The 53,372-nt window shown below is 33.4% G+C and overlaps 6 protein-coding genes and 1 pseudogene across 6 annotated transcripts; 5 read left to right on the top strand and 2 right to left on the bottom strand.

Moving 5' to 3' along the window:
* The first annotated feature begins 7,969 nt into the window (after positions 1 to 7,969).
* On the top strand, positions 7,970 to 10,423 carry LOC114376879 (threonine synthase, chloroplastic-like). Its single transcript, XM_028335190.1, has one exon. It carries the CDS (start codon positions 8,127 to 8,129, stop codon positions 9,690 to 9,692), a length of 1,566 nt encoding a protein of 521 aa, XP_028190991.1. The 5' UTR covers positions 7,970 to 8,126; the 3' UTR covers positions 9,693 to 10,423.
* A 641-nt stretch (positions 10,424 to 11,064) lies between these two features.
* LOC114376880 lies at positions 11,065 to 13,132 on the bottom strand (annotated as a pseudogene).
* A 2,943-nt stretch (positions 13,133 to 16,075) lies between these two features.
* Positions 16,076 to 20,583, top strand: LOC114373406 (putative U-box domain-containing protein 53). The gene is made up of 7 exons (XM_028330869.1): positions 16,076 to 16,322; positions 16,708 to 16,805; positions 16,990 to 17,111; positions 17,456 to 17,644; positions 18,095 to 18,362; positions 19,039 to 19,464; positions 19,878 to 20,583. Exons 1-7 carry the CDS (start codon positions 16,169 to 16,171, stop codon positions 20,556 to 20,558), a joined length of 1,938 nt encoding a protein of 645 aa, XP_028186670.1. The 5' UTR covers positions 16,076 to 16,168; the 3' UTR covers positions 20,559 to 20,583.
* Positions 20,584 to 22,719: 2,136 nt separating this feature from the next.
* LOC114375010 (mitochondrial import inner membrane translocase subunit TIM23-2-like) lies at positions 22,720 to 23,744 on the top strand. The gene has a single exon (XM_028332744.1). It carries the CDS (start codon positions 22,871 to 22,873, stop codon positions 23,435 to 23,437), a length of 567 nt encoding a protein of 188 aa, XP_028188545.1. The 5' UTR covers positions 22,720 to 22,870; the 3' UTR covers positions 23,438 to 23,744.
* Positions 23,745 to 26,682: 2,938 nt separating this feature from the next.
* On the top strand, positions 26,683 to 30,931 carry LOC114375008 (seed linoleate 9S-lipoxygenase-2). Its single transcript, XM_028332742.1, has 9 exons — positions 26,683 to 27,026; positions 27,372 to 27,658; positions 27,812 to 28,052; positions 28,279 to 28,596; positions 28,748 to 28,833; positions 29,043 to 29,144; positions 29,251 to 29,555; positions 29,644 to 29,907; positions 29,993 to 30,931. Exons 1-9 carry the CDS (start codon positions 26,783 to 26,785, stop codon positions 30,744 to 30,746), a joined length of 2,601 nt encoding a protein of 866 aa, XP_028188543.1. The 5' UTR covers positions 26,683 to 26,782; the 3' UTR covers positions 30,747 to 30,931.
* Positions 30,932 to 33,993: 3,062 nt separating this feature from the next.
* Positions 33,994 to 38,145, top strand: LOC114375009 (seed linoleate 13S-lipoxygenase-1). Its single transcript, XM_028332743.1, has 9 exons — positions 33,994 to 34,259; positions 34,575 to 34,861; positions 34,980 to 35,220; positions 35,426 to 35,746; positions 35,972 to 36,057; positions 36,177 to 36,278; positions 36,362 to 36,669; positions 36,781 to 37,044; positions 37,178 to 38,145. The coding sequence occupies exons 1-9, from the start codon at positions 34,106 to 34,108 to the stop codon at positions 37,932 to 37,934; spliced, it is 2,520 nt and encodes an 839-aa protein (XP_028188544.1). The 5' UTR covers positions 33,994 to 34,105; the 3' UTR covers positions 37,935 to 38,145.
* Positions 38,146 to 39,030: 885 nt separating this feature from the next.
* On the bottom strand, positions 39,031 to 45,318 carry LOC114376458 (linoleate 9S-lipoxygenase-4). Its single transcript, XM_028334589.1, has 9 exons — positions 45,055 to 45,318; positions 42,232 to 42,512; positions 41,868 to 42,105; positions 41,368 to 41,688; positions 41,176 to 41,261; positions 40,961 to 41,068; positions 40,514 to 40,818; positions 40,157 to 40,420; positions 39,031 to 39,993 (listed from the first exon to the last, which is right to left on the bottom strand). The coding sequence occupies exons 1-9, from the start codon at positions 45,254 to 45,256 to the stop codon at positions 39,237 to 39,239; spliced, it is 2,562 nt and encodes an 853-aa protein (XP_028190390.1). The 5' UTR covers positions 45,257 to 45,318; the 3' UTR covers positions 39,031 to 39,236.
* Positions 45,319 to 53,372: the final 8,054 nt, after the last annotated feature.

Genomic DNA, 53,372 nt, shown 5'->3' on the forward strand with positions numbered 1-53,372 from the left:
ACAAATATGGAATATCACATTCTCGTTGTCAAAAATAAATTTATAAATTTTGAAAATATACACAGTGAGGGCTATCCACGACAAACATTTTCAATTTAATTTACTAAGTTAAAATATGAATTATCCGATTTCGATTAACTGACTTTGTGCATGCAAAAAATCTCTAGTGAATCGTTATCCCTCTCCAATAATCGAATGGGTAATCAAAGGCTGCTACTATACCCAATTCACAGCGGTGTATGGTAGACAAGATTCAATGAGAAGGAAGCAGGCTATATGCATCATTGAAAATGGTAGACAAAACTTAATTAGAAAGCTACAAGCTTTATAAAATCTAAAGGATCTTAATGTTTTATAGTGTGATAGTTAGGAATTACCCATGATGATTTTGAAACCACATCAGTTCGTGAATACTAATATAGTCAAACTTCAAGATCTAAATGAAAGCATATACACTCAAAAGAAATATAACTGTTTTAGAAGAATTTTTATTTTCTAAATATACACATAAGATGACTTAATTACAAGGTCCTACTTGCTAACGACAACACTTGATCGAGTTCTCCGATAAAATTCAAAACCAAATTCTCTTGCTACTACTAGAAAAGTCCCTTCATCAGTTAGTTGATTTAACCAGTTACTATTCATAAGGGTCAAAACCAAATCCCTATAGGGCAGGCCTTTGAACTAATAAAAGATATCAATATAAGGACAGTATATATATGAAATAATCCATCTTTTTTTCTATTGTGCTTTTTGAAGGAGACTTTGTACAATTCTGCATGACCACTCCATAGACATGATCTTTGAATCTCGGAGGAGAATTTAACCAGGATCAAGAGGATAAACCTGATGTTCATACTCAAAGTTGTGTAAAGGTTGGGATTTGGATCTTCACAACGTATTGTTCCAAAGAAATCCTTAGAAGCCCGATCATTATCCGGAGACAAGGTAGCCTCCAAAGATCCCTTCACCTTCAAGTTGGTCCTACTACCCAAGTGAATTGCAAATCAATAAAACAAAAAAAAAAAAAGTTTTTCTAATGATATCATGATAAGATAACAGAATCTGTATGGAATTATATACAATTATTATATTATCTTGTATTATTAGCATGTGATCACATGAATCAATTTATTTTTAATTTAGACGTAATTTTAGGAGTTTTATTTGGAGAATCAATCTGTATAACTCAATCTTAGGAGATTTTTATTGTAACTCTCTTGTATATATTTATGTCTTAGCAAAACATGAAATACATAACATAATTATTATGTTATAGAATCCTTTATGGTATGAGAGCCAATAGGTTCTGTTTGAAATTTAGTGACAATGAGTCATCATGAAGAGGAGGCTCCTAAGAATGAGTCTCATAAGCAAAAAGAACATAAGATGGTGAAAAGACTTCATAACTGTATGAATTGAATTTCAATGACAACCCGAGGACTGGACAAGGAAAAGGAGGAACAATGCATACAAATGTTGTGCATAGTGGTGAAACAAGTACAGACACTAGGATCTCAGAAGGAGAAAGTTCAGGTTTGAATGGACTTACTACAGAGCAGTGACAGGCGCTAGTAGAATTACTAAATGCTCAGAAAACAAACTCTAATGACAAGATGACAGGTGAACATGATACCAATACATGGATAATTGACACAGGGACTTCTAACCACATGACTTGAAATCTGAATCATATGCATGAACTACAAGATATTCAAAGTTGTCCAGTTGGACTTCCTAATGGACAACATACAACAACAACTATTAAAGAAGGAAGCGTGGTGCTAGATGGAGGCTTAAAACTTACTAATGTTCTCTATGTGCCTAAATTGAATTGCAATTTGATATCTGTTTCACAGATGATGAATGAATTGAAATATGTTGTTCAATGCACTGATAAGTTATGTGTTGCGTAGGACCGTATTTTGAGGATGCTGATTGGAGCAGGTGAACGGAGGGATGGACTCTATTTCTTTAGAGGGGCTCGAAATGTGAGAGCTTACAAAACTGATGGTTTGCATTCCATGGACTTGTGCCACAAACGGTTGGGACATCCTTTCCTTGAAGATCACCTAGTTGATTCCTGAGGTTAAAAAACACAAAGATAGCAATGTAGTGAAGAAAACATGTGAAATTTGTTTAGAGCCAAACAGACTAGAGAGAAGATTCCTTTTAGTGAACATAAAGTCAGTAGTGCATTTGAATTAGTTTATTGTGATTCATGGGACCATATAGAACTCCTTCTACTTGTGGTGCTTTTTATTTCCTGACAATGGTTGATGATTATTCACGTGTTGTATGGGTATATCTATTAGCTCATAAACGAGAAGTATCGACAATGCTTCATAATTTTTCTGCTTTGCTTGAGAGACAATTTCATAAACAAGTCAAAATATTCATAAGTGATAATGAGACAGAATTCACATGCATGAAAATATATTTTCTTGATCGTACAATAATTTTTCAGACATCTTGCATCGGGACACCCCAACAAAATGGGAGAATGGAACGAAAACATAGATATTTTGAATGTGGCTTGAACACTACGATTTCAAGGTAACTTCTTATTAAGTTCTGGGGGAATGTATTTTAACTGCAACACATTTGATCAACCGAACTCCTTCCACTATTTTGAATGGGAAAACTCCATATGAGATGTTGTATGGGCAACAGCCTACATATGAACATTTGAGAATATTTGGCTCCTTATGTTACGCCCATAATCAAAGACGGAATGATGATAAATTTTCAAGTAGGAGTAAGAAGTGCGTGTTTATTGGTTACCCATATGGCAAGAAAGGGTGGAAGTTGTTTGACTTAGAAACAAAAGAGATTTTTGTCTCTCGAGATGTTGATTTCGTTGAGACCAAGCATCTTTTTTCTATTGATGTTACTACCAAGAAAGATGTTCCTCCTAAAAACTGGAGTTGTGAAGAAATTGTTGGTGATGTGACTGATGGTGTAGAAGAAATCGATCACTCATGAGGTATTGAAGAAAGTGATGATATGACAATGGATGATAAAGAGGGTGAGCCAAATGTGGGGTTCGATGAACAAGGTGTTAATCTCCAAAATATGGACACACAACATACAATGCTTCCATGTATATCACCAACCAAGCCATTATTGGGTAGAGGACATAAAACGAAATAACCTTCTACTCAATTGCAAGATTATGTGATAAATATCACCAAAAGATTGAGCCCATCCAACTGTTCATCCTCTCCAAAGGCAGACTCAGGTGCACCTTATCTCATAACTGATTATGTGAATTATGACCATTTTTCTCTTGCACATCGTGTTTTTCTTGCATCCATTTCACAGGAAAAGGAGTTTGTCACTTATATTGACGAGGTGAAAAACAGTCGATGGAAAGATGCAATAAAAAGTGAGATACATGTCCTTGAGACTAATGGAACTTGGACAATCACACAATTGTCTCTAGGAAAGAAAGCACTTAGTTGCAAGTGGGTGTACAAAATAAAGCATAAAGCTGATGGAAGTATAGAACGGTTCAAAACATGATTAGTAATTCTTGACAACCATCAAAAGAAGGGGATCAATTACACAGAGGCTTTTGCACCTGTTGTAAAAATGGTAACGATACGCACAATGTTATCCGTAGTAGCCACACGAGCTTGGGAATTGCATCAGATGGATGTGTACAATGCATTTTTACACGGGGACCTTGAAAAGGTTGTGTACATGAAGCCGCCTCCTGTAACACCTCATTTTTTGTAAAATAAATTAAAAAGGTTTTTTATTTATAAATAAATAAAGTTTTAGAAAAATGATGAGATTTTTATAATTAAATAAATAAAAAGAAATAATGTTATTAATTAAAATAATGGTTTGAAGGAAAAAAAGAAAGATATTTGATTTATTTATTTGATAGGAAATAAAATAGAGTTCCTTTTTATAAAATATAAAAATAAATAAATAGAGTAAATAATAGGTTATGAATATTGTTCGAATGACGTTGGCAAGTGTACCGATTCGTACAAGTAATATATAAAACGGTAAGACCGAGTATCGTATCCACAGAGAATTTGTTTCACTCAGACACTGTACATTCAGTAAGTAAACATTTGTATAAACTAAAAGCAAAGTAAATATCCAATTGAATTTTGTACTACAGTCTATTTGAGTATAAACTAAAATATCTAGGATTATAGAAGCGAAAACAATCAAGTAAAAAACGTTGGGTTGTTCTACTGAGTTGCTCTTGATGATATTATGTATTTTTCTCTATTTAACATTATCCTAGTATTCTTATGCTGAGAAATTACTCAAACCAAGATCCCTCTAGTAAATGAGCCTAACTCTCTTTAAACTTCGTCCTTGATCCATCAACAAACTTAGCCTAAAAGAGTTGTATTAAGTCTACAACATAATATGAACTAGATTTCTGCACTCCATTCCTAGATAAACAGATTTCTAACTTGTTCTATCAAGTTCTAAGGCTTTAAAGTATTTCCCAATGCTAAAAATCCTAACTATACATACAAATGGATGATTAAACCACAAACATGTAAAAATAAGCATAAATAGAAGCAATGAACACATAAAAATAACATTAAATAGATAATGAAAAAATATTACATCAAGGGTTTAGCAGAACTTCCCAACCAAGAGGCTTAGTCTTTCATTAGAAGAAATATGTTCTCAATACAAGGAAGGAACAGAGTTTAGTGAAAGAAAATGACAAAGAATGGTTGAGGATGTCTCCTTCAACTTCTAAAATCCTAACTTCACTCCTCTAACGTAAACTCTCTTAGCAGCTCTATTTCTGTCACTTCAACTTCTCCTTGTGTTCTGTTTTTTGACTCTCTCCCAAAGTTTCCGCCAACTTCAGTGTTTTAAAGGGTTCTTGGACGTTTCTGCTTTTGAAGGCTCGCTTAACGAGACTGACTCGCTAAGCGAGAGTAAGTGAATTTTGGTTTAGCAAGTTGGACGTGCTAAGCGCGAGAAGAGACAACCTACTCGCTGGGCGAGCTGGCGGCGTGCTGAGCGAGCACATCTCTGACTCTTCTAGGATTTCTCAACCAGCTAAGCGAGTAGTAGGCCTCACTTAGCGAATGCCACTCGCTAAGCGGATCTACTTCGCTTAACGAAACATCAGCTACTTGAACCTTCTCTTCTTTTGACCTGAAACTGAAGTAGTTTCAACATTAATTCACAAAATGAGAATATCTAATATATAAAATCACACTAAATATAAAATATGTGCAATTCCTACAAAACGAACCATAAATTAGAGGAAAGACGCCAATTTTGTGCAAATATTCAATACAAAACTAAGTCATGAATAGAGACTAACAAATACCCTAGTTATAAATAGAGACATATTAGATTAGTTTTCATACTGACGAGCTCTACGTCTCTTTTTCCTCTCAATTTTGTTTTCTCTTTCCCCTCCAAAAACTCTCTCTTTTTCCCGCATACACTCAAACCTGTCTTAGTAAAATGATGATCTCGGACTTGTTAACCGTTGGATCGTCGTGATATTCTCACCGTTGGAAATTGTGAAAAAATGGCGAAGCTAAGAGAAATGTCCTTCGCATCGTAACTTTCTCTTTTTCCGCAAAAACTCAAAACCTGTCCAATAAAATTATGATCTTGTACTCGTTAACCGTTGGATCGTTATGAGATTTAGATGCCTAGTTTGCAATTCAATTCCGCACACCTTCACCGTTGAGATTTGTGAGATATTATTTATGGAGAGAGAAAAGTGAATTGCATGAAAAGAGTATAAAATGAATGCTTTAATTTCTCCTCTTTCTCTCTTATGTGTAATTATTATATTATCCTGAATTATTAGCCTTTAATCATGTAAATCAATTTGTTTCTAGTTTAGAATAATTTTAAGAGTTTGATTTGGAGAATTAATTTGTATAACTCAATTTTAAGAGATTTTTGTTATAATTCTTTTATATATATTTATGTCTTGACAAAGTATGAAATACAGAACCTAAATATTCTGTCATATAATCTTTTATTTTTAGGTGATGAACTCAAGGCATGCACCGTAGCACGTGAATTTGCAAACATTCTCCGAGTTTGTACAAGGCGAGGTAACTGGTCGGTAGAGATCAATATAAAATGCAAACCTTATTATTATTAAAATTCTATTGTGTAAGAAGAGTTTGTGTCTTAGAGACACATATAGATGACAATAACCTATATCGGAAACATCACAGGAAACTTCACATAACGCAGCTAACTACCCAATTTAAGTTATCATCTAAACAACTAAATGAAAGTTTACAAATTGAATCACCTTGTGCACAAGGATAAGTTTTTTTTTTTTTATCATTTGCCATGAAGTAAAAGCAGATTGCCATTAACTGAACGCCAGAGGGTTTACACCGCTTGCCCATTAACTGATAAATAAATATCTTTTATTTTAAATCAAAGTAATGGAAGAAAGTTTTTTAATCCAATCTTAAGAAATTAAATGCACGAATAGGAAATCTTAAGAAATCAAATTTGAGGATAAGGTACGAAACCCACGATCTGTTAGTTATAAATAATTATAATTTTTTTAAAAAAAAAAAGATAAGGTAGTTTTTTTTAGGAAAACGACTGTTCGTTCATGAGTACGAGAAATTAGTTTCACGATGAAACAATAATAGTTTCATGTAATATCTTTTAATTTAATTTTATATGCATAACACGGTGTTATTATGATTAAAAAGTACAGTGAGTTGATCAATCCAATAACTTGTTCTTTGAACTAATTAATGTGAATCCCTTTTTTTATTTACTTTTATATGCATAACATGATGTGGTCTATAATTATTATAATGAGAAGATTTCAATTTAGTATACACTTTTTGTTAGACATTTTTATCTTTAATTTTCATTAAACAATTATCACCGTTCATTCTTGTATTTTATTTAACCTCTTTTTGTTTTTTGATTTTTTTTTTTACAAAGAAACGCTCATATAATTTCATTGCTAATAAGAGAGTGAATACATGCTGGAATGAAATAAAAAAACATGTAAGCTAACATAAAATCTCTGACTAAGACATAAATAACTTGATTGGCTTGCCTTGAACAAACTTTACTGAAAAGTGTTGTAAATGAGATAGTTCATTCTTACATGTCATTGTTTGTATAACAGCTTCGCTTCACAGCATCAACAATATAAGCTTGCAATCAGATTTGAAAATCACATGAGATAGATTGAAATCAATTGTCCATTTGATGATAGCATGCTAATGCACCAGCTTCAATAGATGAGATGCTTCCTCGACAACAGATCGTTTTTGCAGACAAACAAGTGAAAAACTACCATGATGTTCGAGGTTTATCCTAACTGCCACAGGAGGTTTGCATTTTGTTTTTTAAAAGATATATAAAGAGACACTAAATATCTCTCCTTTTCCTAATTTTAACTAAAAGTGATAGTTAATCAAACTAAATTAAGTTGATATTTTTCTTTATTTTTTTTTATTTATATACACAACATACAATGAAAAACTAAAAACTTGCATTCGAACTTATTATGTGAATCCCTTTTTATTTATTTTTTAATACATAACATGGTGTCATTTTGACTAAAAGTAATAGATCAAACTAAGTTAAGTTGACATTTTTCTTTAATTTTGTTTTATTACTATTATGCACGACTTTGGATGAAAAATTCAAACTAATTAATGTGAACCGCTTTTTAATTTATCTTTATATACAAAACATGATGTCACTTTAAAAGTGACAATTGACCAAACAAAATTAAGTTGACATCTTTCTTTAATTTTGTTTATTATTATTATATGCCATTTTGATTTAAAGAGACATTTACGTAGGCCAAGAAATACAAATTCTGTTATAAGGAGCCTTCGACTACAACGACTGATAGCAACACCTTTATCTAAGGGCCTTCTCTATTCAAGTGTGGATTTTCAATCCTTATGTTATGTAATGTTGCTTGCTTTGATGTTAAAAAAAAAATGTTATGTTGCTTGCTAAAGCGTTTTTTTTTGGGTGCAAATTAGTTCGATGCCCGAGTTATCATAAGGTAAGCCCAAATGCTATCACAGGAAATTAATTCTGCTTGATTTGTTTAAACAAAAATAATTGAAAAGCATAAAGCATTACTCCATTCCACACTGTCGATGGCTTCCTCATCTCTTTTTCAGTCTCTCCCTTTCTCTCTCAAAACCACTAAACCCTACGCGCTTCCCAAACCCGCCGCCAATTTCGTAATCCGCGCCCAATCCCCCCTCACTCAGAACACCAACGCCGCCTCCTCCGCCTCCAAGCATCGCCGCCCCGCCGACGAGAACATCCGCGACGAGGCCCGCCGCATCAATGCTCCCCACGACCACCACCTCTTCTCGGCCAAATACGTCCCTTTCAATGCCGACCCTTCCTCCTCCACGACGGAGTCCTACTCGCTCGACGAGATCGTCTACCGCTCCCAATCCGGTGGCCTCCTCGACGTCCAGCACGACATGGACGCCCTCAAGCGCTTCGACGGCGAGTACTGGCGCAACCTCTTCGACTCTCGCGTCGGCAAGACCACCTGGCCCTACGGCTCCGGCGTCTGGAGCAAAAAAGAGTGGGTCCTCCCTGAGATCCACGACGACGACATCGTCTCCGCCTTCGAAGGAAACTCCAACCTCTTCTGGGCCGAGCGTTTCGGCAAACAGTTCCTCGGCATGAACGATTTGTGGGTCAAACACTGCGGAATCAGCCACACCGGCAGCTTCAAGGATCTCGGCATGACCGTCCTCGTTAGCCAGGTCAACCGCTTGAGAAAAATGAATCGCCCCGTCGTCGGTGTCGGTTGCGCCTCCACCGGTGACACCTCCGCCGCTTTATCTGCTTATTGCGCTTCGGCGGCGATTCCTTCCATTGTGTTTCTGCCTGCTAATAAAATCTCGCTTGCTCAACTTGTTCAGCCTATTGCCAATGGTGCCTTTGTGTTGAGTATCGACACTGATTTTGATGGTTGCATGCAGTTGATCAGAGAGGTCACTGCTGAGTTGCCTATTTATTTGGCTAACTCTCTCAACAGTTTGAGATTGGAAGGGCAGAAAACTGCTGCTATTGAGATTCTGCAGCAGTTTGATTGGCAGGTTCCTGATTGGGTCATTGTGCCTGGTGGCAACCTTGGCAACATTTATGCCTTTTACAAAGGCTTCAAGATGTGTCAAGAGCTTGGTCTTGTGGATAAGATTCCAAGGCTTGTTTGTGCCCAGGCTGCCAATGCTGATCCTTTGTATTTGTACTTTAAATCCGGCTGGAAGGAGTTTAAGCCTGTGAAGTCAAGCACTACCTTTGCCTCTGCCATTCAAATTGGTGATCCTGTTTCCATCGACAGGGCGGTTCACGCCCTAAAGAGTTGCGATGGGATCGTGGAGGAGGCCACCGAGGAGGAGTTGATGGATGCTACGGCGCAGGCAGATTCCACTGGGATGTTTATCTGCCCCCACACTGGGGTTGCTTTGACTGCTTTGTTTAAGCTCAGGAACAGTGGGCTTATTAAGGCCACTGATAGGACTGTGGTGGTTAGCACTGCTCATGGCCTCAAGTTCACTCAGTCCAAGATCGATTACCATTCTAAGGACATCAAGGACATGGCTTGCCGCTATGCTAACCCTCCCATGCAAGTCAAGGCTGATTTTGGGTCGGTTATGGATGTTTTGAAGACGTATTTGCAGAGTAAGACTCATTAGGTTAGCATTGCAACTTTTTCTCCTCTCTTCCTGAGTTTGCTGCTGATTATTTACTTACTATTATTAGCCACTTCTACTCCTGTTTTGTCTTTTCTATAAGCTAGGTTTGAGTATTGTAGTAATTTGCCTGCTGCATTATGTATGCTGTGCTCCATATTGGGGCATCTTAGTATTTGTTGTAGATTTTCTTTGTTGAGCATTTAATATAATAGCTCAAGTAGAAAAAAATTAATTGGATACAATGAGGGAGGAATGCACATTGTTGGCTTGTTATTACTGGATTCCAGACCAGACCACGCCATCCCCAAAAGAAAATAATTCCAAAAAATATAATTAGAACAGATTTCTTTCACTTTCATGTTATGCTGTTGGCATTAAGCTAAGTGTGGGTATTACCAAGCAACTCTATGCAATCTGTGACAAGTAATTAAATCAAGAAATAAAAAATTACAGCGAAGGAGCGGCATTGTTGGACTGAGTCACATTGCTATGTAGTCATATTTCGTTGAATTAAGTGAAGGCAGCACTACAGCTATTAATTGATGCCACACACATTGAAGTAGTAGGCAATTTATACGCTCCATCTTGTACTTTCTAGTTCCTACACAAATGAATTTTTCTTTGCCATCAAGTAATAGTATTTTATTGTATCAAGCTTGCGTATAAAAGGCCATCAATTTTATCGTGTGATGTACGAATGGAGTTGAATGAAATATAGTGTGTTGAATACCTTCTTTTCCTCTGCTTTTGTTTGTGTGCGTTTGGTTTACTGTTATTATGTACCACTTGCAATTATGATTTGTGATCTCAATAAAGGCCCCGTGACTACTGAATTGTTGAGTTGAAGACAGTGTTTGTAGTGAGGGATAGGTGAAATTTTTGTATGGAAAGTATGCCTTCGAGGCAATAGCAAATTGGAATTACATTTTTTAGTTCAACTTGCATTAGTTATGAACACTCAGATTCTATATTAATTGGTAAATTACTGTATTGTTCACTTCCTTCAATTAGTCCATTGATATAATCTAGTCTTTCAAATTCCGTGGTGCATAACCAGCATACTTGAAATTCTGGGCAAGTAACCTATTTTAAGAGCAAACCAGTTACTCTTGGAAGATACTTCATCCAGTCCTCACCCTTTCTGTAGCTGAGGTTATTTGTACGCAAAAGGTTTCACAAAAGAAAAAGCGTAGAGATTAATCTGGTTTTTTTCCGCGTCGTTGTAAATTTCTTTTACAGTAGATAATATAATTCTCTTTAAAAAGAAATTCGCCTGTGTGCCCAGCCATATTTTACAACATATTCAAATTCATTACAACTAAATAACTGATACAAATGCCACTGGTGGTTCTATAACTTTTTTGCTGAAGGAAATTGGATAGAGTTTTTCGTATAAGATTGAGTAAAACATTTCCCTTGTATCATACTGATCTTTCTTGAGACTAGTCTATTTTAAAAAACTACACATACCTCTATGTATGGTTTCTCTGGGCAGAGTTTCTTTAGGTTCAAAGGAAGAATTGTATAGGTTTTCAAACTAGAATCTAGCGAGAAGGATGGTGAAAATCAAGAATATACGAGGGAGGATTGAGCATTTTGCTTCTTAATATTTCCACTCGACACATTGCTCTTTGGAGGAACTGTTGCCTAAACTTTGTGTGTAAGCAGACCAATCATAGCAGGGTGAATCGTTGACTGCAGAAGCAGTGCCAAAGGAAGTGTTAATCATATGATATCAGAATTTTACATTAAAAAATGCTAGCAACACATTTTTTATTAGGGTTATGTTCTTTTTAACACACTCTTCTATTAATTAAAATTCATTAGAAATTAAAAAAATCATTAAATAAGAAATGAAGCCAATCAAAATTTATGGGTTTTTAGTAAGTTTCAACTAATAGAGAAAAGGGTGTTTATAAAATAGTGTTAAAGAATTTATTGTTAGCATTTTTCTTTTAACAGTAATGAAGTGGCAACATAAAAAAGTAAACATTTCAAGCGTGCAATGTATACATTAATAATAAGTAAAACTGAAATGCGGCTCTACATGTGCAAAAACTATTTTTCAAAAGAACTAATCCTCCTATTTCTCTGTATGAATTTGGACTGAAATGTATTAATGGGAACAAAAGAATTCCCTTCAGAACAAGTCTCAAAAGAATAGAAAAACAAACAAATCAAAGAATTAATTCATCAATTTTGCACCTTAAATTCTACTTGGTCCAGCTTCTGGTTTTGGTGAAGAACGTAGATTGGACGTACCAATCCCTTGCTTCTCCTCCCTTAAACCTGCTCTGAATAGGATAGAACAACAAGATTTCACTTTCAGGTTCTCCGCCATCTTCATTGCTCGGTGAGTCCACAATTTCATCTTCCAAATCTGGCGAATCACTACTCGAGCTACTAATGCTATCTATTCTAACAAAGTCACCCTGCACCCGGAACTTCCACGCCGGCATCTTGAATGGCGGTGGCGGCGGCTCATTACCAGCAACAACCGCATTTTCCTCCAAAGCATAGAAATCCTCTCTCTTGTTTGGTCTAAGGGAAGTAGCCACAACACCCCCACGAACCGGTTCGGTTTTGGATAATGAAACATGCGATGATGAAGCGGTGTTAAGTTTCTTGCGCTTGCTTTTCTTAGAAGAAAACATATTATGAAAAACTGAGGAAGCTTGTGAAGGAATGCTCTTAAAACTTTCAACGCTTCCTAATTGTCTTCGTTTCTTCTTCTTTCCCTTCAAAGATGTCAACAACTCGTTAGTTGCACTTGTTCTCTTATTATTATTCTCCCAACTCCTCCTCTCCGCCGTTACTCCTTCGCCGCCACTTCTATGTTCATGACGCTTTCTTCTTCCAAGTCAAATCCGCGGTAACCGTTAACGTGCGTGTCGTCGTAGAATCGCCACCGTTCATCGGCGGCCATCCACGGCGAATCTTGCCGGAGATCCGGGTGGGAGTTGAAACTCCTGAGCCTGTTAAACGATTTGTACGGCGGCGTTCGATCTGATTCCTCGTACCATGGTCGCAGTGTTGGAGGGGTTGATTTGTCGTATTCGTGGGGCGTGTCGGAGGTGTTGTTCCTGCTGAGGAAGCCACAGAGAATGACGAAGAGGATAAGCACGAAGTTGAGGGAATCCCAGCTCTTCTCGACCGAATTGGGTTTGAAAATTTGGGTGGTGAAAAATTGCAACGTGGGAATTATGACCAGAGTGAATGCGAGTGCAATCACCAGAATGCACATGAGAAGTGCACTGGAGCTCAGGAACAGCGAGTAAGAGCGGCGCAGGCGGCGGCCACCGCCGCTTTCCGTCCAGAATGGTGGCCACGTGTCTTCTTCTTCTTCTTCTTCCATTTTGGTTTTCCCGTAACGTGATCAAGTGATTGATGTTCTGAGAGTTGGTGCGGACGAAAATGGTCTTTTAATTCTCGAGCACGATTGCTTTGGTTTCATTCTTCCTTTTTGTGTTCTTTGCTTGCTTATATACACCTGAATACGTCATTATTATTTAATATAAAGTTATGACTTTTGATGTGCATGTTATATGTTGTTTTAATTTTTTTTATTTCATGAAAATTAATTTAGACAAGCATTTTCTCCTATCAGTTGATTGAGATTTTTTCTTACTGCAATTGAAAAATTATTAAGTGGTATTGATTATTATGATTCTAACTATAATCAAATGTTATTATGAGTATTTTCTTTAAAATTGAAAACTTAAATGCAATTCATATAAAGATTGATTGAAATTATAAATATATAGTGATTGAAAATCATCTAATAAATTTTTGAATAGATTAGAGGGAATGTCAACTAGAATGACGGATTTCAAAAGAGTTAGTATATTATAACAATTTTACTTTATTTATCTCTCTTTTTTTAATTATATAAATATATATAATATAAATGCAATTTCTTCTATATGTATAACTAAGAAACTGTTGGCAACTCAGTGTTGGCTGTATCGCGGAAATGACAGCCAAATAGAAAATGGTGTAAACAATGTCCATGTGCATTTTGAAATTGTCAAATTGAGGGGGAAAAAAGAAAAAGAAAAAAGAAGGTTGTGAATAACATTATTTTTATTTGATTCTTGCAAACTATTACAAAGGACCAATCAATCATTGGACTAACTCAATTCATGCCATATCACGTAATCACGTTACCTATCAATCAAGTTTATAATAATATCATCATTCTCTTAAAAAAGAAGTTTATAACAATATCATTGCGAAATAGCTACAACTGTGTTTTTTTTTTCAATTTAGTTTTTTCCATCACGCCCTGGATTTTTCTATTAATATTGTATTCCTTGATCTTACTTGTGAACATGACTTGGGTGAAGACATTAAAATATGCTGAGCTGGTAATGATATTTTAAAAAAGAGTAATACACTAAACTAGTCCATCAAGTTTTTATTAGTTGTATCTATAGCATTATAAAAAAAATATAGGTTTGGATTTTCGCAGTTATAGTTCAATTTAGTTCTTAAAAATCATAATACTACAGTTGGTTCAATTTAGTTCGGTATAATTCTTAATTTTATTTATTTTTTGTCAAACTTTATTTATTTTTCAGTTAAACTTAAAATTAATCAAACTCTTTTTTATGAATCAATGGGTTAAGATAAAAAAAAATTAAGAATTAAATTAACTTATGCACATAAAAACAAGAAACCATTGCATGTGAAGTAACCGAAGGGGCTGATTTTAATTTAATCAGTGATTTTGAATTTGAGCTTAAGTATATAATTGTATTAAATATATATAAAAAAACTTTGTTGCTTTGTTACATTTGGTTTATAAAAAGAAAATTAGAAACTAAAACTTCTTTTTCATAATTTTAGAGGAAGTAATTATTATTTTATAATTGTAATTTGTAAGACTAATTCGATAGTTTATTTAAAAAAATATAGTTTACTTAAAGGTAAAGAATAAATCTTGGTATTAGTTTTTTTTGTTTTGTTTTAAAGTTAACCTTTGTATTAATTTGGGTATTATTGTATTTTTTATTTAAATTTATTTGAATTTTTTATTTGTTAATAACTATTTTCATTTCATGTATAATAAGTGTTGTTTCAAATGGAAGCACATAAGGTTTATCCAAATGATTCTTTCATATTTGAGATATAATATATATATATATATATATATATATATATTATTGATTAAGGAAAAAGACTTATAATTCCACTTTAATTTTATCTAGTTTAAATTTTGTGAGATTTTTTTTTAAAATAGTTGATTAAATTTTTTTAAAAATAAATAAATAAATTTGGTCCCACGACCAATTGTATTTTTTCTACTCAAAACTCTGAAGATATTATTTTTAATCTAAATATGAAGACACTTAAGTTGGGATTGTGATATGAAATAATTTTAAAGATTAAAAGTGAAAAATTTAGTAGAAATTTAATAAAATTATAAGATATAAGATGAAGTTTTTTTAACAACAAAGATTAAGGTTTGACAAGAAAATCAAAATAATAAAAATATATATATTAAAAGGTAGTTTTAAAAAATATATTACATAACTACTAAACGAATGAGAGCACTAAATTATAAATATATAATAATAATAATAATAATAATAATAATTAGTGACAATGTATTATTAACGTTTGGATATATTTGTCACACTTTTTATACTTTTAGGAACTAAATTTTACATTTGTAATCGGGGTGGAAAGACGAAAAGTAAAAAAAAAAATATTATGATAAATATGCACTATGCAGCAATGGACAAAAGTTAACGACAGAACATATTTGTCACACTTTTTATACTTTGAAGATTAAATTTTATATTTTATTTTAAAGACGCATTTATCGAATTATAAATTAAGAGATAAAAGTGGTTATTTACCCATAAAAAAATGTATTTTTTTAAGGTTTAAAGTGATTAGAGGCATTCGTACTTATATACACCAACTGTAAGGGAATTTTGTTATTTCTCCTCTGAGATTTAGCATAGGTAGGTTCTGCTAATTATGGGTTATCAGGGAAGTAAAACACTCCGTGTCTCTCTATATATATTTTAAATAAAAGAAAGAAGAAAGGTTTAGAAGTTAAAAAAAAAAATAAGAAAAGGAGGTAACCAATTAAAAAGTAGTGGACAATTGTTATAAGAGGAATAAACTGAAGATGGATAAAATTGTTTAAAAAATATATATATCAAATGCGATAATTCTTATTATTACTAATTATAGATTATACATATATATGACTGCAGTTTGAATATGCTAAAGTTGGATTTACAGTAAGATCCAACTAAGATATACATGTTGAGAGAGAGAGGCCAACTATTGAATTGTTTGAGAACATGTTTCAAACAAGTTAATATACAACTGTTTTCAGGTGTGTTCCCCCCAAAGATAGTAAAAGGGTTAAAAACTCCATACACGTAAATTAATGGGACGATAACCATATTGGTTATTGTTCTCAGATTTCTTTTTCAAACAAAGCAACGCTCTTAATCATGGCTTCAAATGCAGGAGAAGAAGAGTCTACCGTGATCGCCATTGATAGCGACCGGAACAGCCTACACGCCGTCAAGTGGGCTGTGGAACATCTTTTGAAGAAGAACGCTTCTTGCACCCTCATTCACGTCAGAACCAAGACTTTGTATTCACGTAGTTACCCGAACCTCATCTCTTATTATTTGCCTCAAACTTGTAGCAATATATTTTCCCCGTGAATAGAACTTGATAATTAAGTTATGTTTTTAACTAATTGCTTCCATAATTATTCATATATTTAGACAAGGTTTTTAAAAAACTGACTACAACTCCAATTGTGATTGCAATCACATTTTTTGGAATCTTTAGGATTGCTTTGAAAGTATAATGTGACTGTATTGACAGTATTTGTTTGTAATTTTTTTTTTTTACAGTGTTAAGAGTTACAAAGGAAGTTGTAATCGCTGTCGTCATAATTTAAATTCTTGCATAAATGAACTTAATTAATTAGCTTCATTTTTTAGGATATATGGATCAATTTTTTTATTTATTTATGCAGATGATTTTGAGGTTATCCCTAAACAAGGTCGTCTGCCAACAGAAGAAGAATTGCACCAATTTTTTCTTCCCTTTCGAGGATTTTGTGCACGAAAAGGGGTGCGTAATGGCCATGGCCATGATATAACTGCTTAACTATAAATTAAGCGCATTTGAAGTCTCCTATATGTGCTTTTCATTGCTGTACTTCACAAGTTCAAACTCCTCATTCCTTACTTTTAATCAAAAAGGACCTATGTAATTATCATATATAGTATATGATTATGAACATTGAATATTTCAGATCGTAGCCAAGGAGTTAGTCCTGCATGACATTGACGTTTCAAATGCGCTTACTGATTACATCATTGACAACTCTATCAGCAATATCGTTGTTGGCGCTTCCCGCTGGAATGCTCTTATAAGGTCCTTCTTTTTCTCTCAAGACACTATATATGCTCTGTATAGTACAAAATGTCATTTCCATATTTTGACGATATTGATCATTTACAATTACACGGTCTCTTCCTTTGCCATAGCCCAAGTTAACAAGAAATAGACTCTTATTGTACCCTTTGCTTGATTCAGAAATGGCAAGATTAGTTTCATCACTTCTTAATAGAATATTGAACCTATAATTTAATAAACAACTATAAAATTTTATTCTATTTTACCTGCTTTTGGAAAAATTGGTTTTTTTTTTTTAAGCTCGGAGGAAAAGACTTTTTCTCTCTCTTTGAACTAATAGTCTTGCTAAATGTTGACCATAGGAAATTTAAAGATGCAGATGTGGCAACAAGCTTAGTCAGATCTGTGCCAGAGACTTGCACGGTGCATGTTATATCAAAAGGAAAAGTGCAGAATATTCGACCTGCAGGCCATTCTCAAAATATTAGTAACGCACTATCAAAATCTTTAAAAGGCATCAAAGGAAGTTTTCAGTCTGAAGATTTAAACAGGTGCGTGCTTGCACAAGTTTTACACTGACAACTTCCATAATCCTTTAAGCTATTGTGTTCAAAATATTTTACGATTTGATGCTGGAAAATAAAATGTTGATGAATTATTAAGTTGTTGTCCTGGACTTGTGCATTAAAATTCGTAACAATACTTTCCAACTTCACTGCAAACCTTAACTGTTTACTACTAATGCATTAGCTTAATATAAATATATCTCCATAAATGGAAAACAAGTTTAGTATATTTTTATTACAAATTATTGACAGTTAAACTCTTAGTTTCTACGCAAGTGAATCAATTACTTTTATCAAATTAATAGAGACAAAGGAGAATAGTGATGAGTGAGAGTTAATAGATTTCCCGTTTTCATCATAATTTTTTTTGTTTTGCTGATCATATTTTGATTCTTAGAAGATGTTATTGCATTTTTGACACTATTAAGTGTACAGAAAATCGGTCAAGTATGGACATAAGCAAGGCTCAAACAATGATGGGGTATCTTTGGTGACACCACGTATGACCAATGGAGAGACTACTTCTCCAAAACTATCAGATGAAAGTTGCTCCTCACAAAATTCATCCAATCGAAGTTCCCTAACGGGTGATACTTCAAAGCTGCTTGGTTATCAATTGACTGAGATGTCACCTGAAAACCAAGATGTAGTTGAAAATTCAGGCAGTTACACTTTTAGGAGCAATTCTTGTAAAATATCCCAAGTAAGTAACATTACATTATATACAACTTTTATATGACAAGGCTACTTACTTTTAGCATAATCTTACACCTTAAAAAACAATAATTTGGCATATAGATTTTGTAATCTTGTCCTACATATTAAAAATAGAATGGGGCATGAGGGTTAGATACATACCCCCTATTTGGCTATCATAAAATATACAGATAAGCATAAAGTAATTGGCCTTGGTGTATGCATATTCATTTCTTTCAATCTATTAGTTGAACTCGCTAAACTGTAATTGTTGAAACGACTAAAAGTGATTAATCACACAACAAATTGTTCTCTAGTCAACTCATTTGATATTTTTATCTTTCCTCTATCACCTACTTTGAAAATTGTATTGAACAATTTGGTTGTTTGGTTTTGCTTTTAGTTTCAATCTTAAATGTTGCATTGGCTTTGGGATTTTCTGCACATTTTTTCATTCATAAGTGGACAATTAAAGCTTGGTTATCTTACAGAAAAGCTTTGAAATAGAAAAAAGGAACCCAAAACTAGAACTAGAGAGAAAGACAAAGAAGTGTAATTCGACCCGTAGGGAAACCACAACAACACATAAGGTAGTATTGTGTTATAAATTTAAACTCACCCTATGGCTTTCAGAGTAATACACCAAAAACGGTAATTTAAAAAAGATTGGTATTGTCATTTAGGCAATGAAGCATGAAAAGTTTACGCAAAAAGAAGATGCAGTTAAAGCTTGGCTTCCTGAAGAGGCTACATTGACTTTGACAGAGGTAGAAAGGAAGAAAACCAAGGCATCTATGGAGTCAGCTGAAATGTTAAAATGCCTAGCAGAAATGAAGAGTCACAAGGGAAAACAAACTGGAATAAGAGCCATGCATGAGGAAGAAGAGAGGAATAAAGCATTAAATGCTAGTGCTTGTAATAACAAAATTTTATTTAAAAGATACAATATTAAAGAAATTGAAGTTGCAACTAATTACTTTGACAATGCCCTCAAAATCGGTGAAGGTGGTTATGGACCTGTTTTTAAAGGAGTGCTTGATCACACTGAGGTTGCAATCAAGGCCCTCAAACCAGACATATCCCAAGGGGAAAGGCAGTTTCAACAAGAGGTGACCATACTTCTCACTTTGTGTGTGTGTGGTGGGGGGAGAGGGTGAGAGAGAGTGTTTTAAAATTGATTCAATTGCATCATCTAATTTTTAAAATTGATTCAATTTATTTTTTTTGTCTAAATTAAATTAACGATATTAAAAAATATATATTTTGTGATGGTTTAAAATCATTTAGTGATAGTTTTAAATTATCACAAAGTATAATTTTTAAATATCATTATCTTAATTTTGACTGTAAAATCAAATTAAATTGTTTTTAAAAATTAAAAGGTTAAATTGAATTTAAAAAAAATTAAAAGATGAAATTAAATCTAAAAAATAAATTAGAAGATTAAAAACTAATTTAAGCTTTTATTTGACAACATATGTTAGTATTTTCATTTATTATTTTTGAAATTGGTACAATGCAGGTTAATGTTTTGAGCACAATAAAGCATCCAAACATGGTTCAACTGCTAGGTGCCTGTCCAGAGTACGGGTGCCTTGTATATGAGTACATTGAAAATGGTAGCTTAGAAGATCGCCTCTTCCAAAAAGATAACACTCCAACAATTCCATGGAAAGTTCGATTCAAAATAGCATCAGAAATTGCCACTGGCCTTCTTTTCCTTCACCAGACAAAGCCTGAGCCGGTTGTGCATCGTGATCTCAAGCCAGCAAACATTTTGTTGGACCGCAACTATGCGAGCAAGATCACTGATGTGGGTTTGGCAAGGCTAGTTCCTCCTAGTGTAGCCAACAAAACCACTCAATACCACAAGACAACTGCAGCTGGTACATTTTGCTACATTGACCCAGAATATCAACAAACTGGACTATTGGGTGTAAAATCAGACATATATTCATTAGGTGTAATGCTGCTACAAATTATCACTGGAAAACCTCCAATGGGTGTGGCACACCTTGTTGAGGAGGCTATAGACAAAGGTAAACTCCAAGAGGTGCTTGATCCAAATGTCACAGATTGGCCCCTTGAAGAGACTTTATCATATGCTAGGTTGGCTTTGAAGTGTTGTGAGATGAGAAAACGGGATAGACCAGACCTTCGTTCTGTCATTTTGCCAGAGCTGAATCGACTCCGAAATCTGTGAGAAGGAGCCATTTACACTGATATTGTACCCGCCAAATAGGTTAGTGACTAACTTATTGAATTTATTTACACCTACTTATGCTTTGATCAAAACCCAAGTTGATAAAAACTCAGTTTGCAAAACTTCAACATGCATCATACGTATAGAAAACAATTTTATTTTTCTTACAAGATGCACAATATAGTACAAGCCATTTCTAGAAGTCCATTTTTCCAAATTTGTGGCATTTGCCAAAGATTAAGCTAAATCAAACTATGACATAAAAGCTTATTGATCATATCATGTGAATTTCCTAGAAGTTCTTTCAAATTATAATTTTCTATCTTGTACAACCAGGAATAAAATGAATAACAATCCTAATATGGAAATGGAAAATTCAACGTATATCCATATAAGTCGTTTGTGGAAACCAGGCCACTTACCATCAATTGGGAAAATGAACATGAAGGATGCTTATCAAAGCTGCTGGTCATTTGTAGATGGCTCAAGTCTGTTGTCCCAACAAAATCTTATTGCCATTTTAAAGAAACATCTTTCTTAGAAGTCATGAGTTCCTATAATTTATGTCTTCTTTCTATTATTAGCAAGGAACATCAATAGATGACCCATTTTCATGTTGTTAATTTTTTTTTTCTTGCACGGGTTTCTAATTAATCATAGTAAGAGACAAGGAGAACTGTTGTCACCCAGCACTCTCTTACCCTTGTTCACTTTGTACAGTACATATCTACTTATAACTTCAATCTCCAGAGAGTGGTCTGCGCCTATAATATTTTTTTCATTATATATTTGTATAAATATGAATTAAGATCAATTGACCACATTTATTAATTATAATCGTAATATTCGTACTAGTAAGAAGTTTAGACATGCTTAGTTAAGGAATTATTTTGAAGAAAAAATTACTAACTTAAAATTATTAATTTGATAAATTACAAAATTAATAGATAAGTTAGTTAAAAGTTGATAAACAAGCTAGTAATAAAATTAGAATATTTAATAAAAACCGACAGAGTAAATGATAAGTGTAAAATGCTATTAAAATATACATTTAGAATATGTTGTATAAGACAAATTAGCTAATACTAGTACAAAAAATGTTTTTAACATAAGAATTTTACCAAGTTGGCTTTGATTTGTACAACTCAACAATCTTACCGTGTTTGCTATGTCAGTAAGACGTTTGAGATTAGTTTTTGAGATTGTTACGTCGTACAAACAATCTAAAAAATATTTTTTTTATACCAATTCTAAAATAATGATTGTAAAATGTTTATTTCATTATTAAAAAATTACAAATATTTTATTTCATTGCACAAAGAAATAATCTAAAAAATATTGTTTAAAGTAAATACACTGATTACAACTAAAGTTTTGTGAAATTACATAAATAATTCTTTCTTTTACTTCTATACTAACTGCCTTAATTTTTGAAAAATATACATTGACATTCTTTTATATATTATGCTAACCTCTCTTAGTTAATTGAAAAATATTACATCAAATTTTCCTAAAAAAAGTTATTGTAAAATTTTATAAAAAAATTGTATAATTACACAAAACCTCCCGGTGTTCAGTGTAATTTTTTTCTACTTCTAGATTTTTTTTAAATGACAAAACTTTCTAAATTAGTTATACTAAGAATTAATTTAGAAATATAATTTTATATATTGGTTCTTAGTATAATCGATGTAGAAAATTCTAAAGTTTTCTAATTGAAACAATGTGCTCATATTTTCCTTCTTACTCCAACTTTTTAACTCTCATTCTCTGGTTTGATGATGTCTAGAGGAAAATATTTCAAAGTTGATGTACCATGTACGTTTGAAATTTTTCTCTCCCTAATTTTAACTTCAGTTTTAAACCCTACTTTCACCTCTGTTATCTCTCTCATGGAAGGCACATGCATGTTTTGTTCAAAGATTCCAAATAGTGTGCTTAAGACTCACTATCTGAAGTTAATTTACACTGCATTTCAATTACAAATTGTCATGTAATGGAAAATTATTAATTTTTACAATAATTATTTCAAATTATATATGTTCAGTTGAATATAAAGAAAATAAAGAAAAACACAAACAATATTTCCTTTTCTATTTGCTTAAAGAAAATGAAAAAAAGAAGTTTCTCGTTTTCGATTAGAACCGGAAATAAAAAAATCTAACCGAACCGAACCGGACCCTTAACGCGCCGCCATACTCCAAATCATAACCCTCCACACAGCGTCGTTCTTCTGCAATTCTCTGATTCATTCCTTTCTCTCTCAAAACCCTAACCCTAACCCCAATCCCCAGAGTCTGGAAGCCTCTCCAATGGCGTACCAGACCCCCGATCAAGATTCAGGTTCCGATCCGAAGACCCCAACGCGCCTCTACAACCCCTACAAGGATCTCGAAGTCCCCATTCGCAACCTCTACCAGCTCCCAACCTCCCCGGAGTACCTCTTCGTCGAGGAGGCCCGCCGCAAGCGCCGATCCTGGGGCGAGAACCTCACCTTCTATACCGGCTGCGGCTACCTCTCCGGCGCTGTCGGTGGCGCCGCCTCCGGCCTCGTCGGCGGCGTTAAATCCTTCGAGTCCGGCGACACCGCCAAGCTCCGCGTCAACCGCGTCCTCAACTCCTCCGGCCACGCCGGCCGCGCCTGGGGCAACCGCCTCGGCGTCATCGGCCTCCTTTACGCCGGCATCGAGAGCGGGATCGAGGCAACGAGGGACACCGACGACGTCTGGAACAGCGTCGCGGCGGGACTCGGCACCGGCGCGCTGTATCGTGCAGCGAGAGGGGTGCGTTCGGCGGCGGTGGCGGGCGCCGTCGGCGGCGTCGTGGTTGGAGTCGCTGTCACGGCGAAGCAGGCTTTGAAACGCTACGTGCCTATATGATGAGAACAAAACTTTGTGTGAGCGCTTAATTTTTTTCTTCCTTTTTTTGGGGGGTTACTATCAATTTTGAGCGATTGTTAGGTATAAGCATTATTATACCAGCATGTGGCAGCGTTGCTGTTGCAAACAATTGGTTTTATTATTATGCATATTTTTTTTTCAGCTTGATAATGACTAACCTTTCTAATGTAATTTGTCGAAACATCTTGCATGAATAATTGGGACGGCTTTAATGCTGGATATATAGTATCAAGAATATTGTTCCTCTTTCGGTGGATGCAAATGGAAGATTATGTTAACGGTGTCACAAATGTTGTTGTGGTACATGATTTGATAGAAGTAGAGTTGTTAGGATTAGTTTTTGTGATGAAAGAAGCCCGTATTATGCTTGTGTTCCTATGATTAATGAATTCAGGGGATTTGCGTTTTAGATCCAAATAGGTTCTCTGATATTTGTCCAATGCATTGGGTTCCAAGGTTCAGTATAAAGTATGTGTATCTTTTGGTGATTTCTGGTAGAGTATCATTGGAGATTTTTTTTATTTTTTTTATTTTGCAACTTTGGGTATGGTTGTTTTGTGAATGAGCTTTGCATCATTCAACCATGTTTTTGTGCCCTTATTTATACCTTTATATCTTAGGGGGATCAGCTAGAATGTTGTGTTCAATCATTTAAACACTTTAGCTAATAGTGTATTGACAGTGACTGGTATAAGAATTCGATTGTTCTCTATATGAGATAACAAAACATATGCTGTTGTTCTCTGGTTCGACTACATATTATCTTATGAAGCTATCGACTGATAGATTTTGCTTCATTGATAAAACCTTAACTTCCTGCAAGAGAGCAGTTTTCCTGATAAAAGAATGTTTGCACAAGTAATCAGTGTTTTGACAGAATTAAGTTGACATATTTTGCTTCAACTTAGTCACCATTATAGATTTGCTCTTTCCACCCTTGTGGATTCTGGAGTCTAATCTTGTCGTGTATGAACTTCGAGTAATTTGGCTTGCACTTATGATGCAATAAGAACTTAAACATGCTAGTACTTTATTAACTACCCCAATCTCTTACCTCTTAACTGATGCTATTATTGTAGATTATTTTGCCCAAACCTAAGCAATAGAAGTATCCATTGAGCCTTTCTGTCTACTATTACCCATTATGGCTTCTTGTTTGTCTTACTAGGTGTTGTCTAGTGCTATAGTTGACTGAAGAAAAAATTCTGATTAAAGGATGGTGTTGGTTGGTATTCTATATAGTTATATATTGCCTATTAGCACTGAGTTTTTTTTTCCTTTATGTTCTTTTGTCTCATCTATGCAATTCAGTTTGCCTGTGTACCCTTCTGCTAGATTATGATATTTGGTAATAAAAGTTGGCATGGAAACCTACTAGGGTTGGACTAGTTTTTATTTTTATTTTTTTTATCTTTTGTTTGGGGGGTAGGTACTTTGCACATGGGATTCTATGTTCAAAGTTCAAGCAAGCAAAGGTATTAGGTAGTTAGCAACTTCCTGTTAACTTGGGGGATACCTGTGTGTTTCCTTTGGGATTGGACTTGTTCTTCTCCGTGAATGAAGAAACAAGGTGGGTGGTTATAGGTCATGCTCCATTTCGTTTTAAGCTCATCTGTTGTTGATTATTACAGTTTAATAGGTGTAGCGAGTCCTACTCAGTGGGAAAAGGCTTTGATGGTTGTTTCAGTTCAGTAATCAGTATAGCTTGCATTTTGATAATAGTCTCGTCCTGCTCAAGTGCTCATAACTTGATGAATAATATTGGTTCCTGTTGTCTGTAGATGCCTCGATTTCTTAGAAAAAAGGATGCCTCGATTTATAGTAGGATTATTGGAAACCGGTTTGAAATACAGAGAAAGAGTTAAACATGTGTGGATTGGCTTAATGTAAGAAAACAACAAGAAAACAGATATTGAGGAATGAGGACAAGAGAAAAACTTATGGTTGTGTAAATGCCAACTATGTTTCTCTTTTGTTCGTAAGATCTCAAATTTCATTGTATATTTTTTTTGTTGGACAAGCACCCATAACAGTGGAGATTTGCAATCATCAAGTCAGCTCACTCAATTTGCTTTCGATCTTGGCGTTCTTCTCTAGCTGTTCAGCAAGTTTTTTCTTAAATCATAATTAAAGCAACCACAGTCCTGGCTTATACTTTTTATATACCGAAAGATAAGCCCGAATTTGATAACTGTTAGTGTTGGTCCTATCACATAGTATTATACAAAAGCTATAAATCACGTTTCGTTACTCTAGTATCTATTTACTTGCTTAATTTTTTGTGAAAAGCTCCAGCGTTTATTTTGATCCATACTTGATTATAACACAGCATGACAGCAATATATTGTCAAAATTTACAGATCTTCCTGGAAGAAGTCTAAACCAGTCCATAAATTTACATAGGAAATGCGAGAATACGTGAGAATGAATAAATAAAATTGCTTTCGCGCAGTTGCATCTGACAAGAAAATATAAAATACGTACGATTTGTCTTTCCTGTAACTTGTTCAGTGTATTAAATTCCTCAATCACCATTGCTTATTGAAAAATACAATGCAATTTTGCCTTCAGAGGTTAAAGAAATAAAATAATTGGCTAGAGTTACAATCAACCCAGATAAGATATACGCACGTCAACAATTCTCATCCCTTGCCTTAATATCACCGGAAAAGAATTGTCATGGTCTCATGGAGGCGATCTATCTTTACCATAACATGGATTTGGGATTTCAAAATAACTTCTGAATTTTGTAAAAGATAAATAATGAAGTGAACATATTTATACGTCAATGTTTTTATATCAAACATCAAACTAATAAAAAACAATAAATCATATTATATTGCCTTTATATGGGATGTGTCATTCTTTGCATGCGGTCCTAATGACACTTGCACTTGGGGTCAAATTAACCATCAGTCCATCACATGCACATTCATTATTCTCTGTTCATACATCATAGGTTGTCCTTTCTGCATGGAATCTGTGTGACACCTTGCATTTTTGAGGATTCTGTGCGATATATATATCCTATAAATTAATTCACGTACTTAGGGTGAAAAAAATGTTAATTCATATTGTTTACTAATATATGTATCATTTTAATTGCAACATTAAAATGATAATAAAATAAAGTGAGTAAGTAATTAATCATCCACACATTTTAGTAGTACAAATATAATAATAAAAAGCACTTGATAATAGCTATAAATACTCAAGTAGCTTGGTTGGTTTTCTCACAAGTCACAAGCTTTTCTTTTTCTTGTTCTTTAATTTTCTGATTTTAGCAAATTAAAATAGTAGTGTTATTGGTAGGTTTTGGCAAAGATGTTTTCAGTTCCAGGGGTGTCGGGAATCCTGAACAGAGGAGGAGGGCATAAGATAAAAGGGACAGTGGTGTTGATGAGGAAGAATGTGTTGGACTTCAACAGCGTGGCTGATCTTACTAAAGGAAATGTTGGGGGACTCATAGGCACCGGCCTCAACGTTGTTGGCTCAACACTTGATAACCTCACTGCTTTCTTGGGCCGAAGTGTCGCCCTACAGCTCATTAGTGCTACCAAACCTCTTGGTTCATTTCTTCTTCCTTCCACACAATCAATAACTTCTATATTCAAAATTAAGTGTTTAATCTCTATACTCTCATTCATTTCATTCAATGAAAAAAAAAATCATAAGACTTTTAACTAAAATTAACCTATGTAAAGAATCACAAACAAAAAACTATATAATATTAAGTTTATTTACTTTTTTTATAATGACAAAAAAAATTATTGTATATGGTGCACAAATTTTTGTACTCTTAAAAATATATCACTTTATACATAGCCAAACATAGTTATTTTGTATAGTATTAACTTATTTGGGTACGTACCATAATAATATTATTATGTGTGTATGTATGGTCTGTTTGTAGCAAATGGAAAAGGAAAAGTTGGAAAGGATACGTTCTTGGAAGGGATTATTGTGTCGTTACCAACTTTGGGAGCAGGGGAGTCTGCATTCAATATTCAGTTTGAATGGGACGAAAGCATGGGAATCCCCGGTGCGTTTTACATAAAGAACTACATGCAAGTTGAGTTTTACCTCAAGAGTTTGACTCTTGAAGACGTTCCAAACCAAGGAACCATTCGCTTTGTTTGCAACTCATGGGTTTATAACACTAAACTTTACAAAAGCGTGCGCATTTTCTTTGCCAACCATGTAAGCTATTTATATTACGTACTTAGCTAGTAGTTTATAATTAAAATTCAGTATGTATATATATATATATATATATATATATATATATATATATAGTTCATTTGTCCGTCTCTAATGGCAAGATCTTTAATACGTTAATTTAATGAATTGTAGACATATGTTCCAAGTGAGACACCAGCAGCACTTGTGGGGTACAGAGAAGAAGAATTGAAGAATTTAAGAGGAGATGGAAAAGGAGAGCGCAAAGAACATGATAGGATCTATGATTATGATGTCTACAATGATTTGGGCAATCCAGATCACGGTGAAAATTTTGCTCGCCCAATTCTTGGAGGGTCTAGCACTCATCCCTACCCTCGTAGGGGAAGAACTGGTCGATATCCAACAAGGAAAGGTTAGTTTTCTATATATGCTTCTATTTGTTTAAGTGAATTGATATTATATGTGTGAAGCTAATTTAATTTATTTTAGCATTGTTCTTTTACAATGTTATGGCCAGCCAGGTTCAAACAAGTGAAAGTATCTACGCGTACATATTTATTTTTTATTAAAAGGATTTTATGTATATAAGTTATTTTGTGCTATGATTCTGATTTATTTTTCCTAATCAATTTCAACAGATCAGAATTCTGAGAAGCCAGGCGAAGTTTATGTTCCAAGAGATGAAAATTTTGGTCACTTGAAGTCCTCGGATTTTCTTGCATATGGAATAAAATCTTTATCTCAATATGTCTTACCGGCGTTCGAATCTGTTTTCGATTTGAACTTCACGCCAAATGAGTTTGATAGCTTCCAAGATGTGCGTGACCTCCACGAAGGTGGAATTAAGCTTCCTACAGAAGTAATTAGCACAATTATGCCCTTACCGGTGATCAAAGAACTCTTTCGTACAGATGGTGAACAAGTCCTCAAGTTTCCACCACCTCATGTCATTCAAGGTGAAGAATTTGCTCATACTTGAATTCTTGAATGACACTTTGCTCATACAAATGGTATCGTACCATATATTCACAAACAAATGCAAATTAAACTTATGTTTTTTTTATTAAATATTTAGTTCCATTTAATAATGATTTTCTTCATATATAGTGAGTAAGTCTGCATGGATGACCGATGAAGAATTTGCAAGAGAGATGGTTGCGGGTGTAAATCCATGCGTAATTCGTGGTCTTCAAGTAAGTTTAAATACTTATTGCAGAAACAGATTGGCAAACCAAATTTCGTGTCCACATTAAATTAGTCTGTTGCTAGCTAGTTATAATAACCATTATAAACTGAATATGGTATATATATATATCATGCGGATCCGGAGTCACGTACAGTTTATCATATATATTTTGACATGCATGATATTCTTCTTTAATTGGAGTATAATGGATTGTAGGAGTTTCCTCCAAAAAGCAATCTGGATCCTACAATCTATGGTGAGCAAACCAGTAAGATAACAGCAGATGCCCTTGATCTAGATGGATACACAGTGGACGAGGTAAACATATTCAAGTCTCATAATTTAACCACAGGAAGAAGGAACTTTAAGTAATTAAAAGTGCTTGTGTATGATCTGATTACAATAAATTTAATTTGTGGCACAGGCACTAGCAAGTCGGAGGTTATTTATGTTAGATTACCATGATGTATTCATGCCATATATAAGGCGGATAAATCAGACATATGCCAAGGCTTATGCGACAAGGACTATCCTTTTTCTGAGAGAAAATGGAACCTTAAAGCCAGTGGCCATCGAATTAAGTTTGCCACATCCTGCTGGGGACCTGTCAGGTGCTGTCAGTCAAGTCATCTTACCTGCAAAAGAAGGTGTTGAAAGTACAATTTGGCTACTGGCCAAAGCTTATGTGGTCGTAAATGACTCTTGCTATCATCAACTCATGAGCCATTGGTATATAAAACAATTCAATTCAATCTCCATCTATGATGTATGTTATGTCTCAATTTTATTTATTTTTTATTTTTTATTTTGTTCATAGGTTAAATACTCATGCGGTGATTGAGCCATTCATCATAGCAACAAACCGACACCTTAGTGCTCTTCACCCAATTTATAAGCTTCTAACTCCTCACTACCGTGACACCATGAACATCAACGCACTTGCTAGGCAATCTCTCATTAATGCTGATGGCATAATAGAGAAATCTTTTTTGCCCTCAAAGCATTCCGTTGAGATGTCTTCAGCGGTTTATAAGAATTGGGTTTTCACTGATCAAGCACTACCTGCAGATCTTATCAAGAGGTAATTAATCTCTCTAAACTCTAAACATAAAACTATGAAATATAGGTACATAGTTTGTTATTGATTTATATTTTGTTTGATTCAGAGGAGTGGCAATTAAGGATCCATCTGCCCCACATGGACTTCGACTTCTGATAGAGGACTACCCTTATGCTGTTGATGGGCTAGAGATATGGGCTGCAATTAAGACATGGGTCCAAGAATATGTGTCCTTGTACTATGCAAGAGATGATGATGTCAAACCTGATTCTGAACTCCAACAGTGGTGGAAAGAAGCTGTAGAGAAAGGTCATGGTGATCTGAAAGACAAGCCATGGTGGCCTAAGTTGCAAACAATTGAAGAGCTTGTTGAAATTTGCACCATTATCATATGGACTGCTTCAGCCCTCCATGCAGCCGTTAACTTTGGTCAATATCCATATGGAGGTTTCATTCTGAATCGCCCAACTTCTTCTAGAAGGTTGCTTCCTGAGAAAGGCACCCCAGAATATGAAGAAATGGTGAAAAGTCATCAAAAGGCTTATTTGAGAACTATTACATCAAAGTTTCAAACTCTAGTTGACCTTTCAGTGATAGAGATCTTGTCAAGGCATGCTTCTGATGAGGTCTACCTTGGCCAAAGGGACAACCCACATTGGACCTCTGACTCAAAAGCATTACAAGCCTTTCAAAAATTTGGAAACAAGCTCAAAGAAATTGAGGAAAAACTTGCAAGGAAGAACAATGATCAAAGTCTCTCCAATCGACTTGGGCCGGTTCAACTGCCATACACTTTGCTCCATCCTAACAGTGAGGAAGGGTTGACTTGCAGGGGGATTCCTAATAGCATCTCTATCTAAGGGAGCATGTGGTCTACTTTAATTACAGTACTGTACCTACCTTCCAATAAAAAAGATGCAAGGCTAGAGATCCAATAAATCTTGCATCCTATCTAATGTTTCAATTATCTTGTGTTTTAATGCTGTAATGGAGCCTACAATTTGCAAATTAATTAAGAGCACCGAGCACTATTAGTTTGCGTTTAGCTTCTGTCATGTTTATTAAGATATATTTCGCAGATTGTAACACAAAATTTTGTGGCAAAACAAGCTTTTTTTTTTCTTATTGAAAATAATTGTACTTTGATAATAGAAAATTCAGCAAATTAGGCCTTAAAAATAATTATTTAGCAGTTATTTGCGCTTAATCGTTAAAGAATTGATATTTCGTGAATTTTGATTGCAGATATAAAAATTAGAGGTGTTAAAAGAAAATAGAAGGAAATAATTAGAAAGGCTCAACCCATTCTCTCGCGTAGCGTGTAGCGCGTGCTAAACGAGACGTTAAGCACGAGAGTCAGAATCCGTTACTCGCGCACAGCGCACAGCACAGACTAAGTGGACAAAACTGACACAGAACACGCTAAGCGAGAGGAGCTCGCTAAGCACAAGATCTGAATGCGCTAAGCGATGGGTATCGCGCTGAACGAGCCTATGAAAACCCAAAACCCACTCCAGCAACTGTAAATAGAGAGCTCAGTCAAGGAAAACGACACAATGAGTCTCAGAGTACTCCTATCACTACCTTAAGCCTGAAAATTCCTCCTCTTTTCTCTATCAATTGTATTCATTCTTTCTTCCATCCCTCTCATTGTAAGTCCCTCAATGATCATGAGTGGCTAATTCCCTGGTTAGGGTCAGACAGGCCTAAAAAGCCAAACGATGTATGGTGAACTTCAGATTTATCAATGCAAGAGGATCCCTTTTCAGGTTTTTCTGTTCTATTTTCTTTTTTATTTTATCTTGCATTCTCATCTTTATTTTCTTTTGGGGGTTAGTTACTCGGGAGAGGATAACTTCTAATAAGATCTAAAGAAAAGATGCATGCATTAGTTTTAGGAGTTAGTCTCTCGGGAAAGGATAATCTCTAATAGAACATTAAAGAGAAGAAATCATAAGGTAATCATTGCTAGGCATAGAATGGTAACTTTATGCTCATGCATTCAACAAACATCTAAAATTTATTATTCATGCATTTTATTTATTGAGTCTTTTCAAAGGCATTTAGGAGATAGGTAAATAAAATAGGTTTGTCATCGTGAGGCATCAAGGGTAAGTAACTAGATAGATGTGGATAAAACATATCCGATTAATTTAATAAAGAATAACCATAAATTCATACATCCAAGGTGGACTAGGCATGTTAGGTCTTAACATCTGCATCTCATTGAATTCTTTACGTATTGTGCTTTTGATTCTTTTGTTCCTATTATCTCTTCTACTCCTCTTTTCAAATATTGCCCTTATAAATTAAAAGTTATCCAATACAAGTGCAACATTCGACACTCGGACTTCAAGGTTTTGCTACTTAGATATTTGGTGCACTTGCCAAATGCCTAACACTTATCAGATTATATTATTAAGAAAATCAATTTTAAATTTGGGAAACCAAATATAAATTTATCTTAAACTTAAGAGACTAAAAAATATCTAATTTTTTTTATATTATAAATTTAACGAATAAAAAATAGGTTAAATTACCTTATTTCTTAATTTTACTTTTTTATGACAATTTGATTGATTTTTTATTTGTTTAAAGTTATAAAATAATTATTTATCTTTTGAAGTGTTAATCACTTTCGATTTTGGAATATGATTTTGCATTTTTTATATTGATTCAAGAACTAAAATTTATTTAGATTCACCTACATGAAATTTATGAAATATGTTAAAAATTAAGTGAAAATTGAATCTTATGATAGTTTTTTTTTTGGTTGATTTTGAAAAAAATTTCAATTCTTCCGTTGCTCATAAAACACAATGTAATTATAATATATAAGATATAATAGAGTAGGAGAGTAAGATAAAAACATGATAAGATAAGTATATAATAAGATTTAATTATATCCAAATATTTGGTATGCATAAATTATCACGTCCAATGATCTGTTAACGACATTTATGCTTAACTGATAAAAGGATCCAATTAAATTATTTTAAATAATTAAAGAACCACTTAATAATTAAAGGAACTAATTAAATATTAAAAATAAATTTAAAAACCTAAACAGTAATTTAATCTATTTTATATAATAGGTTGGATAATATAATAATTATTATTATATATAATAATTATAATATTGAATATATTACATAACATATATGGAGAAAGAAATAGAGGTTATCTTACTCCATTAATTCTGGTCCCTCTCTGAATAAGATAAGAGACATAATAATATTATCATCTTATATAATATATTTCAATATGATAATACAGTTATTTTATCTTATTTTTTTATATTTTTTGTCATCAAAGGTATCCTTATGATTATTCAAATATCAGTTGGATCTTATAATTTCATGTAAGTAAATTTAAAGAGACCGAATCAATAAAAAAATTAAAATTATGTTGCAAAATTGAAAACGAACAATATTTTAAAAATCATTTTATAAATTTTAATAAATACGACACCAAATTACAATCTAAAATAAAATTAAGATATTATAAAGGAGTAATATTATCCTAAAAATAACATAAATCTTATTAATTATATTCTCATCAGAGTCATAAAGATGATTTGGGAAGAGGCATAAGCATAAGCGTTGGAGTGATGATAAGAAGGTTATAGGTTCTAATTCTTGTACTAATATAACATACTAGTAGTAATTATTAACGTTTACTTATAAAAAAAATTTAAATTCCCTTCGTATGCATGGTAAGTATCATTATTTGCATGGGGCCTTAATGACACTTGCACTTGACGTCAAAATGTCAAATCTACCATCAAATACACATTCATTATTCACCGTGTAATGTGTACAGATGTCTTTTGTTCCTTCTGCATGGAAAAAGTGTGACACCTTGCATTTTCAGTACTCGTGCTCATCGTTACCAGCAATATAGTATTTTTTTTTTTTAGTGAACCAGCAATATATATAGTATATCTTATAGAATATTACATATACTTTAATACTTAGGTGAAAAAATTCTTAACTTATATATATCATTTAATTACATCATTAAAATGTTAATAAAATATAGTCAGTAAGTAATTAATCGTCAACACAATTAAGTTGAGAATAGCTATCATTATAAATACCCATGATAGCTTTGGTTGATTTTCTCACAGGTCACAGGCTTTTTCTTTTTCTTCTTCTTCTTCTTCTTTATTTTCTCATTTTGCCAAACTAAAATAGTTGTGTTGGTAGCTTTGGCAAAGATGTTTTCAGCAGGCCATAAGATCAAAGGGACAGTGGTGTTGATGCCCAAGAATGAGTTGGAAGTTAACCCTGATGGCTCAGCAGTTGACAACCTTAATGCTTTCTTGGGCCGTAGTGTCTCCCTTCAGCTCATTAGTGCTACCAAGGCTGATGGTTAATTAATTTCTTCTTCGTTTCACTTTTTTCCATCATCATCATCCACAATCATCACTTTCTATATTAAAAATTAACTTTAATTTCTATATACGAAAAGTAAGTGTAAAGAGTTTAAATAATTTTTGTAAAATAGTAATTTCTGATTCAACGATAGTATACACATTTTTTACATTTTTAATTCATAGAGGGTTTTGTTTTCTATTAGAAATATATCACGTAGTAATACATAACCAAAGATATTTATATAGTTTAAACTTACTCGGTACGTACGTAACATAGTATTATTATTATGTGTGTATGATCTGTTTGTAGCACATGGAAAAGGAAAAGTTGGAAAGGATACGTTCTTGGAAGGGATTAATACTTCGTTACCGACTTTGGGAGCAGGAGAGTCTGCATTCAATATTCATTTTGAATGGGACGGAAGCATGGGAATCCCCGGTGCGTTTTACATAAAGAACTACATGCAAGTTGAGTTCTTCCTCAAGAGTTTGACTCTTGAAGCCATTTCAAACCAAGGAACCATCCGCTTTGTTTGCAACTCATGGGTTTATAACACTAAACTTTACAAAAGCGTGCGCATTTTCTTTGCCAACCATGTAAGCTCTTTAGCAATTAGTAGTTTAATTACAAAAGTGTGTGTGTGTGTGAAATGTCTAATGGCAAGTTCTTCAAGTTTAAGCTAAGAATTAAAAAATTCAATTTAATGTAATGTAGACATATGTACCTAGTGAGACACCAGCACCACTTGTGGAGTACAGAGAAGAAGAATTGAAGAGTTTAAGAGGAAATGGAACGGGAGAGCGCAAGGAATATGATAGGATCTATGATTATGATGTCTACAATGATTTGGGCAACCCAGATAAGAGTGAAAAGTTAGCTCGTCCAGTTCTTGGAGGGTCTAGCACCTTTCCCTACCCTCGTAGGGGAAGAACTGGTCGAGGTCCAACAGTTACGGGTTAGTCTTCTATGGTTCTATATAATTTAAATGAATTGTAACATTGACTTTTTATAATGTTATGGTCAGCGTAGTACAACATATTGCTTGGGTATATGTGACACGTTATAAATTAATTTTGCACTATGATTCTGATTATTTTTATTTTTTTTGGATGATTAAGTTTTTACACATTGTTGTTTCCTAATCAATTTCAATTCAACAGACCCGAATACTGAGAAACAAGGCGAAGTATTTTATGTTCCAAGAGATGAAAATTTAGGTCACTTGAAGTCTAAGGATGCTCTTGAGATTGGAACAAAATCTTTATCTCAAATTGTCCAGCCGGCGTTCGAATCTGCGTTCGATTTGAAATCCACGCCAATTGAGTTTCATAGCTTCCAAGATGTGCATGACTTGTATGAAGGTGGAATTAAGCTTCCTAGAGATGTAATTAGCACAATTATCCCCTTACCAGTGATCAAAGAACTCTATCGTACCGATGGTCAACACATCCTCAAGTTTCCACAACCTCACGTCGTTCAAGGTGTGATAAATAAATATAATAAACCACTCATACTTGAGATCTTGAATTAATCAATGACATAATAAATATAATAAACCACTGATACTTGAAATCTTGAATTAATTAATGACATTTTGGTCATACAAATCGTATCGTATTCACGAACAAATTCAAAACTTATTATGTTTTTGATGAAATGGTTATTCCATTTAATAAGGATTTTCTTTTTATTATTAATTTGGGTAGTGAGTCAGTCTGCATGGATGACTGATGAAGAATTTGCTAGAGAGATGATTGCTGGTGTAAATCCCTGCGTAATTCGTGGTCTTGAAGTAAGTTCAAATATTTATTTCTAAAATCAAATTTGATGTCCAAGTAAAATTAGTTAGTATATCGCCAGTAATAAACTAAAATACTAAATGTTGTTCTTCTTTAATTAAATGGATTGTAGGAGTTCCCTCCAAAAAGTAATCTGGATCCTGCAATCTATGGTGATCAAAGCAGTAAGATAACAGCAGATTCCCTTGATCTAGATGGGTACACAATGGACGAGGTAAACATGCGAAGCGAAGGACTTGATACAATAATTTTCCTCTTAAAGTAATTAATTAAAACTAATTGAATTTTGTGGTACAGGCACTTGGTAGTCGAAGGTTATTTATGTTAGATTACCATGATATCTTCATGCCATATGTGAGGCAGATAAATCAGCTGAATTCTGCCAAGACTTATGCGACAAGGACTATCCTTTTTTTGAGAGAAGATGGAACTTTAAAGCCAGTGGCCATCGAATTAAGTTTGCCACATTCTGCTGGGGATCTGTCAGCTGCCGTCAGTCAAGTCGTCTTACCTGCTAAGGAAGGTGTTGAGAGCACAATTTGGCTACTAGCCAAAGCTTATGTCATCGTAAATGACTCTTGCTACCATCAACTCATGAGCCATTGGTATAAATTTTCATTTTCATTTTCATTGCTATATATCAACATATATAGATAAATTCAATCTCTAATCCCTCTCTCTCAAGTGTATATTAATTACTTTTGATTTCTTCATAGGTTAAATACTCATGCGGCGATGGAGCCATTCGTCATAGCAACACACCGACATCTTAGCGTGCTTCACCCAATTTACAAGCTTCTGACTCCTCACTATCGTAACAACATGAACATCAACGCACTTGCCAGGCAATCTCTAATTAATGCTAATGGCATAATAGAGACAACCTTTTTGCCCTCAAAGTATTCTGTGGAGATGTCTTCGGCGGTTTATAAGAATTGGGTTTTCACTGATCAAGCACTTCCTGCAGATCTTATCAAGAGGTAATTAATTAAGTAAATCTCTCTATATCACTAGAAAAAAAATGTGACATAAAGGTTTGAAATATATAGGTATACATTTTGTTACAAAGCATAATGATGGATGCATGTATATATTATATTTTGTTTGACTTAGAGGAGTGGCAATTAAGGATCCATCAACCCCACATGGAGTTCGTCTTCTGATAGAGGACTATCCTTATGCCGCTGATGGACTGGAGATATGGGCTGCAATTAAGACATGGGTTCAAGAATATGTGCCCTTGTACTATGCAAGAGATGATGATGTCAAAAATGATTCTGAACTCCAACATTGGTGGAAAGAAGCTGTAGAGAAAGGCCATGGTGATTTGAAAGACAAGCCATGGTGGCCTAAGTTGCAGACACTTGAAGACCTTGTTGAAGTTTGCCTCATTATCATATGGATTGCTTCAGCTCTCCATGCAGCCGTTAATTTTGGTCAGTATCCTTATGGAGGTTTGATAATGAACCGCCCAACTGCTTCTAGAAGGTTGCTTCCTGAGAAAGGCACCCCAGAATATGAAGAAATGATTAATAACCATGAAAAGGCTTATTTGAGAACAATTACATCAAAGTTGCCGACTCTCATTAGCCTTTCAGTGATAGAGATCTTGTCGACACATGCTTCTGATGAGGTCTACCTTGGCCAGAGGGACAACCCACATTGGACCTCTGATTCAAAAGCATTACAAGCCTTTCAAAAGTTTGGAAACAAGCTCAAGGAAATTGAGGAAAAACTTGTGAGGAGGAACAATGATCCGAGTCTGCAGGGCAATCGACTTGGCCCGGTTCAACTGCCATACACTTTGCTTTATCCTAGCAGTGAGGAAGGGTTAACTTTTAGGGGAATTCCAAATAGCATCTCTATCTAAGGGAGCCTGTGGTTTACTCTAATTACTCTATATATAGTGCATGTGTACCTTCCAATAAAAAAGATGCAAGACTAGAGATCCGATAAATCTTGCATCTTATCTAATGTTTCAATTATCTTGTGTTTTAATTAATGTTGTAATTGAGCTCACAGTTTGGTTGTGGTTTGCAAATAATAAGAGCAGTGAGCACTATTAGTTTGTGTTTAGCTCCTGTCATCATGTTTAGTATTATACATTTTGCAGATTACGTAACACAAATTTATGTTATTAGTAAAAAAACTGTATTGTACGAATATTTTGTATTATAAGTATATAAGAAATAAAAATTATTAGTATTAGTAAAAAAACTATATTAATTCTTTGTAGTTCGTCTCATTAGTTTTTGTATCTTGTTATATTTGTTTCTCCATTGTTTTTATCATCACTATCTAATTTATCTGCTACAAATTACTTTTAAGTCACAACTCGATTCACATGCATGGGCGCTGCAAAATTAGCACACAGTAAAAATCTATCAATAAGAAAAAAAATACCTTACACGTTTGGCATGGAATTTATTTTGCTTTTAGAGTGTGTTATCTACAGAGAAGAAAACAATTTATCACATATTACAGGTGAAAGGCCTAAGGCTTTCAACTTTTAATGAGCACGCCAATAAAAAAATATGATAGATGTATCCAAATATTCTCACAGTATGATCTGTTTGAAAGCCACAAATTTGTAACCTTTAATGAATGGAAGCCTGAAAGAAGAACGACCACAACCGATGTCAACAGATGAAATCGAGAACGCAAAAAGGACAGGTGTGTACCATCTTAGTTAAAGAAGACGAGCAAAGGCAGCAGTGGATGTACTTGATCAATAAGTAAAGCCCTACAAGGCTCAGAGCAGAACTACCAACGACTAGAAAAAGTAACATGTGTTGTGGTCATATAACAGCTTGTGGACTAGAATTTCCTATACTGCCCTGACTTGGCAGGAAAAATGATATCTTGGATACATGGCCAATGCAATTTTAAAAACTAACCCTTGCTGCAATTGAAATTGCGACTCAGATAAGATGATATTTTCTTCTAGTTTGCACTTCACAGCAGCATTGTTAAAAGTTAAAACATGCATGATTGCATTTATTATTTTGGTTTCCATTATACTAACACAACTCTCTTTATTATTGACAAATACAAATACATTCAGCCACTCCAAATACATGACTTAAGCATACACAACTGATTAAGGAATCTGGTTCCTTCAATTTCACATTTATTTAAAACCAGGAACAGTACTTAAGCAACCATAGGGTCCTTAGATAGAGATACTGTTGGGAATTCCTCTGAAAGTCAATCCCTCCTCACTAGAAGGATAGAGCAGAGTGTAAGGCATTTTAGCTGGCCCATAGCGGTTTCTCAATGTCTCATCTTTGTTCTTCTCTATAAGCTTCTTTTCAATCTCTTCAAGCTTCTTTCCAAACCTCTTAAATGCCTCTAATGGACCGGCATCAGAAGTCCAGTAGTCACCACCATCTCTCTGCCCAAGGTAGAACTCATCAGATGCGTGCCTTGACAAGATTTCTATAACTGTAAGGTCAATGAGGGTCTCCTTCTTGCCAGTAATAGTCTTCAAAAACTCCTTCTCAGGGTTCTTAGCCAACGCATCATATTCAGGAGACCCCTTTTCAGGCATGAATCTCCTGCTAATAGTTGGCCTGTTTAGGATTAAACCTCCATATGGATACTGTCCAAAGTTAACAGCAGCATGAAGGGCTGAAGCAATCCATATGAGGATAGCGGAAGCTTCAACCAACTCTTCACGAGTTTGCATCTTTTGCCACCATGGCTTATCTTTCAAATCACCATGACCCACCTCTACAAGTTCTTTCCACCAAGCTTGGAGTTCAGGGTCTTTTTGGAGTTCCTCATCTGACTTGTAGTAGAATGAGACATATTCTTGCACCCAGGACTTGATGGCATCCCATATCTCTAGCCCATCAGAAGCATAAGGATAGTCCTCAATCAAAAGACGAACTCCATGGGGAGCAGATGGGTCCTTAACAGCAACTCCTCTGAATTAAAACAACCCGAATAGCACTAATTAGCATAAGAGTCATATCAAGCCTGATTCCTGAAGCCTTTTTTTCTTTTGTCGTTGATGACTTAGATTTAGATTCTTTATTTTTAAGCGATATATATTTCTAATTTGTTGATAAACTTTAAAAGATTACTTACCTCTTTACAAGATCATTAGGTAATGCTTGATCAGTGAAAACCCAGTCCTTGTAAATGACAGCGGACATTTCCATAGAGTACCTACCCCACAAGAATGTTTTCTCTATAATACCATCTGCATTGACCAGGGCTTTCCGGGCAAGTGAATTAATATTCATGGTGTCACGGTAGTGAGGAAACAGAAGTTTGTAAATAGGGTGAACCACACTCAGTTGCCTGTTTGTTGCTATGACAAATGGCTCAACAATTGCATGAGTGCTTAGCCTGCCATCCATGTTAATATGTTAAATCATTTATTCATAAATACATTATCAAATTTAATTGCATGGATCTAATTTCCAATTCATAATATGGTACCAATGGCTAATGATTTGATGGTAGCATGCATCATTCACAACAACATAAGCCTTTGCCAGTAACCAAATATAAGCTTCCACTCCTTCGCTGGCAGGCACGTAGACTTCGCTAACAGGACCATATTCTTCACCCTGAGGATGTGGCTTACTTAACTCAATGGCCAATGGTGTCAAAGTTCCATCATCTTTCAAGAAAAATATGGTTCTTGTAGCATAAGTCTTTGTGGTATTTGCATTTATTTTCCTCAAATAAGGAATGAGATAGTCATGGTGATCTAAGATGAACAACTTCTTGTTTTGGATAGCCTGTTCAACCAAGTACAATTAATTAATTGCTATTCATTGGAATTACATTAAAAAAACACACACACACAAATAGATAAAAAGCAATAGAAAAAACATTATGGTGAAACAATTTTAATGTGAAACCAAATACTCATATCATTACCTGCTCAACAGTGAGCCCACCTAAGTTAGGCTCCAAATGTTCTTTTGCTATTATACAGGTATGATCACCATAGGCTTGAGTATCTAGCTTGCTACTTAGTGGGAACTCCTGGAATAAATTTATCACGCAATGAATGAGGATAGCACTCCCAAATTGCATCCAAGCTTTTGGTTGCGTGTATTTTCTTATGAATCAAACTTTTAAATTAAGCTTACCTCTATAATCTTAATGACATTTGGATTTAAACCAGCAATCGTTTCTCTTGCAAATTCTTCATCAGTCATCCATGCAGACTTATCCACTGCACCAAATAAAAACAGTTCAAAATTCATCCACGTGATTAAATATGTTGAATAAAAACAGGAGTATATTGATAATATTCCGCATATTCAAAATATGTAGCATACCCTGCATCACTTTAGGTGGTGGATACTTGAGGAACTGTTCGCCATCAGTTCGAAAAATTTCCTTGATCACTGGTATAGGGGCGATCTTGCTAAGAAAGTTTGTAGGTAGTGTAACTCCACCTTCATAGAGTTTGCGCACTTCAGCAAAATTATCAAACTCAAGGCTCAAAATATTTCCATCGAATGCATCAGTCAAGACAGGCAAGACATCTTGGGATACAGATTTGATTCCATAAGCGAGAAAATCTGATGACTTCAAGTGACCAAATGCTTCATCTCTTGGAAGGTAAACAAAATCGCTCGGCTTCTCACTGTTGGGATCTGTTAGTTAAGATGAAGGCACATAATATACGTTAGCGACTACAAACAACAACATTACAACAACTACTCAAAGATTTTACAGCAGAGTAACTAAGTATTCTAAGGAACGCACTTGACCAATTCAGTTATGCTAAAAGAAAAACAGCAGAAGTATAATAAAGTAGTGAGTAGTGAGTAACCTTTTCTAGTTTTTCCTCTTCCGGTTCTTCCTCTGCGAGGGTAAGGTAATGCTGAACCACCAAGAACGGGGCGTGCATATTTATCACCGCTATCCGGGTTGCCCAAGTCATTGTAGACATCATAATCATAGATCCTATCCCATTCCTTGCGCTCTCCAGTTCCATCCCCTCTTACATTCTTCAATTCTTCTTCTCTGTACTTCAAAAGTGGAGCTGGTGTCTCGCTTGGAAGATATGTCTGCATTATAATTTATATGTATAACAACTTTTTCATCATCCATGTTGTTATGTTGTAAAATTCAACAACAATAAATATTAAACACCGTACGCATCATGTAGTAATGTGACAATATATGTGGCTTACATTGTTGGCAAAGAAAATGCGATCAGTCTTGTAGTTTTTTGAATTGTAAACCCAGGAGTTGCATACGAAGTGAATGGTTCCGTGGTTTGGAATGTCTTCGAGAATTAGAGACTTGAGGTAGAACTCATTTTGCATGAAGTTCTTAATATAAAATGCACCGGGAATTCCGAAGTCACTGTCCCATTCAAAATTAACATCGTATGCTTGTTCGCCAGCTCCCAAGGTTGGTAATGTTATCTTTCCTCTTAAATTTGTACTCTTTCCAATTTTTCCTTTCCCACCTACCAAATTTCACAGAAAATTTAATTTAATCTCAACTGAAACTTACCTAGGGTGTTCATAAACCACCAAAACCAATAAAAGTCGAAAAAACAATATTCAAAAAATTGAAAACTGAAAAAACTGAAACTCAAACCAAAAAATCGAATATTTGGATTGGATTGAATCATATTTCGAAAACCATTTAAAAGAACAAATGGACAACTAGTCAATTTAGTTCAAACAACTTTTTTTTATCCGTAAGATTTAACTGTAGAAATGAATTGGGTTGCCCATTAGAGACCTATGATCTTATTCATTTAAGTTTTGACTTGATCTGACTCATTTAGTAACAAAGTTATGCCTAAGTTCTTTTAAAAAAATTGTTTAGTCAAAAAGATGGGTCTTAAAAAAAGTCTATTAGGCTTGATTAATTATCCATTTAGCAACAATATTTTTTAATAAAAATATTATTATTAATATGATATATAATATTATAATTATTTTATTTAAATTACAAAGTTATTTAGTAGCTTGATAATTTTAATCATTGTAATTAATGTTTATGAGGATAGATGAGTAATAGGAATAGGGATTATTTTCTTTTTTTGAGACTTAAAAACTTTAATAGCATGTTACATGTAATGTTTGTAAGAAAGTCTTGTTCATATATTATAGTTTAAAATTATCTTATTGTTTTTTATGAAAATCTTTAATTTTATTTTAAAAAAAATATTTTTTTTACTTTTTAATATAAAACAAACCTTTAGATGAGCCTCGCAAACTTATATAAATGTCACTCCTAAAAATGGGCTCATAATAGATAGCAAATGCAAGTTTGAGTTATAAAAATATAAAACAAGTAAGGACAGGACAGGGCTTATATAGGGCTTATCCAATTCAATCCATTCTCACCTCTAAGTAAGCATAAAATAAATATTAGAGAGTTAATATTCAAACACCAACAGAGCTAGACTCACAGGTAATCCTGACAAAACTTATATATGCATTTTTATCATAAAATTATATATATCATTCATGCTTATATTTTTATTTCTTATTTTTAATAAATTATCAAATGATTTATACTTATTTATACAATATATTTAATTGATTATATATTTTTAGTAATTATTTGAGTAAAGATACATAAATATTAAAAAAAAATGCTAACCAACACAGGACACGTGTTAAAGAATAAAATAATGAAATGTTTTTTCATTGAAAAGTGTAGCAGTAAAATCTCCCATGATTTCTAATACAGTATGAGTATGCCAATAAAAACTTTTTCTTCATTAATTCTTTTATCAAAGGTTATCAACGCCCTAAATATAATTATCAAATTGTATAAATTTATTTTTAATAATATATAATTTTATATTTATAGAACTAATAGTTATATAATGACTTTATATATATGTGAGATATTTTATAATTAAAATTATTTATTCTTATGTTTATTATATATCTTATCATTTATTTAATATTTTAAAAAAAAACAAAATGAGATTTTTTTATCCATAAACGAAATGAAGATTGAAATAGAAAATTGACCCAATTCAAATTGTTTTAAATTGGGTCGATATGTTACATATGGTTTAGAACGAATCGTCAATATTATAAGTTGTATATAAAGTTTTCTTCACAAACATTTAAGGTAACTGTATATGTTTTTGGTGTAAAAGGTAACTGTATATTCAGGAGTCTAGCTTAAACCCAATTATTAAACCGAAATATTCCCATGACCCTTGATCCGTGGACTTGGCTATTTAATTGAAACATTAAATTTCATGGCTACCGTTATAAAAAAAAAATGATCGATTTTCAGTTCGAGAAGATGATCCATAATTCACGGGGACAAAATATCAATAAAGATTTGACGACTATGAAGGGGAAAGACCACTTTTCATTTGGCTGTTGTCACGTTTGTTACACATTTTTTTAAGAGGGGTAAATCTTTGCGGACAAAAAGGTTAAATTTTTTAAATATTATTAAATGTAATAAGTCATACATATTCTTATTTCAAAGAACAGAAACGTATCTATAAGTTGTAAAAAAACTACTCATATATACTGCATTTAGAAAAGTAGAGTTCATAGTCTCTTGTACACCAAAAAAAGATTGTAATTTCTTAAAAAGTATCCTATCTTAAGCCATAATTGACGTGGTTATAAAAATTATTCAATCAAAGCTGAAAACTTATGTACAATATCATAGAAGCTGTTTTTTCTGTTTTTCAATCAAAATTGAAATTTCACTTGGGTAATCCGTGAAATCCTTTTATGAAGACCTTTATTACACAGATTTTTAAGATAAAACTTCAATTCTGATTAAAAAAATAGTAAACAAAGTATTGAATACAAGTTCTATCCGGCGATAAATTAAATCGTCTTTCCTTGCAAGTGCTTGAATTGAAATATAGGAGGGAGAAATGAAATAAAAAGTTTAGACTTTAGAGAAGGAACTAAAAGTGAAGTAATTCACTAATATCGATCTAGCAAGAAGAACAGTTGAAAGAAAATTGAGATAGTATGCATGAGATGGTGAAAAGTGAAGTAAATTACCATCAGCCTTGGTAGCACTAATCAACTGGATGGAGATTTTGGTGGCTGCAAAAGTAAGTGCATCGACTGCACTGCCTATGAAGCCTAAGCCTTGGTCAACGATCCCTCCAACACTGGTGATGCTGTTGATATCCAACACATTCTTCTGCATAACCACCATAGTCCCCTTTATCTTTTGACCCTTTTGCCCGAAAGGAAACATCTTTGCTACTTTCAACCAAACACTCTCAGAAGATTGATTGATTGCCTTGTGAGTAACACAAACATGAGCTGCCCCCTATTTATAGATAACAACATCCAACGATAAAATACTTAAATATTCCAACGGATAACTTTTCTTTTTTTTACTCGGCCTGCAACTTGCAAGATGCTTACCAATTTTTATTATTATTGTATGTTTTTAAACATGATAGGGTATTAATTTATTATTTTCTTTTTTAATTCAAGTTAATCGTTGTACATTAATAAATACTATTTATTCCATTGATTATTGAGTGCATATTGAGTTTTTTTTGTTAGTGTTGACCTTCTTGTCCGTAATTTGTTTCATGATACATGTGGGATTCCAATATGATTTATTAAGAATCACTAATAATGGATTTGATGATATACTCAATCAATCAAACCTATTCATGTTACTTCAATGCATTAATTTTTATTTTATTTTCCGAGTATGAACTTGTGTTAATAATTAAAATATATATTTTCTATATCCTATTAATTTCCGTTGCTATGAATATTTTTTATATCTGTCTAGTTAAATTTTAAATGCTAGAATGTCTTAATTTATGGTTATTGTTGTTTGAGTTCAAAACATATGAAGAATGTTCTTTGATTGATGTATGATCAGTAAGGATGTTATTTCGATGCATTTGTCTGTTGACCCGATCATGATTTTGGACAAGACAAAATTGATTCATGTATGAGAATTTTCATGAATTACTATAAGTTATTACTGCCAAAGAGGGATCATTTATATTTATTCATGATTTTTTTTTTTTGTAATTGGAGGAATGTTTTCTATCTTTGCATGTAATTGTTTACCCAAAGGGGGTTGTTGTATGTTTGGGTTGAGAGTTAAGAATGGATGAAGTTATTGAGAAATGCACCAAGTTGAGGGATTTGTCTACTTAAAGGGGACAATTTTTTGAATTTTGTGCATACTCATGGATTAACCTCTCTGAGGTATTGACCTAGGCTTTAACCTTGGTTTGTGCATTCTCCCCAAATGGAAATGTATTGTTATATTGGTCTCGCATTGATAGCTTGTTTCCTTTTTTTAGCTATATCTTGTCTTGTAATATGTCCCAATGCATTCTTGTTTTGATTTAATAATGAATTTTTCTATGAACTATTTTACTTCCATTGAGATCTTGAATGGATCAAATTACTACAATTGGAAGAAAGATGTGGAATATTCTTTTGAAAATTTATGATATTATTTAACTTTGCGTGAGGATAAGTCTATGATGAATTCAGATAGTAGGTTTGAACAAAAGAAACTTTTGGCTAAGTGAGAGAGGTCTAATAGGTTGAATTTGATTGCTATCAAGAAGACCGTCTCTAAACATCTTTTGAGTGGTCTACCAGAGAAAGTGATAGTGTTAACTCGATGACAAGTGTATCAATTCGTTTTAAGTAATAAAAGACTTGAAAGTCTCAGTGTCGAATCCGCATGGACTTTGGTTGTACTTAAAGTGATGCAAATCCAATGATTGAGCAATTAGATGAAGTAGAAGAGACAAGGAATTGTAAGTGTGGAAATTGGGGTAAAAAAAAGATAACAAAAAAATAAACAGTAATTTAAATGCAACAAGATGAATTTAGAATATGATAATGTTGGAACCTATCATGCCAAAACTACTTGTAATGCAATGTTAATGATTTTCTCTATCTAATGAAATCCATGTTTTCACCCGCATCTACTAAGATACTCTATCTTTAGTTTTCTGCATGAAAAGCCTAATTTATTTATTCTTTTCTCTCAAATTTCTTTGCAAAGATAAAAATAATAAATCGCGTTAAGATTAGATATGCATAAATTAGGCAAAACAAACATCAATCTATTTCTAGCAATGATTTCATTTAGATGTTCTTCCCCAGATCATTAGAAAATAATCATTTTTCAATGCATTATCCCTTAAACACTATATGGATGATCTGCCCATAATAAACAAAGAAGCACAAAGAAGAGTAATAGAAACAGAATTGCATTAAATAAATAATAGACAGAATTACATTGCAAGCATTGGTCTGTCAGGCTTTCAACAATGGGGGTTTAGCCTCTCATCGCCGTGAGAGACTTTACACTTCAAGAGGGCTAATGTGGATGGAAGAAGGGATTGGATGGCTAAAAGAAAGGAAGGGAGGAATGACTAAAGAATGAGGGTTTCCCCCTATTAGAGGTGCTTAGACTTTTGGATTTCTTTACTAGAGAGCTCTGAGACTCGGTGTATCTTTCCCTTCTGTTTCTTACTCCTTTTATAGGCCCAAGGTAACTTACTTTTCACATTGACTTCGCGCTAAGTGCGCACTCCTGGGCTTAGCAAGAATGGTGGCTTAATCACACGCTAAGCACGACCTTGGGCTTTCTCGTGGGCCTTCTTCGTGCTAAGCGTGAGTTGGTCGCTAAGCGAGCAACACGCGCTGAGCCAGTATCGCACGCTAAGCGAGCTGTCTAATTCTTCTAACTTTTCTTCAAAACTTTTTCTTCCAATTTTTGCATCAATTTTCCTCTGGAGCATGTGTTCTTCTTTTGACTTTTGCTAATCAAAGATTTCAAAGATATTAATTTATTCATTATTTCATTAAAAACAACAGTAAAGTGAAGAAATTATAATTATTCTTAACCAAAATTACTTATCAAATTAACTCAAATTTTACAGTTATCAAATAGCTAAGGAGTTCTCTGATGCTCTAGGAAAGAGGTACCAAGTATCCGATAATGCCGAGTCTAAATGTCTAATGAAGCAGTTAACAAACATAAGATATGATAATGTTAGGGGTGTAAGGGAATTCATTATGAAGATGGTTCATATTCAAACCAAGCTTAAATATCATCAAATTGACCTTAATGAAAAATTCATAGTTAAACATGGCTTAAAAAGCCTACCCGCTAATTTACACAAATTAAAACTTCTCACAATACCATTGGTGAGAAATGGACTCTAAATGACCTTATTATCAAGTGTGTTGTCGAGGAAGCGAAACTCGAGAAAGAAAAGAGTGACATAGTCATGTTATAAGTCCATGGCAAACCCACTTTCAGCAAGGTACATTGGAAAAATACAAAGAGTGCATCTAATGCTTCTCATAGATATCAAGTTTCGGGGAAACCAAGTAAGGGTTAGCACCACAATGCAGGACCTAGGCCAGCTATCTTTAAGAAAGGTATTTGGTGTTTCAGGTGTATAGAGAAAGGGCATAAGAAATTTGATTGTGGAAAGTTCAAGGCTTGGTTTGAGAACAAGCATAAATCATGAGGGGTTCAGAAATTTAAGGGAGCCTAGTATGAAGGAAATAAAGTTAAGGGTAGCAAATGATCTTGAAATTTGCGTTGAGAAAGTGAGAGACGTCAACCTAGTTTTAGCTTTTGGATTTGAATTGGTTTTAAAAGATACCTTTTATGTACTTTCTTTTAGGATAAATTTGATTTATGTTTCTTGTTTAGACAATCTTGGTTTTAATTTTACTTGTAGTGATAGGAAAATAAATATGATGTTAAACTCCCAAATTATTGGTTATGAATTTTTAGTTGATGGTTTATATAAATTGTCTTTGGACTTAAACAATATTTTGTCATCTTTAGTTGTTAAGAACTATGTTGCTAAAAGATTTAAAGTTGAATAAAAATCATTTATGTGGCACAAGCACTTAGGTCATATTTCTCGGGAAAGGATTGAGACATTAACAAAGACATGTATTCTACCTTCATTGGGTTTTGATGACTTGAGTACTTGTTAAACAAGTGGCGTCAATAACTTCAGAGAATGGTGAATTAAGTTTAAAACATTTCTCCTAACAAATTTATAATTCTCTCTTTAAACGGAATATGCAGACTTAATAGAAAAGAAGTAAAGAACAATTCAATTGATACTTCTTTAAAATATGCAAAGTAAAATTAAAATGCAATAAATTAAAGGAGTTTAGGGAAGAGAAAATTTCTTTATCAATTTGATGATGACAATCATTATCAAGTGAATTTTTTTTCAGCATCATCAAAACCTGCATGATTCACATTCTTCCTCTTTTTGATGATGACAATCATTATCAAGCAAATTTTTTTCAGCATGATTCACACTCGTGTGAATTGTATAAGGAGAAAACTTACTATAAGAAAAAAAAAGAGCAACTAGAAGCTTAAATCTTTTAAAGATCATTCGTGCATACATTAGTGGACTCTTAAATTCTACAATTTGCAGTAAAAAAAAAATCGTTACATTTTTTGATGATTTTTCTGGCATGGCTATCTTTACTTGATTAAAGAAAAATTTGAAGCACTTGAAAAGTTCAAAATTTTTAAAACCGAAGTTGAAAAGGAGTTGGAAAAAGTCATCAAGATCGTAAGGTCTCACCCTGGTGGAAAGTATTATGGTAAATATGGTGTTTGTTAACTCGTTGGCAAGTGTAATAATTTTATCACAAGTAGTAAAGATTAAAATGGAAGTCTAAGTGTCGAATTCATAAAAACTTTGGTTGTACTTAAGTGATGCAAGCCCAATTATTAAGCAATGAGAAGAAGTAGAAGAAGAAAAGATAAGGAATTGGAAGTGTGAAATTTGGAATAAGACAAAGAAAAAGATAACAAGAAAATTAAATAATAGTTTAAATGCAAAAAGATAAAGTCAGAATGTGATATAATGTTGGGGTATAGCATGTCAAAACTACTTGTAATGTAATGTAACAAATTTTCTCTTTCTAATGAAATTCTTGTTTTCACCCTTATCTACTAAGATATTCTATCTTTGGTTTCCCGTATGGAAAGTCTAGTTTATTTATCATTTGTTCCCAAATTTCTTTGCAGAGATAAAAATAACAAACCGCATTAAGATAAGAGATACAAAAATTATTGGGCAAAACAAATGTCAATCTATTACTAGTAATGAATTTATTTAGATACTTTTCTCCAGTTATTTAGAAAATAATTATTTTTCAATGCATTACCCTCTAAACATTATATGGATGATCAGGTCATAATAACAGAAAAACAGATAGAATAATAATAGAAATAGAATTGCATTAAATAGATAATGGGAAAAAAATTACATTACAAGAGTTTGACCTTAAGGCTCCCAACAAAAGGGGTTTAGCCTCTTATAGCCATGAGAGATTTTACACTTCAGAGGCTAATATGGATGGAAGAAGGGGTTGGATGACTAAAAGCAAGAAAGAGATGAATGACTAAAAAAAGAGGATTTCTCCTTGGGGAGAGACTCAGGCTTTGGATTTCTTCACTAGAGAGTTCTGAGACTCAGTGTGTCTTTTCTTTTTGTCTCCTACTCCTTTTATAGTAGTTCACTTTTATGCTGACCTCGTACTTAGCATGCCTTTGGACTTCCTCGTGGACCTTATTCACGCTAAGCCTGAATTTGCTTGCTAAGTGAGAGTGCACGTTGGGCGAGCTATCAAATTTTTCAAACTCTTCTTCAAGGTTTTTTCTTCAATTTTTGCATCAATTTTCCTCTAAAGCACTTGAAATCTTTTTTTTTTTTACTTTTGCTAATAAAAAATTGCAAAGATATATATTTCTTCATTGTTTCATTAAAAACAATAGTAATTGAAAAAATTACAATCATTATTAGTCAAAATTGACTATCAAATTAACTCATATTTCACAGTTATTAATGTCACAGGCAATAAGACAATATATGGAACCATTCGCCTTATACTTGCATGAGTGTGGAATAGTTTCATGATACACCATGCCTCAAACTCAACAAAATGGTATAACCAAAAGGCATAAGAGAACACTTAAAGATATGATGAGAAGCATGATGAGTAGATGTAACTTGCCAGAATTCCTAAATGGAGAAGCCTTGAAAACAATCCTTTACATCCAGTTAAGACCACAGTTGCTACTGAAGATATAGTTGGCTCTCAAACCAATGATATGTTTGATCCTCCTACTATGGATGAGAATGCACAAACCAGTTGATTCCACATGTTCATTTGAGAAGGTCAACTAAGGAGATAAGACTTGCTATTATGATGACTTTTAAGTCTATCTTGGTGAGGATGCATATGACATTGGAGATATTGTTGATCGAAAGAACGGTCAAACTTAAGTATAAAGAGAGTTTGATTAGATAAAGGAAAACTTGATTTTTGGATTTCTTCATATTATAGTACGCATAGATCATTCTCATTTTTTTTATGTCTTTAACAAATGTTATGTCGGTATTGTAAACTCTAATAAATCATTTTTGATAGACTTATTTATATATTTTTTAGGAGACACAGCAGTATTATAAATTATTTAATATTATCTTTGATTCTTACAAATAAAAAAAAAATCATATCACATGTAATTTTCAAATGAACATTAATATTATTCAAATGTCAATTTTTTTAATCAAAATTTACTGTGTAACAAGTTAATATTGGTGAGTAATTTTTATAAATAGGTACCTAGCTAACAGATAATAACGCGAGTATAGATGAATTTTTTATCCAACGAAGCGGGTAGCTACATCCCCCGATTGTCATCCCTATTCTTAAGTGACAAAAAGTCTCGTTAGCAAGGGATGTTCATCTACACATCCAGCTTTCCATCCGATCAGAAGAATTGAGCAGCAGCTTCCAGAGAATTATATTATGAATCTCATTCCACCATATGTTCATCGTGAAAGGAATCAAGTAACAATACTTTAGCAAAGCATGGTTTAGATAATCTATGTAATCAGTTTAATTAGGATATTTTATTTTGTGCCTTATCTTATTTATCTGTTTGCAATGGCTGATAAGCCACGCACATGTTTTCCCACGTGCTTATTGATTTGGGGTTGTTACACACCACGGCAACGAAAAAAAAATAACTATATATCTTATTCACTAATCATGTTAAACGTGTCTTGTCCATTTTTTTCCTCATTAAAAACAACTAAAATGAATAATTTGTTAACCTGGTCTTTAAGTTCACTTTGCAGCCAAAGACAAGAGAGAAAAATGGCAATCTCGGCTTGAGTCTTTCACTAGGCGAGACACGCAAGTTTTCTACAAACTGAATTTGTAAAAGTGTTTTTTAAAGGATAATCAAACATGACCTAAAAATTAATTTTGAAATACTTTTACCAAAATTCAAGCATATTCTTATGTGGTTGCATGGCTACATATTTCAAACATATTTTTATGTGATTGGCTACATTTGAACAAAGTACTATGTTTTAAAACATAGTACTTTAAAAAATATTTTAAAGTTATGTTTTATGAGATTGGCTACATATTTTTATGTGATTGGCTACATTTCAAACATATTTTTTAAAAAATACAGAAATAAATAGTTTTTGAAAATATAAATAAGTTATGATTTAAAACACGATTTCATATAAACAAAATTATATTCTAAAATTCAAGTTTAGAAAATATTTTTTTTAAACACGAGTTCAAGTAGTATTCTTTTTTTAAAAAAAAATTATGAAGTCCTGATTACAATCAGGAATTTAATCTTTTTTTAAATATGTCATTTGTTAAATCATGACTTTAGGTTTTTTTTATTTAATGTTTTAAAACACGACTTCAGTATTTTTTTAAATCATATTTTAAAACATAAATTATTAATATTTATAATATTTTCAAAATTTAAAGGCAGTACGTAGTAGGTTGTTTTGAGAAGCTAAAGACAGATAAATATTAATGTCTAAAAGCAATCCTAAGCCTATTGGAAATTTCATCAGGTATGAAAAGAATTTGATTTATAATTTTTATCCTTTTAATTTCTGAAATGTAATTTTGATATTCTTATGAATTTTTATTCCTCAAATTTTTTAACATTAGAAATTTTGATTTTATATTCAATTTTACGTACACTGACCATTTGACTTAATCATTGACTAATGGTGTATCAGTATTGTAAAGAAGTAAAAAATAATATTTAACAATTGAAAATAATTCATATGCAAATTAATAATTAGATTAAAATTTTGATTTTTTTAAAAATGGAGACTAAAATATTATAATTTAGCCTTGTTATTTTCCATTCATTATATATGTTATTTTATTTTATTTTTGTAACAAGGAGAAAGAAAAACAAAAGCTAAGGTTCTAAGGTGGAATTAATGGAAAAATATTTTAAAACTAATTTAAGGAATTCAGAGTATTTA

The sequence above is a fragment of the Glycine soja genome, chromosome 11 (assembly GCF_004193775.1).
Source record: "Glycine soja cultivar W05 chromosome 11, ASM419377v2, whole genome shotgun sequence".
Classification (NCBI taxonomy): Eukaryota; Viridiplantae; Streptophyta; class Magnoliopsida; order Fabales; family Fabaceae; genus Glycine; species Glycine soja.

Coding starts and splice junctions, on each gene's coding strand:
- LOC114376879 (XM_028335190.1), top strand. CDS start 8,127: ATGGCTTCCTCATCTCTTTTTCAGTCTCTCCCTTTCTCTCTCAAAACC.
- LOC114373406 (XM_028330869.1), top strand. CDS start 16,169: ATGGCTTCAAATGCAGGAGAAGAAGAGTCTACCGTGATCGCCATTGAT. Junction 17,112..17,455: donor CGCTGGAATGCTCTTATAAG/GTCCTTCTTTTT, acceptor TGTTGACCATAG/GAAATTTAAAGATGCAGATG. Junction 19,465..19,877: donor AAAGGCAGTTTCAACAAGAG/GTGACCATACTT, acceptor GGTACAATGCAG/GTTAATGTTTTGAGCACAAT.
- LOC114375010 (XM_028332744.1), top strand. CDS start 22,871: ATGGCGTACCAGACCCCCGATCAAGATTCAGGTTCCGATCCGAAGACC.
- LOC114375008 (XM_028332742.1), top strand. CDS start 26,783: ATGTTTTCAGTTCCAGGGGTGTCGGGAATCCTGAACAGAGGAGGAGGG. Junction 29,145..29,250: donor ATGGATACACAGTGGACGAG/GTAAACATATTC, acceptor TTTGTGGCACAG/GCACTAGCAAGTCGGAGGTT. Junction 29,908..29,992: donor CCTGCAGATCTTATCAAGAG/GTAATTAATCTC, acceptor TGTTTGATTCAG/AGGAGTGGCAATTAAGGATC.
- LOC114375009 (XM_028332743.1), top strand. CDS start 34,106: ATGTTTTCAGCAGGCCATAAGATCAAAGGGACAGTGGTGTTGATGCCC. Junction 34,260..34,574: donor TAGTGCTACCAAGGCTGATG/GTTAATTAATTT, acceptor ATCTGTTTGTAG/CACATGGAAAAGGAAAAGTT. Junction 36,058..36,176: donor GCGTAATTCGTGGTCTTGAA/GTAAGTTCAAAT, acceptor AATGGATTGTAG/GAGTTCCCTCCAAAAAGTAA.
- LOC114376458 (XM_028334589.1), bottom strand. CDS start 45,256: ATGTTTCCTTTCGGGCAAAAGGGTCAAAAGATAAAGGGGACTATGGTG. Junction 42,513..45,054: donor TAGTGCTACCAAGGCTGATG/GTAATTTACTTC, acceptor GAAATTTGGTAG/GTGGGAAAGGAAAAATTGGA. Junction 41,069..41,175: donor ATGTCATTAAGATTATAGAG/GTAAGCTTAATT, acceptor AATTTATTCCAG/GAGTTCCCACTAAGTAGCAA.